Genomic DNA, 60,948 nt, shown 5'->3' on the forward strand with positions numbered 1-60,948 from the left:
TATTTCTCAGCCATAGAGTTGCACAATTGCAACGTTTTTTACGTTACACAAAAAATGAAAATAGTAATGAATATATTTCATTCAACAATATTGTTACATAATATATTGATCTAATAATGTAAACCTACAAAAAGTAATTACACATTGCAAAAATTTGTCAATATTGGTAAATACTACAGGGAGCGGGGATCAGATTGTCGCTTACTTTAAACCTTGATAACTTGAAGACGACATTATCAAATAAAAAACCGGTTACCAAATAGGAAAGCTATTCTTGTCAGCTAACGATACGTAGTTCAGTTAGCATCATGCCGTCATCATATGAGGAGATAAAGAGCTATAAGTGGAACGAGGTGCTTTTGAGGTCCGCCGTAGTCATGGCATTGGTTAATAATGAAGGTGACATCTCCAATTCAACGATTGTTTCAACCTTAGGAGTGAATTTACGGACTGTTCAGCGTATCTGTAAGAAGCTAGAGGACACCTGGGATGTTGATGCCACCATAAAGAGGGCACCCAAGGAGGAGGGCGCCGACAGGAAGGTCAGGAACACCGACTTTGTCGACAAGGTGAAGAAGATGGTTGAGGATGACCCTACCAGGTCCATGAAGGCCATGGCGAGGGAAAGGGCTAGAGACAGGCCCTGGGTGTGGCAACAGGACTCAGCACCCTTCCATGTGTCCAAAATCTCCATGCAGTAGTTAACCGAGAATTGTTATGTAGTCTTAGCAAAGGATTTGTGGCCTCCTAACTCTCCCGACCTTAATCCTTTGGACTATTTTGTCTGGGCTATGTCGAGAGACATACCAAGAGACATCCCCATAGTACCAAGGCCACCCTGATGGACTCCATATCAATATATTATATCAAATGAATGGTTACTCTATACCAATATACTCATCATCCTTTTGATTTTCAATAAAAAAGTTAAAAATGTATATTTTGTGTTGTTTTTTGTAGAAAAATATTTTAGCGACAATTTGATCCCCGCTCCCTGTAACTCTTAGTGGAACGAGTAGAAGATGTAGCCATACTTCACAGTGTTTCAAGATGTCAACTGACAGCATTCCCTGTTGCAAAGCATATTAAATCCGTTCAATGGATAGAACCGAATGTCTCTCACACTTGCTTGCGTTTTGAAAAAGTCCAATTTATTGGACAAGGGGACTGAAGGGCTTAAATGAAGAATTTACAGAGATTGCAGAGGTCTCCGCAGGGGGTGTGAATAGCTGTAGATTTTTAGGATTTTGTGTAAAAAATATTTTCTTTTCTTTAAATGGCTATGGATTTTTGGAAAAAAAAATCAAACAAAAATAATATTTGAAATTTCTCACTGTCCTTCTCCATTTCATTGCCAGCTTTATGAATTGTTTCTTGGTCGGGGTCACAATCTCCAGGATTTATCTGATAATTATTCCGATATGTGGAATATTTTGTAAAATGGAGGTAGAGTCATAGGCCTCAAAAGACGGCATTTTCAACTTATGTAAGGTATTAGGAAAACTGCCCTGGGAGAAAATTGCTTGTATTTTTATCAATCTTCATGATGAATAATAACACATTATAAATTCCCTTAATATTACTTATGGGTTCTAGGATGTTACGCCCCTGGTAGTTTCGCCCTGGGAAGTTCTGCCTTAGGAAGTTTCGCCCTTATACATATATTATAGTATAAATGTATCTTCCACATATAATTTAAGATTTAAAATTAGGCTCCCCCTAATTGAAGTCATTTGTCATGCATTTTTGCATTCAGTATTATAAAATGAGTGCTTTTAAAATAGAGCATATCAAACGGTTCGAATTCGTTACAATAAGAAACAACAATTATTTCATAGTAATTACTCAAGTTACATTCATAATTAATTACAAAGGACTTGAAGTTGAACTAAAGGAAGACCTTAAATAAATTATATGTAGAAGTTATATTTGTGCTATAATAAATATATGACGGCGAAACTTCCCAGGGCGTAATTTCCGGTCACGATATTATGATAAATATCCTTTTTTAAATCCCATCCAATGTTCTAAGAAATGGATTGAGAGGATTGGTAAGGGGGGGGAATAAATAGCAGCTTAGGGCGTCATAAAATATGATTGAATACCCTCCGCCCTCAGATTGGATCGGGAGTATTGTGAGACTGCTAAAAAACACTGCCAAGACATCCAAGGAGCCACTCTAATAACAAAACATAGCGCAGGGTACTTGGGGTACCCATGGATCCTTAAAAAAACCCACCGCCATAGCATCACCTCCATCACAAAAAAAATATTTTCAACCCCTCGGGCCACGGGTGGTTTTTAGCAATCCTAAACTAACAGCGGGCCAATCTGAGGGTGTAGGGTATTCAAGCATATTTTATGAAGCCCTTGACTATTAATTCCTCCGTTCTTACCAATCCTCTTGATCCATTTCTTAGAAGATTGGATAGAATTTAAAAAATTGCAAGGAAATTGCCTTGCAATAATATTACTCACACTTGAAGGTACTCCTTTGGGGGATGCAACAAAGAAATATGTTTAGATTAAGTGAATTTATAATGTGTTATTATTCGTCATGAAGTTTGAACAAGATACGGGAAAATTGAATTTTAATTTTTTTTTTTTTTTTTTTGTATTACATTTTTAATTTAAATTAAATTAAATTTTTGAGGTTAGTACAGGTGGTTCATCAAAATGCTGCTCGAAGTTTATTAATTACTGTCCTAATAGGAGGATCCTTCACTTGCTTAGAGGGCCTAGAATACTTTGAAGTAAGGTTCAGAATTAGTTATAGTACGGTTCTACCTTCTTTCTGTTGACAGGGTTTCACGGCCTACAATTATTAGTGGGGGCTACTTTTTTAGATGTGTGTTACTTACGGATAGTGTTGGGACATTTTGGAGACAGTCGCCACTTTGGGTTTGAGACCACGGCTTGGTATTGACTCTTTGTCGATGTCATTTGGTTGTTTTTGTTCCTACGGGTTTATTGTTAGTAAAGGGGGGGGGTATTATTAGGGCAGTTATAAAAAATATTAACTTTGGAAATTAAAACTTTTCTCCAGGCCAGTTTTCCCAACTGGCAATTTTCTCTTGGGCAACCCCCCACTGGCAATTTTCTTCCAGGACAATTGTCCACTCACACTTATTTAAATAACATATGGGTGTTGTAATGAGGTAATGTAATAACCAATCAGATGCCCATTATGCCTTTAATTTGAAAAGAAATGTTGGATCTTATGGCGGGAAATACTTTGTTATCGTTTTTCTCTTGTCCATTATTTTATTCCGATATTTTATAAAATTATAAGACTCAAGTCATAAATACACATTGTCGTTTTTTTTGGTTTTTTGTATCTCTACGGATATCCTTAATGATTTTTTTTTTTTTTTTTTCATAACTAAGAAAAATAATAAACAGTTAAATTCAAGTAATTCATAATAATTAGGGATGTTCTGATACCAAATCTTCAACTGATTCCGGTTCGGATACTTATTCCTTATCATGTCGCATAATTAAATAACAAATTGTTTACTTTTTTTAATGTTTAACTTTTAATTAATTACGGATAGGAAAAAAAAATACATCAATTTATCTATCATAATTACTTGTTAATAAATTTTAATTTGAAAAAGTTAATCATTCTCCATTCTCAGGAGTCAATAAATTTATGATTGCCTCATGTTAGGGAATTTGACACCCTCCTTTATTATATATTTTCAAAGTCAGCCTCCTCACCCCTTCGGCCTCTAATATAATTTCAACTGCCTCACTGAAAAAAAAAAATACTTGCAGCACTAAAAATAGGCTATATTCTATTATTTTATTGATTCGGCCCACATGAGATCAAATGGTCTTTAATTGTCTCCAGTTCCTAACTGAGTTAAATATGGCTGCCCTAGGAATTGCAATATGTATAAACCAGTGATCGAGTCCAGACTCATGTCTTTTTTAATGACCCCAGGACAGATACTGATGGCTCGAACTTGACTCAGAAAATATGGACTCGACTTCAGTTCTGTTATAAACAATATTATTTCAACAAACATTCAAAAATGAAATATCTATTGAAAAAGTTACTTAATGGCTCCAGAGAAAATCCCTCAATCCAATTCCTACCGTGACGCACTTTTTAAACGACTCATGATACAATTCAAATATATGGGCTGCTAAAAATGTGGTTATGCCAAAATTCTTACTTCCAAGTAAATTTTCTGTACCTACCTGCAAATTTTAGTAATCTTTCTATGTACTTTTTTTTAAATTTGTCTGAACAAAGTCGTTTGGGCTAGCTATTGTATGTATTGATTTGTAACCGCGGTTTTGTCTCCAAAAAGGAGCTGAAATAAGTCATATCATCCATATAGATAATTATGCATAGATATCGGTGGAATCGGCACTAGGGAGGCCGAGTCTTGCCGATGCCAATGCAATAATATAAAAGAATTCGAATAGGAAATTAAACATTCTTTTTCGATGCTGATTCCAGGAAATGGATCCAATTTTCCGATTCCCGATTAATTAGTCCCATCACAAATAAATATAGCGTCTCTCCTAACCTCAGCAAGCTTTAATGAATGACAAAACCAAACATACAAATTATTAAAATATTGAGACGTGTAAAGTACTCCAATACTTCATCTCAGTGTTCCCTTTCCACGCATCACAAATATAGTTATGAATACTCTACGTCTGTGAGAAGATACATCTATCGAGAGAATCCGAGATACTTTGTGGAAAGATTAATAAACAATGTCAACTGGATCATAGAAGATATTGAAAAATAGGGATCTGAGCTAAACTATTCTAAATCAACAATGAACGACTTCAAAGCGAATTTTTTGTCGATCACCGTTTATCCTTCACTTTTTGTAATTAGTCCATCGTTCATGAACAATTTTCTAAACGATGAAGGACTATCCCTTATGAACGATTATCAACAACTTCTTATTTTGTTACCTCCTAAAAAATGGGATCACTTTAAAAATACAAAATCGAACAAAAATCTTTGTAGATGGATATTTGTTGAATAAATTCATTTTTATAATGAATATTTTTCTATAAATATCCCTCTCAACGATGAACAAGTTATAAGTGTCTAAATTAGACTGTCGTTTTTTATCATTGATTAGCATTAAAAAGGAAATATGTCAAGTTCAGAACAAGATAAAATAAAAATATTTTCATAAGAATAAAAAACACTTTTAAAAGTTTTATTAAGTGTACTTTTAATTTGATGATTGTCTTAAGGGTAAAAAATGACTCTGATCGATCATAGTCTCGTATCAATATAATCTCAGAATTTAGACAATTGAGAGAAAAACAGAGATCAGTTTTGGATTCTTCGCTCAAAGATTTTTTGTTTTGATTATTTTGTACAAAATTAAAATCCTCTCCATCCGTCTAATTGCTCCCTTGTTAATCAATGTTTTTCATATAAAAAAAATACTGAATAACTACTTTGAAAAAGAATGATACGGTAGAACTATTTAATCCGATTGTGAAATTCTTTCTAGTGGTGCCCTCTACGTTTTTAACATACCTATTTAGTGTCATAATTTATATTCACCCTTCTTTTTTATCAATGATGTGCCAAGGAATACTAAATACATGTGGAATTACGTCTTTAAATCGCGCTCACTTTTTTTTCTACACGAGGAGGCTGACACATTCTTACTTTGTTTTATTAATTACAATAAAGGAAAACGTAGTTAATTAATCTTTTATTTATTACTTATTAATTAATTAATAATGGTGTACAAGTGTTCTGCTCCTGGATGCAAGTAGGGCCAAGACGGCAATACTAGGGATCCAGATGTGAGCTTTCACAAATTTCCCATGAAGGACTCCAAAATTCTAACCAAATAGATTAGGACCATCCCAAGAGATATGATTTACTAGACACCAACAGCGAATTCAAGACTATACAGTCTGCATTTGAAAGTGACTGATTTTATTAGTGAATCTTTAGATCAATCCCGTGATAATCCAGTGCCAAGCCCTTCCTCTACAGCCCAAGTACAAAAACTAGTAACTAGTGTAGAAACATACACCGTATTAAGTCACTAAATATCCCTCTTCAAAGTGGGAATGAAATTACCAGTTAGGGCACCATAGAGTGTATGACACCGACCCATATAATAACTGGATACTCAATAGGTAAAGAAAAGGAGAATCAACCGTCAGCATCCATCTTAGGTACCTATAATTTGTAAATGAAAATATATAAGAGACTTCTCTCTCACTTCGAATATGGGAGGCACAACGATATTATCGAAGCTGTACAAGGCTTAAGATAAGATTCAAATTCTTCTCCTTGCCTTTTAATCAAAATTCATTGATGTACTATGTCGTCTGTTAATGGCTATAATCGGAATGCTTCTTTTAGTTAAAGCACTCTTACACTCTCAACGTTCAGCGTCTACACACGCTTACATCTTGCTCCGTGACCTTATCCTTCTCATTGATAACTAATATTATATAATAAAGTCAGTATTATTTGAAAAGCAATGTTGCATCAGAACCAACAATAAACTAGAATCATTTTATTACAACAATCTTCGCTACTATTTATTTTTAGAAAATACAAATATAATATGCACATAATATTTAAGACCTTTGAATCATTAATTCTTAAAAAGAATCGGTTTCGGAAGAGACTTTCGAAAAAATTATTTTTTAAATGCTCAGAAATAAGACTGGCTTCATCATGAAGCTTAATTGTAGAATATGTCTAGACAATACGTTTTTATAATTCAAGGATATGGTTATTTAATGGTGAGCTGTCAAGACTATGAGATTCAAGTTCTTTAAATATCTAGGATTTATAATTGCATATTTGTAGGACTCTGCTGGTAATAGTGTTTTGTATCACAGTAGCTTTGGTCTTGAGAACTCCTTGAATTGTGAGTCTCAAAAGACATTTTTCAGTTTCTATACATATTTCTAATAACCTGTTTGATGGATAAAGGAGTCCTCCATTGGATTTCCTCGCAATTAAAGAATTGCGGTAGTTACATGGATTATGACAGTAAATAGCTTCTAATCACTCAGGCCATACTAAGTACTTGGAAACTGACCTTACTACATATCCACTGATGTAAGCGACACGCATTCTTTGAATTGTGTAAGGCTTTGCACAAAAGGAGGCAATCGTAATAGTCGTGGTCTTGGAAAAGTAAATGTTTTTCTTCCAGGCCATATTTCTTAATCAGGGATAAACCTTCATCATCCAGGCATAATATGACTTCTGATTCTGTCCTCTTGTTATTTGATGTAGTCAAGAGTGCAACAGTATCATCGAGTCTTATGCAATTGCCTCTGTTGTTGGAAACATGATGTCTGACTAATAGCCGCTAATAAATTAAAACATTGGACAAGTTGGGTTATTATTATTCGCTAAATGCGATCGTAGGGCACAGAAGAATAATTCGATATGATCCTGAAAAATACATAATTAGGAATAAATAGGGTTTAAAGTGAAATTAATTGGTATAAATAGGATGAGCCGACCGTACCGGGTATTATAAAAACGAAAATGTATTTAATTTAAAGACTGGAACGAACCGAACCAATAAAACAGGGCCAGTCACAAGGCCTAACCAAACCAGGTATTGATAACCTGAGATAGTTTGTATGTTAAAAGATACTTCATCATTTTCGATTTTACGAGGGAATCGAATATGCCACTAATTGAGGTTATGGATGCCATGAATCTAGCAAAAGCTGTTCTTTTCTTCTTTTTGACCAAAGGATTGCCATATTCATCCTTCAATTCGTTGATAAACGATAGCATTTCTTCAATAAATGGTTTCCAAAAGACTTCATTCCCAATACTAATAGGAGAGTTGAATCCTTTGCCCAAAGGATTTCGGCTGTTGGTGAAATCAAATAATCGATCAAATCTTCGAATTAACTCGACAGTTCCTTCAGAATTTTTGAATTCTGTCAATTGAAGGTCTTTATCGCAAAATTCTATCCCATCAGCTACAGACGAGATGAGAAGTTGGGATGCCAAGTTTACCTAATAAAAAGTTAAAAAATACGTGTTGATCATTTTTTATTTAAACATCATGTTTTCATACCTTCATTTTAATACTATGGAAGTTAATGTGCCTTTTCCTAAGTTTATTTCCAGCCCGTACTCCTTTGGATGATTGGAGTTTTTCCAACTCTTCGAGAAACCTCCATTCGACCCATCTACCATCTTTATCTACATATCTTTATTTCCATCCTTTTTAAAAAGGTTTGTAGTAACGTCAGACATTATATCAAGAATGGATAAAGCCGCTTCTGATAGCATTCTCTCGGACCTCGTGAATTTAGAACGTCAACCAAGTTTCCTAACTTCTTGAAGATTGTATTCCGTTGACATTTGTACTTTTTAGAACGGTCTGCAAGCTCTGAAATCATATTCGTTGCCATTGGGGCTTCTCCTTGATGACTTGAACTGATGGGAGAGAATAGGGATGATCCAATTACATATTTTCTCTAGCTGTAAAGAGGGAAGGATCTATCTCGAGTCCATGAGATGATCTGACCTTTTTAGGAGGTGATGAGGACCTCCTTGTTGGAGAATTGCATTCTCGAAGAGCTCTTGCAACTTACTCTTGAAGGCGAGGTGGGAATGCTTTGAGTAGAGAAGGCACAGCATTTTCTCTCAGCCTTACAACGTCCACAGTCTGATTGAAGGATTCCAGAGTAAAACGTTCCGCACAAATTCTCAAAAACTTTCTGGGAGTAAAGTCATCTCGCTTGAGATTCCTTAACCATTGTCTGCATCTCTCTGGATCCTGGGTCGGAAAACGATGATACGAAATTGAATTACAAGCAGCATACTTGTTTTTGCGACCAAATGCGACACATGGTATTCCTCAACTTGTATGCACCAATAATTTGCATTAACTTATTTATGAATAAGTTAAGTCACTAAAGAGAGTTTCGTACAAATAGGTACTCAAGATGGCTCCCAACAGCAGAAGAATGACTCATTCTTTTTCTCCTTTTTATTCTATAGTTTTTGCATCCAGTGCTGCTATACTAAATTAATAATATAGGTTTCGAAAACACACAACCTCTTCAAATATTTAATGCCACAATCTACCACAATAAAAATGTAATTTGTCCTAGGAGAGAATAGGATTGCAATCCCTACTAGTCGGATTATTGATTCACCTAGTTGAAATCATGATCGTAATCTGTCCAAGGACATATTAAGATCATGATGTCTACTAGGAGAATCAACGATTCCATTGGATTTCAATTTCTACTTTGAAAGATACATCAACCTGAAAATTCTAGCATGCCCGATTACATGAGAGTCTAACCTTGTTTTTGATCATACGAAGACGCATTTTGAAAGGAACGAAAAAGCTTCGCCGAACTCAATCTCTTTCAATAATTTCAATTGTAAGCATTGTAAGGCTATATTCCTGATTGTCGGTGACTTAGTCGAAAATTCTCGGTTCCATGTTAAGGAGGAGTACGATAAATTTTAGAATTGAACTAATCCCAAAAATGGAGACCATTTAAACTAATGTTCCAGTATGTATCCTCCGGCAGTGCGAGGCACACCCATAGAGTACTTGTAGGGGTCAATTGACCAGCAGAGGGATTCTCTAAAATTACTCTTGATATGGTTGAAAGCTCATTCCCTCCCTTGAAGGACAAGTTTCAGAGCTTTCAAAGTCGACCATTCTAGGAAGACTCGCATACATTCATCTTATCACCTCACATAATGTATTACTAAAATAACTAAACTAAAGTTAATAGTTATTTATTAATACTAGAATTATAATATATTCATTATTCTACTTTTTCCATTTGTGACACAAATCTGGCTATTTTTATTAATACACGAATAAATTCTAGTTTATAGCTAGAGCTATTATTATAGAAGTAATAGGAAAATAATGTCCCTGGCGGATTAAAAAAGAAAAATTATGACCAAGATATTTTTCACCTGTGTATTGCTTTTGTGCTCATTTCGCTACTTGTTTTAAAGCTATAGTGTGCATCAATACATTTTTCAGCTATTGATCACGTGGTTTCTTGTTTCGCTACATGGTTTAAAGCTATAGTTTAGTCTATTTGAACACTAGACGGTGTATCGGATATGTAAACAAATATAACATAACTAAATAATTATTAATTTATCTTGCAACTGACATTAAGACTATTGCAATTCAGTATAGCATGATAAAAGTTGCCGACTGAATAGAGAAAAGAATATAGTTTACCTCAGATATATTCAATAAACTTCAAATCGACCAGATAGACTTGGAAGTCGAAGGGACTGGTGTTGCAGTTGACATTTTCACCATTGTATTTCCGTATGGGATGGTAAATTTCCTACCTTATAGATAAAAGACTATAGTTTACCTCAGATATATTCAATAATCCTCAGATTAACCAGAGAGACTATATATTTTATAATATTCCAATTTTAAATTTAAATATAATGTTATTTAGTCTTTCCAAATATTAATGCTGTATTTGGGAGATTATTCTTACTATAACTTAATTTAAAAATGAATAATCATTGATTCTTAAATTCAATAAGATTCATTAGTTTGCACCGAACTTTGGTCCCTTGAATTCTCTTTCTTTTATGCCTTTCCAAAAGATATAATTTTATCACTCCATAACATTTTGAAATGGATTTAATTATTGTGAATTTAAAGGTTTGATTCAGGAGATGAATGAAAGACATTATCATTAATAGATTGAAAAACCCAATTAATTTTCTTATTTTGTACAACGGCTATACTAATACTGTAAAATTAGAGTGGGAAATACCATATTTTCGATTGTTTGGTCATGTATCCTTTTTCCAACGTCTGCTGTCGTGATGTCAAAGAATTTCCCTTGCTATCACTCAGTATTATCCCTTTATGCTTATTAGTAGTGATGAAAATTCAGTGTAGAATAGGCATGTTAAAAAAAAGAAGCCGAAAATTAACATGGTAACCCTGACAATTTGGAGAATGTTTTGGAGGAGAGAAAGAATAATGCTCATGACGTGTCATTAGATCAACTACACTCAGCTGTGACAAGGAGGGATGGACAAAAGGATATAAACAAGGACATTGCTAGAATTATTCCAATGTCTATCCTAATTCTACTCTGAGTCCAACAAGGACTTACAATTATATCTCCGCAACAAATCCTGATGGTTACACTCCGTTTTTATGAGCACTCACTATTGTATATTTTGAATATAATAGAATCTATTTAGGAAAGGATGTTTTCTACTCAGTAATTAAATAATAATGGCAACTGCTGAGGAAAAGAAGATTCATTCTTCAAATTACTAATTCCAAAAAAACGTACCAACTAAATAAATTGCAGGATTTACATCACTAGGACTGATTGCCTTATCAGTATCAGGTCGGCTTGGACTGAAGGAATGGGACCAACTATCCATAGGTCGTCTAAACTGAGTGAGTCGATGGACTGTGGTCTGGACCGATAAAAATTAGAAAAAGAAAACATGTGACGTCACACACTTTTTTGAAATAATATATATCAATTATGATAATTCATTTCGTTGCTATTTCCAAAAAAAAGGCATTCCTATGTCTCCGTAGGATATTTGTATAGTTTTAAAAGCTTCGGTCAACGTTTTTAGTCCACAAACCGATATAGGACCAAGTAACGTGACTAGGCTTTTATTACTGGTTCATTTTTTTGGACCCACAGATTGAGTCGTTCACGTGATCCATCTGTTTTTCAGTCCTACGATCCTAGCTAGGTGCGCAAAAGAGTGAGAAATATACTCCAGCTGACAGTGAAGGTCAAAGAAATGACCTCACATTTTTTTTTGTATAATATAAATCTTAGTAATATATAGCAGGGCTGCGGAGTCGGTGCCTTTTTGGGCTGCCATAGTCCGAGAGTGAGTCAGAAAATTTGTACTGACTCCGGCTACGAAAATTATTATAATTTTATGTAAATAAAAGCCACCAGTCAAGCTAGTTCATTACTTAGTCTTGTGAATACTCAATATCATCAGAATAAAAAGTAATGTTACAATGACTGTAAAGTTGATAATATTGTAGAGAAAAACGCGTGCAAGGAGAACGGGGGAAAAAATACGTATGGTATCATTGTTTAAAATACTGATGTGATTATCATCTGCCTGCTTTATTATGATTTTTGAGGGTATAACGAAAGTATGTATGAGCAAAATGCTTAATGAAGATATACTATGTATAATTGACTTCGACGTTTTTTATCCGTTACAGTAGATTTTATAACGTCGCACTCCATGAAATTGTAATTCATTATGAACCTTATTCTCAGCATAATAGCTAATGAAACGACAAAGTAGAGTATTTCGAAATATATTTGAAGTTCCAGAGTTTAAAAAGAAGGCTTTAATTAAATATAATCTACAAAATAAAAATATACCATCATACATTTATGTTAAATATACAAAATTAAACAATTGGAATTGTAAATATTTTATACTTTTTACTACTAAATCGTCATATAACTAATAACATTTCTATAAATTATATATACAGAATATTTAAATTATAGATTTCTCCATAAATTTTTTTGAACATAGATGATTAGTCAATGGATAATGTTATATTACATGCAATAAGCATATTTGTGAGATCAGAGTTAATCTGAAAAAGATAATCATTCATCATTCTTTTGATTTTTAGATGAATATCCATGCTCTTGATATGAGGATAATGAGTGGCGATAATTCAGACAGGGACTAAAGGCACATTTATATCGACAAATATACAAACCATCTGTTTTTCATCCGGTTAGTATTTTCCAAATTCCTGGGCCTCCATTTTCAGAAATCCAGACAGAAGGCGACGTTATTTTAGGCATTTTATTCAGTTCTCTATCGACTATCACCATCTAATATATTATTAATATTGAACAATAAAGGCGGGAATGATAACGTTCTTAATTGATAGAAGAAGATGAATATTATTTAATCAATGATGCCATAAGTATTTCTTCTCTTCTCCTCCCACGCTTTTCTATTCTTACCAAAATTATGAACCTTTCATGAGAGGTTGTTTTATTATTCTTGTTACTCAGTTACGATTACATATATTATGTTCGGAAAACTTATGCATGTATTAGCAATCGATAGCTTGTGATCCATTTCATCTGTTGATTGTTGTTCATCTTGTTAAAATCTTATATTTCAAATTTTTTTTTTATACCTGGTGCAATTATTAACTACATATAACTAATAAGTTATTAGTTATATATTCTTAATTAGTTATTATTAATAACTAAAGCGACTAATAAGGAAGGAAGAGACAAGATGGTTGAATAAAAAGAAAAAACCTATGTATATGAATTATGTTCAGGATTCACATAACCTCGATCAAAAAATATAGAGCTTTGTTTTAAAATTTTTGTTATAATTTTACTGAGTCCGGCTGTATATAACGCAGAAGTCCCTCATCCCTATAATATTTATATCAATTCCAATAATAAGTTGGACTTTTTGATATACAATACGGTCTATACTGATAATTATATAAACTGGACACTTCAATCTCACGCCTGATTGCTTTATCAAACCGAGTCAATTTGGCATAAAAAAATAATATGGAACATGATTTTAGCCTGTTAAAGATAATGTGCTTCTATTTTTGGAGCTGTTAAGTGACTCAATGTTTTAGAAAATATATAACAAACCTCTTAACTTCTGTAGATTTATTTTGAAATATCTGAATATCATTGAAATTACCAAACTTATTGAGTTGGGGGTTCCTTTTCTAAACAGCTAAAAGTGCCTGGTCACCATATTGGCATATTGCTCTTGTAAAGATCTAGATCTCAACATGAAATAAATAAATTATTAAGTGTTTTCTCTACTAGATAATTATAAGTTGTTTCACTGAAAATAATAGTTAAAATCTAACAATATAATAATACGATTGTTTTAGTATTGATTGAAAAAATAATAAAGTGTCAAAATTTACAATCCATATTTATATGTTCTCTGTTATTTTTATCTTATTAATTAATTCGGTTTGATTTTGAACATGCAAATGCTATTTTGTTGACGTGACTCTTGTCAGTCGAGTAGAAATTTCAAAATCCTTCCTAATATTAGTTGTAGGACCATTATTGGTCTATATTACAAACTATTGCAAGGAATATCTAAAAGTGGGAAATCTGTAGAAAATTTGATTTAGTATTAGGTATTCAAATTTGACCTATAATATATATCTCTTTCTGGGGATATAATAAAAATCAAAACATCATCTTCAGTTCTGTTAGCAAGATAAACTCTTTATCAGCATAAATAACAAATTAAGATCTATTTACAAGTTTATTTTTGTGACATGAGGGTTTCATGTTAAGAAAAATACTATTAACTTATTTTTAATATATAATTGATTTCTTCGATATAATGACCGTTTTTTCATTTATTACAAAACTATACCTAATATTAAGAGCACATGGTGTATATCAAACCTCATGGCAAAGAAAATTGAAAAATATTTACTGTTAAAGATAATGTGCTTCTATTTTCTTAAATTATTCAATAGAAAATATAGTTGTTCAAATTACAACTACAAGGAAATAGTAGTAAACTTATTGAGTCTGGTATTATATTCATAAACAGATAGATATTCACCTATGTTTTTCATTTTTCTTTTCATTCCTACAAAATGAAAATAATATGTAATTCCTCCTTAATATAGTGCCAGGCCCAGTTTCAAGTAGAAAATCTTAAATTTTGAGTTAGATTCCTAATACGATTGTTTATATTGATTGTAAAAATAATAAAGTGTCAAAATTTACAATCCATGGCATTTATATGTTCTCTGTTATTTTTATCTTATTAATTAATTCGGTTTGATTTTGAACATGCAAATATTTTGTTGACGTGATGGTGATAGTCGATAGAAATGAATCAAAATCCTTCCTAATATTGACGTCGACCATTATTGGTTATATTAAAATAGGCAAGGAATATCTAAAATGGAAATCTTACCGGAAAACAGATGGTTTGTCGAGTATTTGTCGATATAAATTTGACCTATTATATATCTCTTTCTGGGGATATAAGTAAAAATCACAATACATCATCTTCAGTTCTGTTAAGATAAACTCTTTATCAGCATAAATAACAAATAAGATCTATTTACAAGTTTATTTTTTGACATGATGGGTTTCATGTTAAGAAAAAATACTATTAACTTATTTTTAATATATAAAAATTTCTTCGATATAATGACCGTTTTTTCATTTATTACAAAACCATACATTAATATTAAGAGGATGGTGTTATCCATATCCAAAGAAAATGAAAAATATTCAAAAATTATTAGATGCAGTTGTTCAAACTTACAACTACAAGGAAACTAGTAGTAATATTTGTCTACCGTATTATATTCATTAGATAGATATTCACCTATGTTTTTCTATTTTTTTTTCATTCCTAAAAAGATTTTATTTTGGCTAAAAATAATATGTAATTCCTCAACTCAGTATAGTGCCAGGCCCAGTTTAAAGTCAGAAAATCTTACATTTTAACTTATAAGTTATAAGTTATAATCTAAGAGAGCAAAATACAAGTACGGGCTAGCGTTTTCCACACATACATGAAGTCATTCAAACGTGAGGCTTACATCTGTCAAGTTATAAATGTCGTGAGCGATACACCTTTATAATACAGTAACTTGCTTATTACATTCTAAAAAAAAAATTCTCGAGGTTACGTGAATCGTGAACATAATTCAAAGTTTCTGTTTACTTTTTATTTCAATCATCTTGTCTCCTATTACAGTTTTAATATCGCAGCTTATAAGTTATACAGTATACTTATTACGCACGTGAAAGTTCGATAGATAAAGAGGAGGCAGTACCACAAATCATTGGATATAGAGACTGCATTTCAAGAGTTCGCAAACATTTTTGCAGAAAGTCACTCTCAGTAAATTTAAAGCAGGTAACTAAGTTACCTTTACTTTACTAGTACTCTTGAGACAAATGGATCTTATTGACTGGGAGACTGATGAAGGATCACCATCCACCGTAAGCGAGACACACACCCCAGATATGCTGAGCTCGCTCCATGATGAACTACGTGAATTGAAAGAAGAAGTCAAGGAACTACGGAATAAAATGCTTACACTTGACAAAGAACGCTCCTATTTCAATGTTCTTTTAGCTACCCAGGAAGAGAATATCAGTTTAAAAGCAAAAGTAAAGGATTTGGAGGAGAATGGAAGAGAAAATTCCTCATCTACAGATTTATTAGATCGGCTGAGAAATGAAAATTCATCACTCAATCATCAATTAGAATATTTAAAATTGAAGAATGAATCGGATACGACTACTACTTCAAAATTAGAATCCACCATTTTGGCGCTTAAGACAAAATCTTCAATTGAGCCAAAGGTGTGCAAGAAAATAGCCAAGCCTGTAAAAGAAAAGAAGAAAAAGTCACTTCCCATAAAAATAATGAATCAAAAGTTGAAACCCACATTCAAAGATACAAAAAGGTCGGTGAGATTGACCCAAGCAGAATCAATAATAACCGGCAAAGCCATTCTCGATAAAGCCGCTAATATATCCATATGTGGACCGGATATAATAAAATATTTCAAGTCTATTTCTCCTTCTTTGCGAAATCTTTATACATTTGCCCATGGATCTTCTTTGAAGTGCCTTGGTACCATCAAAGTGACTCTATCAAATCCAGAACAAGAGGATAATACTATTGAAACGACACTTTACATCTTCGAAAGGGTCAAAATACTGATATTGTGCAGAAATGACTGGATTAAACTTAAATATGATGATTAAATCGTGATTAATCAGTTTAAATATTACTTATATTTTATTTTTTATGACATAAATGTCTATATTGATGATTGATAAATGCAGGCATGTAAGTGCCTCCGTTCAATTTATTTCTTTAGCGTTCTGTTCAGCCTTCAATTTATGTATGTCTCTTATAAAACCTAAGTGAAATAAAACTATTGAGCTGATAATAAGTTTGTATTTCCGAAATAGTCATATTTTGTAAGGAATTTGATCATAACAATAAAAAAATGAGAAATATATAAATTTGATTTGAAAATGGTACTCTCGGGTTCCATGAAAGTATCTTGAATCAAATTAAGATAATTTAAGTATAGTTAAAAGTCTTGAGTAACTCCACTCATCCCAATAATTTGAATACAAAGCCGCTACAATTGACTCAAATATGACAATGAAATATTTGGTTGTATGTCTTTAGGTATGAAGATATTTTCTGATATGTTAGGCACATACGCGCGCGGTTCAACAAATTTTGTTTTAACATTTTTCATATAAGAAAATAATCATTTTAAAAAGTACATATATTATAAATTTTTAAAGATTGTTTATTCAATTTTAATAATTATTTAATATCAATTGCTTTATTTTGAGGATAAAGTTCTAAATTTTTAATAAACTTGTGAAATTTAGAACTTAAATCATAATTCGAGAAATTGGGAGATTAAAGAGAGTTCCTTGAACCTACAAAAACCCAATATATGAGATCAATAAACTATTAACGGGAATCTAAGGGCGAAAAGACATTTTTTAATGAAATACTGCATAACATAAATGGCAAAAGAGTCTACTTTCCCATGCATTGACTCATTTACATAACCCAAACACATACTCTCCCCTTTGGAAACATGATAAATACCAGAGTAGAGACAATTGTTTTTTTGTAAAATTGAAAGAGACCCCGGTACATATTGTCTTAAAATTTACGACGGTAATCATTTTCGTTTTATCTATATTGGCTTCTATCAAGAGGATATTAATTTTATCAGAATAAAAATACAAGGACTCCCTTATCAGGTGATATTTAAGGTTTGTATTTAAGATTTCTGATATGCATTGAATTTACAATTTCATAATTATAAAAATTAAAAGAAAAATTGTACTAGACGAAGGAAGTTATATATTCCTATAAATCCTTTAAGTATAATAAATTTAAAAACCAAAGAAATTCAGACTGTCAAAATGTTGTGTCTTGAGGAGGGAGGTGAGACAAAAACTTATTTATAGGTGGAGAGATCGAGGATGACCGAGAGACAAATGAGAGGAAATCACGTGGAGGAATAATATAACAGTTATTAAAGGAGCATTTGTATTCTTTATAATACAAAAACCTACTCTAATTAATATACAAAATACATGACTATTTATACTACGTAAAAGACAGTACTTTAATACATAATAAAAGAAAATACAAGACGATCAGAAGAAGAATATGGGGGAAGGAAATACAAAATACATTACACAAAATGAATTTCTCAGATCCATTTTACTGTAAAAAATATGAAAATACGACTATTCACAATGAGTTTCCAAGTGTTATATTCTCTAAAGTAAATATTTGAGTTACAAAGATTTGGCACTCAACCTACGATAAAAAAAAATTATAACTTGTACACGACCTATATTTGTCCTGTCAACACAAAAGCAAGCTAGAATGCTATTTCTCAAAATTGTGTGTAGATTACATTTATATTCATCAACGACGAATTATCTTCAATTTCTATCAATAAATAATTCTTGTTATGTCTTACAAATTTCACTTTAAGTAGGTTAAATTCATTGTCACGGTTGAGAAAATGAAAGATTTTATGGTTGAAATATCTGAAATCAAATAAAGGTTATAAACCATGGCTAAAATTCATATGCACTCACCCACCAAATTTGAATATAACGTCCATGATTGACTCAAATATGTATTAAAAAAATGGATTTATTGACATAAGTATTAGAATAACATATTTTGATAATTATTTATAAAATTATGCTAAATTTTTACGTGGAATATTGTTTTGTAAAATAATTAGTTATAAGTCAGAAATAAGAAGTTTTATGTATAATAAGTAACAAAGGTGAATCTCAGCCAAATGATCTACTGAATAACTGCATAATAATTTCACTCGTAAAAAGTAATAATGAATTGAATATATTCTGTTGATTGTTGAAGGTTTTTGTAGAGTCAATCCTATCCTTAAACATCAGCCAAACGAAGTGCTTATAATAAACCTTTGTATCGTGAGGCATCCCAATTTCATATATAAATATAAAAAAAGATGGTTCGACTCAATAATTAGTTAATCAATAGCGAATGTTAGTGCATTGTATTAACAAGGGATTTGGACGGGCATTCCTGTGTGTGATGAATCACTCCAAAGTTGCACGTCCCTTCCTTAACCTCATCCACCTCCAGAGAATGGAGGAGGACTAGGCCCAGATCTTTGCGTACTAAATCCTCCCATTCGACGCCTTGGGCCACCGGATGGTGGAGGTCCACGTCCTCCAGGATTTCGGTAGTCGGTGGAATATCTGGAGGATGCCCCCTTGGGGTCTGAATCCGGTTGAAATAGAGTTGTGAAGAAAAGAACAAAGAATTGGATGAAGCCCCAAAAGGTGTCTTTTATTGAGGATATACTCCAGGGTCGAGAGTCGTGGACTTGCCCATCATTGGTGAGGTAAACCATATCTTTAGGCCTTCCTATGAGACGTGGGTTGTTTTTTATTTTATATCCAACACTCCAACCTATGCTAATGTGACCTGTCACTTAGTTAATGGCAAGAAAACTTCCAATGTACTTGCTCCAGTTACAAAAAAGAAGGAGAGAGACAAAAAATTCTAGAAGGATTTATGACGTCATAAAACACTTCATAACATCATTTTCTTTCTTATATAATAAAATTATATTGTGTACCAACAAATTCTACAAGTTGCGATTTCTTCGTCTTAAAATGCATTATTTAATTACAATATTCGCTATTGTAATTACCATTTATACATTGAACTTTATAGTGTGCCTAAAAATGTACCTCTTAGTAGTTTGTATTAAAATTGTACAAAAATTAGAGCACTAATGTGGTATCCATACCCATGGAATATTCAATTATTGCATGATCCTTATCCCAAAAAGTACTATAGATCCTTTATTTAAAATGTTTCATTTCATATCAAGTAGTACACCAAATATACATCAAAATAGTGTTGTGGGGATCCAACAATTTTGAATTTTGGAAAATTTAATTTTCAAATGTAATGTTAATTAATTAATATCAAGGTTATTATTTCTATTACCCTTGATTAATATCATTACTATGCCTTGAATAATATGTTGATTTAATAGCTATTTATTCATGTTATCTATAAGGTACTTCTTCCTAAAAAATATAATAAACCTTTCTACAAACAGATCGTAAATTATATTTAGTAACCAATGAATAATTAATTATTTGATAAAACAGATTTACAATTTGCAAAAAAAGGAATGATGGAGTTAATTCCATGGATTTTAGTGCTAAAAATACTATTAAACATCAATTACATCATTGATGACGGCCAAGGAGTCACATTTCATAATGTATATGAATATCAATTTTCAAAGTCTTTGAAAAATTAAAACAATTAATCAAAATGTAAGGGAAAGGAAGTTGAATAATTAATTAATAATGAACGTATATTTCTCGTAATGATTAAGTATTCATTAATGATTTAAAAAAGAAGCAAAACTTGGAAATGACGAATGAAAAGATAATTTGAGACCAATTTATCTAGTGAGATCAATCCGATCAATTAATCTCATAGAGATAAAATACATAGACTGCACAATAGGAAGATAAATTCTTCGACGTCGTGATAGCAGACGTTAGAAAAAGATAGTTGACCAAAACGATCCAGAACACATAATATTTTCCGCTATAAGCTCCAACAATTAGATCAAATTAAAAGCATAATTGGCATCGCATTGGTCATTAGAACCCATCTACCACGCATCCTTACTACATATTATATTACTACACATGTATATTATTTAAATATATATAGCCCCACCCTAAACATGTCCAATTGTGTGGTCTATAACCGTACCTCCAGAGCGGCAACTTTTGTAAAAATATAAATTTAAGGGGGGGGAGGGGGGGAAACCCCATATATTTACTGAATCAAACAATATTACTATTTAAATCTATTTCAAAATGTTATGCAGGCATAAAATTAAATGATTTTATGAGAAGGATTCAAGGGACCAAAGTTTGGAGCAAACTTACGAATCTTATTCAATTTTAGAATCAATGATTATTTTTTCTTAAATTGAATTATAGTCAGAATAATCTCCCAAATCCATCATTACTATTTTGAAAGGCTAAATTAAATTTTTATTTAAATTTAAAAATTGGAATAAAATATTGATATACTTTATTAGAATAAACTAATTGAATCCCCGTCCATGTTTTTAACATACTCAACTAATACAATGGGGCAAAAGCGTTATCATATACAAGAGGTTCCCGGATAATGCATTTTCAAACACCACGGATTTCGTATGACGTGGTGTTTGGAATTATTCTGACTCCCTGTATAGGGCGGTACATTCCCCTTATTTTGAATTTTTTTTATATTACAATAATAAATTATAAAAAACTATATATTGTGGCAAACAGGAATTTTTGTAGCGAGAGGAAACTTGAACCCTTATACACTTGTAAAGAAAAAAGTCAAGGGGCTACCATTCTTTAATTATAAATTTCACAAAAATCTTTATGAATCTTTTTCTGATACATAACCAACGTCAAATTGATTTATTCTATTCGCCCGTCATTGACCTCACAGATGGCGATAAGCCTCTTGCAAAAAGAGTTGCAAGTATTGTTAATGACGTTTGCATCCACGGTAACCCACTCCTCATCGACGGAGGCCTTCATGGCTACAAAATTCGGGTGGCGGATGGCATAGGTCTTCCTCTCTATTTGCAGAGAGAAAAGAAAGTCCAGGGGATTGACACCCATACTGTATGCTGGCCAAATTCTCTTGTCCCAAAAAGCGATGTTCTTAAGTAAGAAGGTCTGAGTAATTTTCGCAGTGGAAGTAGGTATCTTACTAAAAGACGACGTTGCCGTCAGATAAATTTGTCTGGACCCAGTGGAGCAGGTTTACCTTAAAAACGTCGAGATTCTTGGCATGGGTGAGCAAAGACTTAATTGCGTTCTTTTTTGATGGCGTCCTTGAGGGCATATTGAAATGACGAGATAAAAATCTAGTAAATACTAGACTAAGATTCAGTATTACAAATTTTTTTCAGTATCTTGTCTGGCATAGCTTATATTAAATAACTTATTAAGAACAAAATGTGTCTATTGCCCAGGCCTAACACCATAAATTCATGCTTTATAGAAGACGGTCTTGACTTAACCAACACAATAAAACATGGATGTTTATAGGATCAGTAACATTTAATCGATTTCGTCTCCTTTGTAGACCTATTCAGAAATAATAATAGTAAAATATTCTTAAATCCTTAAGTTTTCACAAAAAAAAAACATTAAAATTTAATTTAAGAATATATAAAATTCTATAATGCAAGGAGTATTAATTATAAAATGTCGAAATATTTTCTGTTTACAGGATCGTAACCTTACATAAACTCGTAATTATATATTTTTTTTTAAAGGGATTAAAAAAAAAAAACTTTTTTACAGTAAATTTAATGCATGTCCAATTAAATGTCTATTATTTCCAGTGGTTGTTTTTGACTCTAATTGAATCATCCACCATTTCTCTTAAACCAAAAGCAACTAAATCATATTATCAGCATTAGATATTATACGCCAAACTTGTTCTAACGCATGTACTTTCATATTCGATGTTAAGCCTAACCATACTTTAAAAAAATGGAAAAATAGTATTAAAAAGTAGACTTTGAAAAATAATTTCTCCCATTTTACGGGGTTTAGTACTTTAGTCTCTGTACAACGCAGATTTATCTTCTTCCCAAAAACCCCAATAAGCGTGGACTCCCTGTATTACTATAATTGAATGAGTTTAGAGATGTCAATAGGTAATAGAGTTATTGTAAACGGATTAACTTATGAAATATATTAATACTTTACTCCAATTTTATAATTTAAATATAATTTTTTTTTAGCCTTTCAAAATATTAAATATGGATTTGAGGGATTATTCGGACTATAATTCAATTAAAAAATTATTTATTCTTAAATTGAATAAGGTTTTTATTTTATTTCAGCCTTCATTAATATGTTAATATATACATAAACCCGGAGCTAATGCGTATATACAGATTCATGAATAAACATTATAGTTTAAACCGTTTCTACTTTTCTAAACTTTTATTTTCCTTACAGAAATCCCCTCCATTTATCTATTGTTCAGTATCAGTTGTTTACTTATACTCGTTTGTAAACAGAGCGGTAAATGTGGCGCCGCCTTGTGGCAAAATACTACAACTCCCAGAGTGATGATATTAAAATTCATATTAGTAAATAACCGTCTAATCTGTCCTTAGGACCGTCGCATTTTAAAAAGACTGATTAGGGAATCAGTCATTGGATCGATACAATACTACCAAAGACATATCCCATTCGGTTCTAGTATACTTTGTCAAAAACCTTATTGCTTAATGTCATTTTGGCGAAAAAAATAATAATACAATTGATGACGATTCATGTTGGAATAATATGTAATTAATAATTATCTATTAGAATACTCCAGTGAGAAATACCTTGTATCAGGAACACAAAGTATCTTGATAATTATCAAATTAGGTACCATTTCTGGATGAAGGAGTGTCAATCAAAGTCCATGACTTTTTCTGCAAATTTAAACTTCCTAAAATCTTTGTCCTAAGCCTTCAAACATCTATTGTTTTCACACAATCTATAAAAATATATAACTGTGTGTCCAATTTTTTACATTTTATTTGTTTAATTAATTATTGGACAGTTGTGATGATTTTTGTTCTAATAGAGATTTGATCCAACTGTTGAAGCATCCTTATAACGAAATGAATCAACTATGAATTAATCAACACAATCATTGCAGTTCATGGCCAATAATTAAATAAATTGACGTTCAATAAATGGGAATCTTAACTACATAGTTTTGCAGCATGAATCGTCATCCAATATATAATTTTTTCCCCACAAAATCCCAATCCTAGATGACGTAACTAATACTGGTATTGTTGATCTTAATGATGCTTTATAGATGGATCCAACCCCATATGAAGATCTTGTATCATATTCAAACTGTCCCTTAAGTATCCGCAATTAAAATTGATCCTAAGACGTGTAACCATTGACGATGATGAGGCATTTGTTCGTTGCCATGGATAAAAAGCAAATTACAATGAATAAAATATGTTAAATGTCTAAAAGTAGTAACTTACTCAGACATGAGAAGAACTTATTAATGCAACTAAATGATGGTTGATTGAACATCTTTTATGTACTTAATTAATTATATATTTGCTTCACTGCATCTTATATTTTTTAATTCGCGTAGAGTCATATCTAATCTATGTAAATATTTAATTTGAATATTATTCCGATTTCTTTAGTGCGCTTTGGAAGGGAATGGAACATTTCTTAAAAGTAGGTCCTTAACTAAAATAATCATATTCATTACATTTTTTTGTGGAAATAACGGATTCTGACAAAATATATAATTACATTTTTCAATCCCAACAACAATGACCTCTTATTAATATAAGTACATTTTTGAATGGCTCATATATATTATTTAATAAGAAGTTGGAATAATTAATAATATGAGGATTGATATTACTATCATGTTTTTAAAGTACAAAGACAATTCATAATGAGATAATACTTTCTTTCATTTCAAACTTGAAAGTAAGGTTTTTTAACAGTTATAACTTTATAAGCAAGTTTTAATCATGTTTTTAATAGAAGGGAAAATATTTTGAAAGGGCTAGAGTGGATGCATTGACATGGAAACCTCGATCTATAAAGCCCTTTGTAAACTTATAAGGAATAGAAAAACATTATAATATGATATTTAATTATTTTTGAAGGAGCATTTCTTAGTGTCTCTAAAGGGATTTTATTATATAGTTGATGTACTCGTGTATTACTTGTTACACGTGTAATTATGAGAATAATAATGATTAAATCATTGATTATGATCCAATAAGTAATTATGAGGATATGATTCCAACTATGCCATGAAAGAGAGAAAATCAATAGTTACTTTGTGTTAGTTCTTAAGACAAGGGTAACTTGTCAGAATCACCGGAGGAGGCGTTTGTTGTACTCGTTTCAACGTCATACAGAAGGTAGATCTAAGATCAGGGAAATGATTTGGAAACGTGCTCTTTTATGTCTGCTTGACGAGAGTGCAAAATAATTTTCTTAAATTAATAAAATAGATGTTGTAAATTGAAACTAAAACATCTTATGTCTTACCCATTTTAACAATTAATTAATTTTTTTAGAAGAAAGTTTAAGAAACAATTATCATTTGAATGACGTGGAATATGTACTTTAAGTTATTAATCTAACCCAATTTGTTTAATTATTAAGAATATGCAGGGTATATCCAAGCCAATTTCTGTAATTAGGCGAGAGAGAGGAAATCAATTTTCTTTTCAACTAACATGGTTTCAAAAACCCTGACGCAGTAATAATCTTTCAAAAACCAAATTGAAACAAGGTTCTTCGATATCTATCATATTTTTGGTTTGTTTCTGAAGTAAACATCCCATTGTATGCAAATCCAAAAATAATTAGAATAGGCCATTTTTAGAGTGCAAACCTGGGATTTTATTTCTATATGAAGCATCTTTATTAAACCCCCATAAGGACATCAATATGAACTCTGTATCTCAATATGCTCAAAGCTTATGGTCGATTATGTATTTTTAACGCATTTTGTGCTATCTTGGCCTCTCAAAATTAAATGGCTTCTTACTCTAACCATACAAGATCTTCGTACCAAGTAAGATCAAATTCAATCTGTTTCTTTTGCCGTAATCTTGTTGACAAATAGACAAACATAACTTCCGTTCAACTTGTCTGACGGAGTTAAAAAGTGATTCAAATAAATTTCCAAAAATGAGATTAAATCGCGAACAGAGCATGAACGTTGTTTACTTATATCTTAGTTAGTTTGTAAATTAGACAACACAGAGAGTAGGCCGTATTATGGCAAAATCACACAACTCCTGAAACGATAATTATTAATTTTCATAAACATATAGAGAAGACTACATATCTTTTTTTTTCTAAAAAAATTTAAAATATTTCAAAAATCCTTAGGTATTGACAGGAGGAGGGGGAGGCTAAAGTCCCTCACCCTGCGGATGCCCCTATAAATATGTGTTTCATTAGAAAAATTGGTTTAAATTAGTAATATATGGCACATATTCCATGTCATAAAAAAGACTAATTGTAAAAGGGTACAACTCTGAATAAAAAGAAACTCAAAACGGGTTAGATATGAGATGTAAAAAGTTTGAAGGGACAGATACTTTATAAATAGAATGAGTCTTTTGCACTCCCGTCAAGTATACAAAAAAGAGGGTGCTCATTTCAGTTTCATTTCTTGTATCATCCAATGAAAATTGGCCAACGCGGCTTATTGCGCCTGCGCATACAATCATATTCAAAGAGTAATCATTATTTTCAGATCCCTGGAGAAATCTTTAGTATAAAATAGAATTCCTTCCCGTCATTGTGGCACTCAATTGCATTAATCCACCCTCTCGATTAATACTCATCATGAAATTCCTTGGGGTTTCCGGAGCAATCATCCTTGCTCTTACCCTTTTCGTGACCTTCGCCTATGGGGATGACAATTCCAAGGGTCCCAAAGTAACAGAAACAGTCACATTCTCCATATCCATCGGAGGCAAACCCGCTGGTGATATTAAGATCGGACTGTTTGGAAAGACTGTGCCAAAGACGGTCAAGAACTTTGTTGAGCTCGCAGCAAAGGAAGACAAAGGCGAGGGTTACAAGGGCTCCAAGTTCCATCGCGTCATTAAGGACTTTATGCTCCAAGGAGGTGACTTTACTCGTGGAGACGGAACTGGTGGACGATCCATCTACGGAGAGAGATTTGCAGATGAAAACTTCAAGCTGAAGCACTACGGGGCTGGATGGTTGTCCATGGCCAATGCCGGAAAAGACACAAATGGATCTCAATTCTTCATCACTACCAAAAAGACCTCATGGCTCGATGGGAAACACGTTGTCTTTGGAAAGATCATTGGGGGCATGGACGTTGTTCGAAAAATTGAAAGGTCCAGTACGGACGGAAGAGATCGTCCTGTTGAGGATGTTGTCATTGAAGCCGCCACGGTTGAAAAACTTGATAAACCATTCAGTGTTCCCAAGGCGGATGCTGATGAATAAATTTGTTTCCTTTTATTTCTATGTACTCCTATACGATATTGTAAAGGTATATATTCAATCAGCAGTATTTTAAGAATAAATTACTCTTTTTTTTATAAAAAAATAATATGGGGTTGAGCGCAAACAACCCCATATTGCATTTACATATTTGTGTCCAATTATAGGGGCTTTGTATTCAAATTACTGGGGCACATTAAGACACACACGAATTGTAGCTACAGTTTAGCACTTTTATTTGTATTAAAATATACAATATGTCAATTTCTCAGCCTTTTAGTGTGTGGATCAATTTTGTCTAATTAAGTGCAATTTGTGTGGCCTCCAAAGAGTTGATCAGAATAGTTTGCCAACAGAAATTGACGACAATTCGTCATTGTTGAACAAAATGTAATCTACACACAATTTTGATTAATATCATTCTAGCTTACTTAAGATGTATGGATCGTGCAGAAGTTATAAATGATACACCGTGGGTTAAGTACCAAATTGTCGCAACTTCACATATTTACTATATTTAGTTAAGCATTGAAGATCCATTATTTTCCGACAGTCTCAAGTTTTGAATAACCAATCCGCTTTTCATTTGTCTATTGCAACAATCAACTAGGCTACTTTCAGAGTAATTTGTGGTTAATACGAATATTTTATTGGTAGGAATTGACGATAATTCGTTTTTTAAGAATACAAGTGTAATCCCCTCAATTTGGAGAAAAAATTTTCTAGCTTAGCTTAAGCGTCAACAGACTACATGTACATATATTTTATTAGATGTACCTTCATATTAATCTTTTAAAAATATGACATAGGGCTATTTAGGTTTTAATGTACAATTTACCATTTGGGTTTAAATGCAAACATTCCAATTTTGGGGTCAATTATAGGCTTTTTATTCAAATTAATGGAATAAGATACGCAAGAATTGTAGCTATGGTTTAGTACCTCTATTTGATAATTTGAAAATACTTTCACTTGCACTTTCAAATGAAACCAATCAATTTATCATTCGTTCATAGCAACAATCAGTTTGTCTACTTAAATTAAAATTTGCGACACACACAAGGTGTAGTAAGGATAAGTTGTAGATTGAAATTGACAATAATTCGCCCAAGGATACAAATGTTATCCACTCATTTTCGAGAAAAATCTTTCTACCATGCTCAATTGTTGATGGCTCACATATTCTATTATTCAATCCGTAGTATTTTAAGATTAAATAAACTCTTTATTCATCTTTTTTTTACATGAAACAAAATGCTATTTGGGTTTTAATGCAAACATTTTCACGGTATAGAGGTCTTTCGGAAAGTTTCGCTGATACATTTCCTTTACTACACTATAGCCGGCTTCTTTGAAAATGCGTTGAAAGATTTCTTCAGGACGAGTTGCGGAGCCGTCTTCTTTGTCAACATCTGCACAGCCGCTTGATGTTAAATTCTCTTTCACTACCAAGAGTCCGTTGGGTCGTAGTCCTTTTCTGAAATAAGAGATGAAGACTTGAGAATGGTGCTAAATATATGTACCGAGTGGTCCATTAAAATCTGAACACTTTGAATTATAAACTTCAACAAGATATAATTGATTAATGAACTATAGAATTTGAACAAAATTAATACTATAAATAGATGCGTGTCTGAGCTCTCTTATCGTTAATGTAGCTGTTCTTAGCGGCAATGATGGCTTCTAGTTTGTAGGGGAAGGCCTAGCACCCGCTGTAGATGTAGTCCTCTGTCGTGGTGTCCTAATGCTGGCTGACATTGTCTTTGAGAAACTCAGTGTTTGAATGACGGACAGCGTAGGCCTTCCTCTCGACATACACCCAAAAAGTGTAGTCGAGGGGATTGGCATCAGGCCTTAGGGGGGAAGGCAAAATTGTCTAAAAAGAGTTCAAAATAACTCAAAAGACACATTCAAAAGAGTCTTACAACTGAGGAGTTGGGGTTCTTTCATTGCTAGTCTCAAAAGTGGCCTCTCCACCCACACAAATCTATTTCCAGTTAGTTTTTAATAGCTCTCTGGAGAGTCTGATATGTAACTTCCGAAATCTCTTGCATGGGCCCATATAGACTTGAGATGATTGGCATAGCCTATTTTTTTTACTCTTCGGGTCCAGTTTGACCTTTTTGACAAAGCCCTTCTTCCTCTCCAACGTTTCAGACTTGCTGACGGCGTGAAGACAGTGGTCCTACATACGCCCAACTGCTTGAAATGCACGAATGGAAATTCGTTGATCACGTTCAAGTGCCATTTTCTCGACTTGTATGTGAGCTAGAGAGCTCGTTTTTTTTTGGTTTTTTTGTAACTAATTCGATATGCTGTAAAATATCGAAATATGCATTAATTTCAATCACTCAACCTTAATTAATTATTGAATTAGTAAGTGTTTAAATTTCAATGGACCACCCGGTACATAAACACAATAAATGTTCATAAAAAAAACCTCAGGCATGCCGTCATCTGTTAACATAAAAATTGGACATTGAGTTTTGAACTCTGAATTAAGAAATAACAACTCAACATGTATTGAGTTAGGGGAAGGCAAGAATACTTTAAAAATAAGTTGGTTTATAGCAGAGGTGGGCAAACTACGGGTCGAATGCAGCCTTCTAAAATATTTCCTGAGCAGCTCGAAAAAGCTTCTAATACATAATGTTAAAAATTATTATAATTGAATAAAATCCCCCAAATGGGTAAATTAATTTGCATTTGTTTTTGACATATTATTGCAAAAAATAAATGAATTAAACACGTAACTACAAGGTAAGTGTGTATTTGTTCATAAAATGTACTGGAAAGTGAAATCCCTCCAAATGAGCCTTCAACATTTTTGCAAAGCAGTTGAAGGAGAAAAATTTTCTTCTTTTCCCACTTTTGAAAACTCAAAATGCCCTAAAACAAGAATTGTCAGAGAATTACAGTTTTCATTTGTTATTATTACAGCGAGGAATTTATAAAACCGTTTGTAAATTTCAAAGCAATGGAAGATTAGCTCAATTTATTTATCTCATTTTTGGCCAGTGATATTGAAACAACAAATGAAGAACTACAGTGAGAACTGATTGATTTGTATGCAGATGACTATTTGAAGAAAATCACGGATTTAATTTTATAGAATTTTCTTAACTCAAATCAATTTAAAAGCCACAAAAATTTACAAGAAAAATGTATTAAATATTGTATCAACGTACATTTTTGCGACCAAACTTTTTCAATACTTAAAATTAACAAATCAAGGAACAGGTCACTGATTAGAGACTCAAATCTTCACTCCATTTTTAAGAATCAGCATTACCAACTTTTCTCCTAATTTTGACATGTTGGTCAATGATTGTGACCAAATGAACATACTTCATCAATTCTCGTAGTTCTGATACATATGAGTTACTTGTTTTTTCGAATAAATACTGGAAATAAATCTTTTATCTAATATCATTTTATGTAAAATATAACTACTTCTGAATGCGGCCCTCAAGCTAAAACTTGCAAACCTCTCTGGCTTAGGGTATCTTTAAACTGTTATTAGGAAGATTGTGCCCTTATCGGTCTTGCAGTTCAAACGGTTCCAGTTCTTGAACCGGAACCAACAAACTGAGACTGGACCCAAGACCGCAATATATAGCTAATCGGTCTCGGTTCTTGTACTTTTTTTCCTAAGTAGAATACATAAACAAAACACAATATATATCACAAAAACTAAATTAGCTTTAATTAATTTTCTTAGTTTTTTTTTTTGTGTGTTTGCAGAGTTTTCCAATGATTTTTGGCGTCACCAGGATGATACAGTTGAATCTGAGTTCCAAATAGCTAAGGACTTCCTATGGATCTGGAAAAGTGGCTTTAGGCACCAGACTGTGTAAATAAAAGAGGGAAGGGGTGGGGTAGATTATGGATCCAGGTCCGCTACTAAGCTTTTGGGCCCCTACAATATGATCAATATAATATTTCCCAAACTTTACAATGCCATGCACCCCCTACACAAATACATTTTTAGCTGAGGCCTCCTTTATACGAAACATGTATACTATGTATGCGTAGACAGAAAACAATCTCCAATTCACCATCTTCCTGCCCCCTCCTCTCAAGCCACCACTTTGAAACCCATTGTCTTGAGCAACCTTAGTTTTCGGTGCCCCTGGTGGAACTTGGTTCACTTCGCACACTTCTTATAAGGTAGCTGGAGTCCTGTTTGTATCGAATATCTTTCCAGACTAACACAACCCTAAAAATTAGGGTGCTCTTACGTTACTATCCTTATGAGTGTGCCAAAATCAAGGGATTACATATGCTTTACTTATGTCAAATAAACTTCAATTGGCTACATAATGACATCCTTATGTAGTTACAGCTGCCAGCCTGATATTATCCCCACATATGTGTAGCCATATGTATATTTATTTTATTACAATGTAACACGTCATTGCTCTTTTATTTCCAAACCCCTAGAGGGTTCTCTTGGTATAATAAGATAGGAAAGAGATCTACAAGTTCGGCTCGATAAATTGAGACTTCACCCCCCCCCCACTTCAATAAGATTATAAAAAACGGGTTGAAGTTTGTCATACATCATTAATTAATTAACTATTGAGGCAGAGACATGAACAAATAAATTTTTATTCAATGTGCCCAGCCTGCATTTTTCAATCTTGTTCCTGAAGTTGGCAATTAGAGAGTCCAAATTGGTGCCTTAGACTCAATACGGCCCACAAATAATAATACCAGGAGGATAGATCGAGGCTATTTGAGGGTCATTTGCCTACAGCAATGCTAACATCCTCTTGGGTATGTTGGGAGGGACTGAGTCCTGCTGGAATGTGTACTGCCTTCCTGAAACAATCTGATTAATCCAAGGGAGCACAGTGTTGTTAAGAACGTTTGAGTAGACCTCAGAGTTGACTTTCGCTCCTGATTTGGAAATGTAGAGGGGCATGACATCTCTATTGCTGCTAATCACGGGTAGGCCATATTAGAACCCTGGAGATGTCAGCTGAGATCTACTGATCACTTCACCTTTTCCTGGTTGAATCCAAAGTAAAGATATATTTATCACTCAAGCCTAATTGCCCTCATCTTGTCTGTAAGCAGATGTTTAACCTCTCTAGTCCTACGTTTGTATCTAATATCATCCCTTATGGCTTTCTTAAATGCGGTCTGGCTCACATTCCTCCTATTGACTAGAGTTTCTTGCATATTGCCTTCTTCAAATTGAAGACGAATGTTTTTGCTCGGATTCGATGACTTCTTGGGTCTGACGGCTTTCAAGGACGAGGGAACTTGAAAGCCATTAAAACTCAGTGAACTTGCTGCACTTTGGAAAGCTGATTATCTCAGAACCTATTCTTCCGCCGCAGTGAAGCTCAAGGATGGTTTCTCTCCGGGGTTGCTTCATCTTTTTTAGTTGTTAAATTTATATTTAATACGCCTTAATGCAAGGGCGGAAAAGATACTTTTCCGAAAATTGAAAAAAAATCTTGAGAACCTTTCCATTACATGATAAAATTCGCTAAATAATAGTCTCCATTTATCGCGTCGATCCTAAACATAATCAATTATAAATTGTGTTATCTCTAAGATAAAGTTCAGACAAACAAAATTACTACTTTTTAAATTGACATTAATAATTAATCATTATTAGATCACTGACATTAAACACCACAATAAAAGAAAAGCGATGAAATAGATTACAACCAAGCATTTCAATGGATAATATGGCTATATCAATGTAATTGTTTCCATACACTTCGGTAAGAAAAGGCTCTACACAACTTGTTTCTGATATGAAAAATGTAACAGATGCTGGAACATTTGATAATGTTCATAGTATCATATTTTGATTCCCAAAGTGAATTATAGAAACTGTCATGAGTAATTGAAGATATATTTTAAAAACCAAATAACTTACTTGCAGCGTACAAAAAATTGAACTAAATCATCATCCGTTAAATGCGACAATACCCATTGGCACCATATCACATCGTATAAGTTATCCTTTGGAGTATATTCTTGAAGTCCCGTACAAGTAAAGTTCTCGATTTTCTCTTCACTGCCACAATATTTCTATTTAAACCAAAGTACAAACATATTAATATATATATAACAACGATTAAAACAAATGTAGAGTGTCAATATAAAAACAATCTTGAACAAAAATCAAGACAAACAGAAAATCCCTATATTTTTTTGGACTTCGTATATACAATGTACATACAACTGAATATTTCATCAACATATTTGAGTCGAATATAGTCTTACTATTAAAATTATAGGGATTAGTGTAGAGAAACTAGATTTTTAGGTTTAGTGGGGCTAAGTAATTTTGCCTCAAGAATATTTCGCCGTTATAAATTTTAACGTCTTTTTTGCTTAAAATTCATTTTTACTTTGAATTTTTTTAACCAAAATATGTGATGTGTATTAGTATAAAACGCATTAATTGTTTTTTTTTCTGTTTCACGGAAGCATGCCCCGTAAATTTCAATGCATAGACTAAACAAATCTCACAATGTAATGAATTCTAACCAGAGACAAAAAAAGGTAATAAAATTCGTTAAATAAGTAAAACAAAAATAAATTAACACGGGAACAATTCGAATAGAAGAATTGCTAATCACTTCTCCGTTAGTAATTGTCATTAGACATGATGGATTATTCATAGTAGAAAGGACTCGTGGATTGACACACAAGCATAATGTGAAGCAAGAGCATAATTAAACAAACAGAAAACAAACATTTAACGTATTTAATAGAATAAATATTCCATAATTTGATTTAAAAAATTCAAAGGGAACATTCATTTCAACCAAAAATAAACAATACCTCACTTATTTATATATTAAGGCGAAATATCCTTGAAGTAAAATGTCCCCAAGGCGAAATCGTTTTAGGTAAAATCATTTAGGGACAAGTTTTGTAACTTTATTTGATTTAAAGGGTCCTATATTAGCCAAATATCCTTCTTTCAATCATTAAATCCATCAATATTTGAGTCAATTATAAGCCTTGTATTCAAATTTGTGGGATGAGTTAATATCCTCATTTTTTTAGCCATAGTTGTGGACCATTATTTGATTTGTAGACTTATATTGGCCTAAATAGAGGGCCTTTCAAATTAAGTCATTAATTTCTCCTTCTTTTGTTGTGGCAATCAATTTTAGCTGTTTCAAATACAATTTGAAGCGTACTAAAGGGTTAACAAGAATAATTTACTGATAGAAATTGACGATTAATCCTCGAAGAATACAAATGTAATCCAGTCTCAATTTTCAGAAAAATCATTCTTTCCTGCTTTTGTGTTGACAAGCCACAAATGAGCCTTCACCTTTGCTTTTTCAATGAACTTTGGACATTGCTCCACAATGTCCACATTAGTAAAGTGCTTTGAGAGTAAATTCCTGGAGATGCGACCGATTCCTGCTCCACAATCTAAGGCCCGTCCATTACTTGGACCGCTAAATTTTTTTGTTTCCTTAAATAAAGTCTTTAAAAAAGTGGCAGAGTCCTTCAAATCCGGAGTTGAAACTTCACCAAAGCCTCCCAACATTCCATCAATAGTGGGATCTACGTCGTTCCAGTACTTTGCAGCCTTGTCATAGTCAATAACAGGGATTTCTTCCTCCATTGCTCAATCATACAATTTTATAAGGAGGTTCACGTTGTATTCCTGGAGGAAAACGTTGTGATATTAAAACTACAAAAAACATAAATAAACTCGGGAAAATGTGTAGTAGTGACGTCAAAGGATTTTTGTGTAGCATAAAAATATTCAATCAAAAGATTCATATAAGTGTATTCTACGATCATGAGGCGGAGGAGTCCGTTAAATAAATTATTACCCACTGATTATTTCAATAATGAAAACTTACTTTTTTCAAGCTGATTAACAATTATAAATAATTAATTAAACTTTATTTCAAATCATAGATAGGTTGCATCACTAGCAAATTTACAAATGTACCGTTTTTAACTGGATAATGTGTATTGCAATTTCTTCGTCTTGATTAATTCTTTGCATTATTTAATTACAGCGTTGATTATTCTAATTACCAACTATAGATTGATATAATTATTTTAATTTGATCTACTTTAATTACATGGTTATTATACATTTGTTAGTAATATAACTGTGGGCATTTGAACTTCATAATATGCGACAAAATACTTATATTTTAGTAATATGTATTAAAATTATTAATATATCGATCATCCATGGAATATTCAATTACTGCATTATCCTTATTCCAAGAACTGGAAATACCTTCATTTTAAAATTGTTCATCCCATTTTTTGGCTGCAACTTGTACACCAGTTAATCATTGAATGTAATTATCAGTGTCAGCTTTTTATAATATTCCACGAGGTTTTAATTGAATTATGTATTCAATTCATAGTTCATACGTAAATTTCAAACCCACTGTTTCAAACTTTTCTTTTTCCCAATCCTCAAAGCGTTGTATCATTTCTGGGCTGAAGCTCGTCTTCCAAGTTCCAATTTTTCCTTTATTGATAAACTGTCCATCACTTACATACATCTGAACGATTTAAAGATAAATATTTGCCTAAATAACTTTTTTTTCTGCAAAAATAATTACTTTACTAGCTAATCCTCGATTCACTGATGGATTTTCCTTCATTTTTTCAATGCTTAAATGTTCAATCAAACCAGATTTTGCATCCTTGTCCAATAGGGAAGTCCTAAAAAGTTTACCACCTTATCAATTACAGTTCCTAAATCCTTTTTCATCTCCTCGTAGGTTATAAAGAGGATATGCGGAAGATTTCGTTTCAAGTGGTATCCAATGATGTTCACATCGTGAGGTGTATAATAGCTGCAGTAAGAATCAACATGATATTACATGACTTTTCGGTTTATATCAGATCCATTTATTACCCACAGTTTCCAGAGAGAAATTGATCCAGATGTTCCTCAAGAGTACCTTGATAATTATCGAATATTCGATGATGGTTGTACATTGAAATACAGACATCTCTCGGGTTTCGAAGCATGTAAATCATCTGATAAAAATATATAATTATAAATAGATCAAACCTCAATTTAAATACAAAACACATTTCCGCGGTTCCCCACTTAAATTTAAAACCTTTTTCATGTGACGTCAGCATTGTTGATGTCGGGCATCTTGGGGACCTACCCAATCAAACTTTATAATTATAAAAACCTTTATTTTCATTATGGTTAAGGAAAATGGGAACTATTCTCATGCATTTTGATCTCAAAATGGAATAGACACTGGAATGTTCACTATCTATCAAAAATCTATCTCTCTAACTGGACGCTATTTCTAATATATATCATGTCCTATCCTACATTAAAAATTAAATCATTATGAACATTCTTATTTTCATAGTTTAAACAATAGATTAACCATTACAATTCAAAGAATAAGATATTTTTCTCTTATTATTCTACTTTGCTCGTCCCCAATCGATCCAAAACAAAATTAATTGAACAAATAATATAGTTATTTCATAGAGATTTTTGGAAGGCATTACTTTGATCTAAATTAAATATCAATGTTTCTCAGTTCGATAATCAAATCGGAAGAAAGAAAAGGGGATGGAGATGAGATGTTTTGGTTCAAGGTATAGTGAAAGGCTTGCAGAACCCTTTGTTCGATCATTTCCAATTTTGGATTAAATGTGTAGGGGGTAAGACTAAGGAAAATATAATTTGGTTCTTTGGTGAAGCGTCGAAGGAAACGACTAGGGAATATTATTTGAATGTGAGCATACATATAGCAAATGTCTGGTATTACATTAAGGTGTATTTTTTATTTTTTGAATTTTAAAATATGATTAAATATTTTACATATTTTCATATTGGTCCTAATTAAAATAAATTAACTTTATTACTACAAAACTTTGGAGAATTTTTTAGAGATTCAGATCCACTAGAACACCATTGCCGGATAATTACCCATCGTCCAATTTATTGATAATTGAATAAAAATATTCTTTTAAGAATGTAACTTCTCTTTTGTTATGCTTCAGTTTTGAGTTCCTAATAAACAATTCTTGATATACTGGTCCATTGAAATCTGAATACTTACTAAACCAATAAGTAATGAAGGTTGAGTTATTAAAATGGATAAATTTTCCGATATATTAAAGCATAAACAATTAGTTACAAAAAAACATACACAATTAGTTACAAAAAAACATACACAATTAGTTACAAAAAAACATAAACAAATCTGAGCTCTCTATCTTACATACTATTCGAGAAAATGACTCTTGAACGTGGTCGACGACTTTCCATTCCCGCTCTCAAAGCAGTTGTGCGTCTCCAGGACCACCTTCATTACCTCCAGCAAGTCTGTAACGTTGGGGAGGAAGAAAGGCTCTGTTAAAAAGGCCAAACTGAACCAAAAAGAGTTAAAGAAAACTTCCCAAACCAATTTTCTCAAGTTTATGATGGTCCATGCAAGAGATCTGGGGATTTCACACCAGAATTTCCAGACACCTATTAAAAAAAAGTGGGTAAAAAGAGCCTTTTGAGGGTGGAGAGGCCACATTTGACACCAACAATGAAGGAAACCCATCTTCTCTGTTGCAAGATTCTTATGAATAAGTCTTTTGAGATCTTTTGGCCCCTTTTAGCCTGGTGCCCAGCTCCTTGACTACACTTTTTGACTGCATGTCAAGGAGAAGGTCTGCAGTGTCCTCCATCCAAATACAGAGGGCCTCAATGCCACTGTAAACCAACATTGGGACCCCATGACATAGGACTACATTCTCAGCAGGTGTTAGGTCTTCTGGCGACGCCTGGAAGCCATCATTGCCGTTAAGGGCGTCTACATTAATGATTAAGAGAGCTCAGACACATATCTATTTATAGTATTTTTTTTTTTTGAAATTCTATTGTTAATTAATAAATTATATTTTGTTGAAGTTTAAAATTAGCCTTGAGTAATTGTACTGAATACAGATGTTAAATAGTCTTTTTTGATTTACTGGAGTTTGATCAAAATTTATTGTATATTTGTTAAATTTCTTACTTCAATGAAAAGGTCTAATGGAATAATGATTGCATTGATGTCTATGATTGATATTGGGTATGAAATTAGAGACCATTAAAAAGTATTCATGGCGTTACCTCACAAGCATAAAATTATACACTTTATTTTGTGATCAACTGTCGATTTTTACATATTTTCCACTTATCAGCGTTCTGAACGTTGATTGGTTGAATTTGAAACAGTTTTAATTAACTATTAAATAATTATTTATACTTGCATAGGGACTATTTAACGTCCGGCACGACTTATCTGTAAATGCAGGGCGCTAGTATTGGAGCAAGACACAATAGGATTTTTAAACTATGCTTATGACTTAACAAATTATGAAATGTAAAATGAAATCCAAACTTAAAGCAAAGATTATATCAAGTAAATTATACCACGGAGTAATTTGAATTTTTTGACAGAAATTCGACTTCCTCTTTGTCTTTAAAATTTGAGATTATGTCAGGTTTTGATTGGATAAAGGGCTCCCTAGAGGCTATTCTTGTACATCAACCACTCTCTATAGTTGGGAAGAGTTGGCCTATTAATAATAATTATCAACGGATGATTTTGAGCTTTTTCCCCAAGGATTTCTTTTTAAAAGAAAGATGATGAGTTACAATAAAGGTAAAAATGTGTTATGAAACCGCAAAAAAGGCCTTTTTAATGGACTGCATACCTTATTTTTGTTTTGTAGAATTTTTTGTGGAAGCATGTCAAAGCTTAAATGTGTTTTGATGAGCCTTGGAGACTTATTTCCATCTGCTATTCCAATGACATCCGTAGGTATAAGGGATTTTTGACATTTTAGAATAACTGAATTGATTCTACTCAAAATATATTCTATCAGTCATTAGCATTCCTCAGGGGCTCCACAAGGAAAGGGCTAGAGGGGCTGTAGCCCCGTCCCCAAATTAATGAATTTTTTATTCTTTCTAGAAAATTTCATATTTGATATTTAATCTAAACTTTCAATTTTTTTCAAAAAAATTAATAGCTATGGATTTTTAATCACTTCTTCCGAAATATTTAATATTTAAAATTTTTATATGAAATTTAATTGTATAATTTTTTTTCCAAATAATTTCACTTTTGTGAAAAGCTCTGGATTTTTGACATTTTTCTAAAAAATTAATTTTTTTGTGAGTATCTATGAATTTCCGAAATTTTTCTCCGAAAAATTAAATATTTAAAATTTATTTTCAAAAAGTTTATGTTTTAAAATTAATTTCAAAACTTTTTTTCCAAAAAATTAAATTTTTTGTGAATAGCTGTGAACTCTTGAAATTTTTTGTTTTGCAATTTGTTTTCTGAAAAATTTAATATTTGAAAAAAAAATTTAATTTTTGAAATTTTTCACAAAATAATTCATTATTCATAAATTTATGAATAGTTGTCAAGTTTTGTTTAAAAAATTTAATTTTTCAATTTTTTTTTCAGAATATTTGAAATTTCTTTTCTAAAATTTTATATTTGAAATTTAACTTTTGATATTTTTTAAAAAAATAATTCATAAATTTATGAACAGCTCTCGATTTTCTGATTTTTTTTGTGAATAACTGCGGATAATTGAAAATTTTCCCAAAATATTTAATTTTCAATTTTTTTTTTTCAGAATATTGGAAATTTCTTTTCTAAAAATTTAATATTTGAAATTTAACTTTTGATATTTTTTTGCAAAATAATTCTTTTCGATTTTTGGAATTTTTTTTCCAAAATATTTAATTTTTCTATCTTTTTAGGAAAAAATTTAACTTAGGGATATATTTAAAAATATTTAACCCCCCCAAAAAAAAAAAAAGAAGCTGTAGACGTCCTTGGTACTATTATTCATAAACTAAGTACTTACTCTAAATACGTCATTCGAACATCTAAATTTTCCTTGTGTGCTGTTTCATAGTCCAAATTATTCAAAAGACACCAAGTCAACTCACCCATCCATGTCGAACCTGTTCATTGTGAGAATCCGAATATTAATATAATCACTACTAATCAATCATTCCCTTACCAGATTTAATCTGTGAAGCAATCCAAACATCGTCCTCTCTTGTTTCGAAATGACGTATTTTCTCTGATATTTCCAGGAACGCTTTTGGCAAAATTTGATTATATTTTTTGTATCGAATCATGGGCTCTTCAAACAGAGTTGCCCTTCTCCAGGCATCTTGTTTGTCGTCTTCCATGACTTCATATTCTCCATAAATGGGATCTCTTTGTTCTGACGACATTGTTGGAAGAGAATGATGATGCTATTAATTGGACGCAGAGATATGTTTTGATAGATTTTGATAAATTATAATACGAGGTCAACACTCTCTTTTATCGTCTGAATACAGAAATAAAAATAATGTATATATATGGTGAACATGCAGTAGGCTTACTGTACTTGGAAGCTATGAAATATGTATTGAAGGAGGCAGAACAGGTTTTATCGTCTTTTTGAAGTTAAATTGAATGAGAGTACATAATATTTTATATTTGTTACTCTTCAATAGTGTATGAACATATTAAAAAATATATATTATCCAGAAGATTAGGGGTGTCCGCAGAATTAGATTTGGGGAGGGGGCATTTTTTTTTTTTTGGAAAAAAATTTCATAAAAAAAATTCCAAAAATCTATAGCTATTTATAAAAAATTATTAAATATTAAAATTTTCCAATAAAAAAGAATTAGAAATATTAAAATAAAAAATAAAAAAAAGAAATATTAAAATTTTTTGGGAATTTTTTTCAAAAATCAACAGTTATTCAGAAAAAAATATTAAAAATTAAATTTGTTTGAAATAAAATTCAAAATCCACAGCTATTCACAAAAAATACAATCTTTTGAAAAAAGATCAATAATTAAATTTCAAGTATGAAATTTTTTGCATCAAATTTCAAAAATTCACAGATTTCTTAAAAAATTCATAGATTTCTTCAAAAATTCACAGATTTCTTAGAAAATTCATAGATTTCTTCAAAAATTCACAGATTTCTTAACAAATTCATAGATTTCTTCAAAAATTCACAGATTTCTTCAAAAATTCACAGATTTCTTCAAAATTCACAGATTTCTTCAAAAATTCACAGATTTCTTCAAAAATTCACAGATTTCTTCATATATTTCAAAAATTCACAGATTTCTTCAAAAATTTCAAAGATTCACAGATTTCTTCAAAAATTTCAAAGATTCACAGATTTCTTCAAAAATTCATAGATTTCTTCAAAAATTTCAAGAACTCATAGATTTCTTCAAAAATTTCAAGAACTCATAGATTTCTTCAAAAATTTCAAGAACTCATAGATTTCTTCAAAAATTTCAAAAATTCACAGATTTTTTCAAAAATAAACTTTTTGAAAAAGAGTTCTACATAATAAATTTTTCGAAAAGAAGTTGTAAATCATAATTTTTTTAATAAAAGCAAAAAATTCCTTAATTAGGGGAGGGCTACGTCCCCTCCAGCTCAGCCCCTCTGGGATCCACTGAAGTTGGTGTTACTTTCTGTAGTCTGGACTAATATAAGTATAGATTGCTTGAGGGCGCGGGTGTCTCTCCTCTATGTGAGACGAATAATTATCATTCAGGGAGTTGAGTTACTTTGTCGAAATAGGGCGCCACTATCTCTCGCCTTATTTACCAACTTATATATTTCAGGTGCAAAAAAACAAACAAAAAAAAACTGCCAATGGAATATGGAATTAGTAAATAGAATCAAGTTTTAGAAATTGGTATGGAGTTTCGTTTGCATTTAAATTTGCGAAATAAAAATTGATATTAAACTAAAATATATGTCAGTTTCTGAATAGTTTTTTAATTTTTTTCAATTTTTCTCTTTTTTATTTATAAATCGTCAATTTTCATTTTTTTAAAGAAAAAATACACAAAACATGCTTTTTGCACAAAAAATAGACAATATTGTGTATTTTAAATTTCTGGAACATTTTATTACATAATTTTTGCAATATTTGCAAAAATGAACCAATTATCTAGTGTAATTATTATTATTATTTTTTTTCAACATTATTTATTTGGTTTATATATTACTGTGAACATACACATATAAATAAACCCGAGCCATTATAATTTATACTTAATGGTCCAGGGTAGAATTTCGACAAATATTCTAAAAAATAATCTGTAAAAAACAAGAGTAGACATGCAAATTACAATAATGATAAATATTTTTTTAAATGTCTTAACACCCCTTTTTAAAATACTTCTATGATTCCGTGAAGTTGATGGAAGGTACCAAATTTCTTCTCCCGCAAAATTCCATGACTCACATCCTGATTTAGAAATTTTCATTCTGAGAGAGACATAGCGGGTTGAAGCTGCCCAGATGCTACCTCTCAACTCATCCTCCCGAATAGGCTAATAGTTAGTTAGTCGGCTGGTGATGAGGGATTTACAATTAAGAATTGCAAAGTCGAGAGCCCTTGTTACATCAGAAGTTCGCCCCTTTTTCTTTGAAATTCCAAAAAGAACAAGACCTTTAACATATTTTTGATCCCTATTCGTCAGCCCTTTTAGATTTATGGGTACAAAATATTTAAGGATATAGATGACAGGGCAGACCACAAACACATGAAGTGTGTTATTTTATAGTTTTCCATAGTCCTTGTAGGGCCTAGTATATTTAATACAATCTGTGGAGATCTGAATATGAATAATATTTTGAAGAATTAACAAGTGGAAATCATATTCTACATCGTTGAGCAATTTTTCCAGATTTAAATTATGAACTGTTAAAATATCTTGTGGGATTGCGTGTTCTTCTAAAATTGAGGGGTCCTTTGAATTTCTAGAGAAGAACTTTTTATTTCTATTTGGTCGAATTATATCAATGGTTGAGTCATTTCTAAATGCAGGAGTGAGCATTCAAATTGTCTCAAAGATGAACCCCAAACTGGAGAGATTAAAGATGTAATTTTGTTGCTCAGATTATTCTCCATCATAAGCCAAATGTAGGGTTCTCGGTTCGTTATATTTCTTCTCCATTCCACTGCAGGATTTCTTGAACTATCCACAAAATTTTCGGAGTAAATTTGAATGCTTTTATCTATTTTTTTGCAAAATTAGTGAAAAAAAAGTTTGTTGCAATTATCTTTGCTAATTTCGATTTGGGGATTTTTCTAAGTAAATAAAAAATGGACTTCTTATCTAGACAATTTTTTAGATTAGTATATATTGGTATGTTATTTGATGCTTAGAACACGATTTTTTAATATTCATAATAATACTGCTAAGGTTACAAGAGGCAATAATAAGTGTGTTTTTTTTTAGGGGGGAGGGGGAGGGGGTATTTGTGACGATGATAAATGGTCATAATTATTAGGATCTTTTTCGACAAGAACGAAACATTCACATCATAACTATTACGTCAAGTGTATACACTTTTTGCAATTTACGACATGATCATCATCGACTTTGATGATTTTTAGTGAACTGGCTGTCTTTTCTATATGAAATAAGAGATTGTGTGAAATATTAGGGTTCTATAACTCACCTGGCCCGTTCTAGGTCTGCTGAAAGTTGGGCCTAATCTACAACTAAATTTTCAAACTGAAATATACTTAAAGAAGTATCCTAATTTATTTTAATAATCAACAGAAAAGATGTATATTATATATAATACGAGTTTAAATATAGAACAATAATACCAATATGCTATAAAAGTGGCTCTATATACTCTAAATAATGCTCTTGTTGGAAGTGATCCCATCAAGATCCCACTCTGAATTTTAAATATGTTTGAAAGCATATACCTATACATGTTCTACGAAAATTAAAACAAAATCGGTTCAGCTCCTTCGTAGGGGCGACATTTTGAAGGCCGAGCCAGGGCACACAACTTTTATTTTTGATTAAAATAAGATTTTGAGTTAATATAAGTCGAAGTTAGTTTCTTTTTAGCCTCTTTTGACGTAATTTTTGTAAAAAAAATCGAGGAACTACGAGCGGAATAATGACCTTTTGAACAAATCTGGTACAACGCATTAGGCCTAACTTTGAGTGGGCCTAGAACGACATGGGGGAGTCACGGAAACCTAATATTTCACATACTCTCTTACTTCCTAGAGAAATGCAAGCTCACACAAAATCATCAAAATCGTTGATGGTCATGCCGTGAGGCTGTGTACACTTGTACAAGTATTTTCTGAATATTTTTTTTTAATTTCTCAATTAATTTGACCTTTTTCAATGTGATTTCCCTCTTGCCCCAAGCAACGCCGGGTAACCCTTTACTAGTTGTCCATATTTGCAGTACAGTACGAATTCAAACTAAAAAATAAATTGAATTGATATTTGGGATAAACTCTATTCAGTTGTGATTCGAGCGGTATATGCATTAAGGACACTAATTGACTCTTATCAAGGAAACATTTTACTTAAAGAGGGTGTCGAAGCGGTGTGAACTATAGGAGGATTGAACACAAGAGTTACAATGGAGGATTTGCGGGTGCATCATGAGAAATTTCTTTGTTCCTCACTGTATTTTCCATTCAATTTTGCTTTATATAACTCTTCACTTGAATAATATATATATAGGATGATTCGATACAAGATATTTATATGCAAAAGCAGAATAGAATATGTTCTCCAGACAAAAGAGAGACTGAAAGTTTCCAGCTTATATAATTATCCATAGACACCCTACATCTCAAACTCCACCATACAAATTGAATAGATATAACTTTGATTAAAATGAGTTATTTCTGCGTTATATACATCAATAACACTTATCAATGAAATAGTGTTCTTAGAGTAGGAGACAAGCAGAGTGGACTTAAAGAGAAAAAATCTCAAGAACTTCAATGAAGGACCAGTGGATGAGACCGCTTTCTGTTCCTCATTGGACCTTTTAGTTGATTATTCTGCCGTTTTATTGAAATCCATAGTTCATATATGTAGAAGTTTTTGATTATTCCGTAGAAGATCTGGAGGAATGTATGAATTCTTGAGGATAGATGTAATTATTCACGAGGTCAGAAGTCAATATCACAGATCTTGATGTGAAGGGGCATCTAAACAAGAACGAAATCCTAAAATAGGTTGGCCAATATTAGTACATATAAAATTTAGTTGAAGTTATTTATTCCCATTCAGTGAAACAGGGAGACACGTGAAACTTTCCCGCCTCCAACAACCTCTACATGAGAAGAAAGGCACCTGGAACCATATAACCTGGGATAAGGGTAGTGTTAGCGACTAACTTTGACTCTTTTCCCACATACGAGCAACCAAGCATATGCCCGATCCTCCAAATAATGTTCCATTGAGAGCTTGAATATTGTGAAAGCAGTTGGTGCATGGAGCGCAGTACAACAGCTCTGGAAAAAAACAGAAAACCCTTAATTTGGGGGCGGGGGGAGCTACAACAAGAAAAAAATCAATAGCTATTCAAAGAAAATTAAATTTTTTAAGAAAAATTTCCAAAATTAATTTTTTTGATGTTTTTTTTATAAATTCATAGCTATTCCCATAAAATTAATAAAAATTCTAATATTGAATTTTTTAGAAGAATTTAAAATATACTATTTCTTGAAAATATTTACGAAAAACATTCAGAAAAAATCATGGTGGGGGGGGGGGAAATCAAATATTACTTTTTTTTTTTTTTTTTTTTCAAAAATCCATAGTTATTGATACAAAATGAAACTTGTGGGAAAAAAGTTCAAAAACCCGTCAAAAAGAAAAAAAAAGGGATATTAAATTGTTTTCTCTACTGCATAATTTGCCTTATTGACAAAAAAAAAATCTAGACAAAACAGAAAAACATCTATTAGAAAAATTTATAATAGTACGTTTTATAGCCAATATAAGTACTATCGAGTCATTTGAGTCCATATACTTTGAATATAGGTTTAATTTATGGCCATAGGTAGTTATTAGTTACATTTCGTAAATAACTGTTTTGTATATAAATAAAATATTTGGAATATAAGATATTTAACTAGATAAACAAGAAAATAAATGGGTCAAAATTAAATCTATTTCTATTACATTCATAATACATACAATATCTCACTGAAATTTTACAATTTTCTCTGAGACCTTGCCTATATTCACAAGTCTAATTAATGAACTAGCACGGCCAGTGGCTATGCTCTACCCAATATAATAATTTAAACTTTAGACGTGTTTGTGATTGTATGAACTATTGAGCACGTTTGAAATTTGTAAAGTATACTTATAAATTAGTTAACTTAATAAGTTTCATAAATTAATAGTACTTAATACCTATAATTTATAACCATTTAGAAAATAACTTGACGAATACACAATATAAGCCTTAGATTATAAATACATAAGTTTTGTTTACATAAATTATAACAATTTTTGTGGTCAGAGTAGGTACAAATTCTTCCGACTCTGCAGCCCTGGTAAAAAGCCTGTTCCAGAGTGAAAATCTTTTCATCACTAAATACAATGTTGGGAGCCGTGTTTGAAGAACGGCATTGCTTCTCTCAAGTCTTTGAGCCTTGACCTTGCTTGACAGGTGATGTTTCCTCTTCAATTTGTAGGAATACATCCCAAGGTTATCTCGGTCATTGTGCTTGCACCTATGTAGAAATCCATTGATATCTTGGGAAAGTTTATCCTTGCCTTGACTTCATTGACGACTCCGGGCGTCCCTTTTGATATTAGCCTGCTTGATCTGGGTATATCCTTGATATGTTGAGTCTCTTCATACCTCTTAACGGTTCTCTTGATGAGCATAGGGTTGACCCCTAGGTTCTTCAGGTTCCTCAAGATGGCTGGTTGAGATTTGCCCTTCAGATCCTCATTGATTATAGCCCCTCTCTTGGCTTCATTAGTGGTCAACAAAACTGTTTTGATCTATTTTTGACGCAATTAGAGTTTAAGCATAATATATTGCAACCTTACATATATAATCATGTAAAGTTAATTTAATAGGACATTCTGCGGACCCTGTATTAGCTACAATAAATATTTCAACTTAATTCCATGGCAAAAATTTGAGTTTTTGTAGGTTATTAAATCCAGTGGTTCTCAAATGGTGGTATTGGAGTACTTGGAGGCACTCCAAGGGGTGCCTGAGATTTTGAAAGAATATTTTACAAGTGATTAATAACTCAAGGGGGGTCTGTAGCCCCTCCCAAACAAATGATTTTTTTTTATTAAAAATATATATATATATATTTTTTTTTTCAAAAAATGGAATACTTGAAATTTAATTTAATTTTCTATGAATATCTATGGATTTCTAATTTTTTAAGCCAAAAAATTTAATATTTAAAATTTGTTTCCAAAAAACTTTATAATTAATTTTTTTTTTCAAATTTTTTTATTCTTTTGTTAACAATTGTGGATTTTGAATTATTTTCCAAAAAAATCTTAATTTTTCTAAACAATTAAGGATTTTTGAAACTTTTTTCCAAAAAAAATATTTTATTGTAAATATCTGTTGATTTTGAATATGAATTTTTAGATTTCTTTTAAAATTTTTTTTCCAAAAACCATGTTACCCTACAAAATATAATGCCGGGGACGCGCCTCTCACTGAAACTAAAAATACTTTTTGCTGTTGAGGGAGTATTGAGTTAAATAATTATTTTACATGTGGTAGATCACTAAAAAAAGGTTGAAAATCCCTGTTTTATACAATTAATTGAGGTATAGATTTCTATAGAAGTATATACATTATGTTATAATAAATATCTGAGAAGGGGTTTCCGGATAACTCCTTAAATACGCTGAACTATTTTAATGAATATCGAACATCAATATTTAAAAAGATTAATTATATCAAATTTTTAATTTAGGGGAAAACCCATATATTTTTTTAAACTGTCATAAGTTTCACACTTTACAAGATAATTCAACAACGCCGGGGCAACATGACATAGGTAGTTGTTACCTAAGACAAATAATTCCAGAGTATTTTTGATGTAGTCCAATAATTAACAGCCATTTATTGGTGTTTTCGAAACTAATCAAAAGTAGGATACTTGAGACAACAGGGGAGGAAACATGCAAAAACTGCCATTTGTTAGATTCAAGCATTTATTTTACTTTTTATTATAGTTTGTCAGCATAAAGTAAATACTTGTCCTTACATATACCTATAAGATAAACAAATAAAACATTTACAGAAATAAAGGATAGTTAATAATAAGATTAATACAATATATATTTTTTACTATTTACTGTGATTGATAATTAAAGGTCTAACATTAAATTACAAAAATTAAATATAATATATGTATTTATATATATATATATAATAAAAATGGAGTGTAGCAAGTCTCACCCATAGTGTTGGACTCAGAATCAATGATGTGAACTGAATATTGACACTAATAATATATTACGAGAATGTTAATTAAATGAACAACACTCTAGGCTATGACATTTAATAAAATGAAATAAAAATCTCATGCTTTATTAATAGAAATATATATCAATAAACACTTAGCGTAAATGTTTACTTTTTGTGTCAAAAATTTCAATGTCGAAATGATCTATAAGTGCAAGTATTAGGCAAGCCGGATTGTATGTTGATTTGATAAACAAAGGAAGACATTTAATTGTATAAGAACCGAGTGGTTAGATAACTATACATTTTAAAAGCTATTGTCAGAGTAGCCTGTCTCCTCTGTAACAGGTATCCTCACTCTCCCCTATAGATCATTTCAACATTACAAAAGTCAAATAGAATCATCCCAAATCTTCTCAAGTAATATCAAATACATATTCGTAATGAAAAGTATCAAAATACTGACATAGACGCATATCATTCATATCTCATATTTGATGACGGATAATGTGGAAATTCCAAACTTTGTATCACGCCATGATTAATACTTTTGAAAGTTATACGTTTTACCTAAAGAGACTCAAAGGAGTGTTAAGGACTAGGGAAAAATTATTGGAAGGGTTAATTGGATAGAAGGTTGAGCAGATCCCAGATGAAACAATAAATAATAATTATTATTCTTAATAAAATTTAGATAAATAAATAACGAAGACAAGTAATGACGTCAAGAGAAGTCCAATACAACACAAATAACTACGTCATTAAGTTAAATTAATAAATACATTTGTATGAGCCTGCCCGTTCCATGGACGCAGGGGGAGGGAGGGGGGTGGAGGTATTTGGACACAAAATGCTAGTGGTGGATTTGTCTGTCTGTCAAATGATTTAAAAATTTAAATAAATAATGTTATTTATAATTTATGTTAGTTTTTATATAAATCGAATGTAAAAGTACCTAATTTATTCTGAAAGAATAATTGAAACACCCAAAAACCCGAATATATATATCAGTACAACGCAAAATAAAATTTTATGTTGGATAAAAAAAAGTTTAAGTTCTTCAGAATTATTCCTGAATAGATATTGTGTATGGTGATACTCTCACAGATGCAGCTGCTTTGAGTTTGTACTCACACATGAATTGTTATGTATTGTCTTTTATATACTTTTAGCTCATGACGTAGGGATTTGTTTTAAATAGATAGTAATGTACCTTTTGTTTTACGAGTTTATATATTTTAATAGTTATGTCTATGTACATCCTTTTAAGTGTAATCCCTTATAGAATATATGTATGTTTTAGTGTATGATTGTACCCCCAATCCAAAGGTTTTCTTATTGGCTTTACTCCGGTCCCTTACTTCCGTCTGTTGGTGTTGTTCGAAGAACATTACATGAACCACTTTAAAAGGGAAAATTCCGTAAATCAAATCAAATCTTTACAATTTGTCGGGTATTTAACGGATACTTGGGCACCCGTATCCATAAGAAAATTAATTGTATTTATATTGTCTTTAATTAATAAGAAATTTGAAGGATTATTTAATGCCTCAGTCCCATGTCACCGAGGGCAATGTAGTTTTTTTTAAATTAATGAATTAAAATGACAATCAGAACCAGAGCTCACAGTTGCATCCAAACCAAATTTTGAATGATAATAAAATACTTTTTTAAATTTTGCAGATGTTGAGGTCTTCGAAAAAGCTCCACTAGGTATCTTCTTAATCAAAGATGCGACAGTGGGAGAAGATGATGGATCCTCGACAGTAGAAATGGAAGTGTTTATGACTTCCTTTGCAGCCGTACTCATATCTGCTAAATTCTTAGTCGTAAGTGTTGATTGTACTCTCAAATATCCTTGTTGTTCCTTTGGAGCCTTCCTTATTAGTGCCTCTTTAATCCAACTTTCACGTAAATCCTTTATGTATTCTTCATCCAGAAGACGTTCAACCTCAACTTTTACATCCATGCTCGAGAGTCCAGAAGTATCAACCATCATGTCGACTACTCTTTTTATCCTTGCGGAAGATGACATCCCATATTGGACTAATATGGATGTCTTCACTCCCTCATAAGTGAGATGCTCCTCACTAATAGGAATAATATTGAAAACATCACCCGGCAATGTTGACGCCATAAGACCATATTTAACTTGGGTACGACAAATCCCCCTCAACGCAAAATCAAGTTCAATTCTCCGTAATCAGTTCTCAACATCCTAAGAACAGAATCTAGGAAGGCGGAGTTCCGCAACGGCCATTGCTGAATTCGCGTCTTCCGTTTGAATCGACCATGCTTGTTTTTGGGGAGACACAGGTGGTGAAGTTTGATTTCGGGGCATTTTTCGAATCACGTTGGGGTCACCAATGTAAAGTATCTAAATTTCAAATATCTACTGATTATATTCCAGATAAATAATAATAATAACCAGAAGAAGAAGAAGAAGTGATCAACTTGATTAAATCAAACTTCAACAATCAATAATAGTAAATATTAAAAAATCAAGAGATTTCTATGTAACTAAACCAAGTTTATGATTAATCAATTTTTTTTTTTTTTATTTTTTCTTATTCACAAATAAAAAGTTTATTATATTAACCTTTGTAAATTAAATCCTGATCAACCCCTTGTCAATAAGCTAATCTGCCCCTAACTTTCCTTAAAGGGAAGATCGCTTAATACATGCACTAACTACAAAACAACTTTAGAATTACTTTACCTCTAAATTAATTAGTATCCTGCGTCATATCCAATGCTTCAATAGAATGCTCATAAGTGTTCATTTGAATTGGTGCAATCCAAGATGAATTAACTGGTTAATGCAATCTTCCATTTATGTTACTACCTAAAAAATGATTGATCAGATATGAATTCTCATAAGTGTTCATCCAAGACGAATTTACTGGGTAGTACAATCTTCCCTTCACTTCTTATTTTTAATAGTAGATAGAGATAGAAGAAAACAAAAACTGTTGCTAGGCAGCCAAAACGGAGGAGGAAGAACGAAATGTTTCTTTTTGTATATATCAGATGAATTAAACAAAAAAAAAGTGTTATAAACTTTCAATATAATAGCAACATATATACATCAAAAATTTTCAAAGAAAATTGCAAAAAAACTTTTTTGCAACAATTTCGCAGAAATAGTAGAAAATATAATGTATTGGAATTATAAAAAAGCACACAGACATAGATGCAACAACTTTATTGTTCATCAATTTTTTTGCACATGAAAAAAAAAAGGTGTAATTTTCACCCATTTCTTATTTTTCCCATAACTTATTTGATTTTGAATAAATTTAGAGAAAATCCTGAGTCGTATATATTTTATTTTTTTGAGACGCTAGTTACTTTTAAATTTATAACTCAACCCTCTATCTAGTCGCTTTGAGCTAAAACAAAACAGTTTTTTCTGTTTTGGGTTTATAATAAGCCCCCTTACATGGCCCCCGAAAAATCTGCACCCCCGTCTTAGTCATAAGAGGCACCAATACAAAATTTCTGCCTCTTAGGTTCAACAGTGTTGGTACATAACCATGACTCACACACAATCAAAGCCTATCACTTCTGCTATCCTGAGTATCAACCAACCCTTTTAATATAATATACTATACTCCGGGGATACGGGTTATGTAAGAGAACCGTGAACCCCACAAAATCACTTCAGGTTTTACTCATAGAAGAATAGATCCCTTTCCAAAGTTGTTGTGGATGAAGGCTGCTAGATGTCCCAATTTTACTCCTACGGATCATTTAAGACATTAAAAAATAACTTTTTTTTTTGGGGGGCTTGGTTTTTGGACTTTAAAAAAAAATCCGTCTTACCCCCTGTGGACGCGCCTCTGTAATATTAATATATGAATTAAAGCAACAAAAGTTTCTGGAGAGCCGATTGGCAACCGAAAGAGCAGGCTCTTTTTAGTGAGATGAGAAGAATCCCTAATACTATTAAGGGCCCAAAAAGTTGATTCCACTTTATTTTTTACTTTTGTGCTAAAATAAAAAAGTAAGAACTCCATCGGGGAAACTTAATGTATCTACAATTTCTTATGATGGACTATTAGCTAAGAATAACCGAACCCCCTATTAAAATCAGCGATTTTTGAAAAACCTCATCGCAGTCGATTTTTTTAAATTCTTTTAAAATGGATTTGAGAGTCAGTTTATGTATAATTATATAATATGTAAATAGCAGTGTTGGATCAGTCCAAGGACTTTTTCTTTATTTTTCTCCTCTCCGTCTTTTTCCAATTGGGCCGGTCTTTTACCACTCATCGGTCCTACGGTCCTCGTAGTCTCTTTCTTTGCTTCACTCCTAGCTAGAATTGAAGAATATAAAAACGAGGAAAATGCCAGTTAGAATGTTTAATACTTGGCACATCACAATTTTTATTGTATCATGCCCCTGTTTCTTCAACTGTTGCTAGGCAGCCAAAAGGGAGGAGGAAGAACGAAATGTTTCTTTTTGGATATATTGGATGAATTAAACAAAAAAAAAGTGTTATACACATTATATATATTATACCAACATATATACATCAAAAATTCGCGAAAAAATTGGAAAAAACATTTTTGCAAAAAATTTGTAAAAAGAAACAGGGGCAAAAGGTCCAAAATCAGTTAGAAGTTAGCCAGTCCTTCAAATTTCATAGACAAAACTTTCTGTGTGTGATTCGAGGATCGGGAGGTTATACTCTTTGCCTACATTCGATGACGTCATCGCTTATACTAAGTCTTTAGATATTGCTTCAGATTCCTTGTTATTAGGGGCTGGACAACACGTGATGGAAATACGTATTATAAAAATCAGTTGCAGTTCTAATTGTAGACTCTAAGCACCCAAAAACACATTGATGCCTTACTACTTTCAAAAGTCGGCGAGGAGGAAGGGATTACTTTTTAGATGTTTTTGATACTCGTCGTCGTTTTGCGAGTCAATTAATGTTTGAATGCTTTTAAAATCAACAACAACGCTAAAACAATTTTAAATATCAAATCAAGTAGCAAATATGTGTTTATGCAAGTGTTATGGTCTAAGTATACTTGAATTGAGTCCATGAATGTGTATATTATGTACAAACATATAAAAATTGAACGAAACCATATGTAAATCCATGACGTCATCGACTTTCTACTTTTATCTGACACTAACTTTTGTAACACTAACTCTACGTCAGCCTAAATTACAATTATCCTTAATTATCATTCAAAAAAGTATTAAAGTTCCTTCATCACAAAGGTCGCAATTTTCAGGGTTGATTTAAGAATGTATCTCATATTCGGAGGATTTGACTAAAGTTACCACTTTGGAGGTACCAATGTTGTGCTTGTACGACGCTTTTCATATTGACGTCATAGTAGATGAGTGGCTTGTTAAAATCTGTTTTTCTTGTCCAGTTGTCAGTACGATAAATTAAACGATTAAATTGAAAATTCTAGCAAAAGTGACGTCATTGACTATGAGTGGTTGCGTGTTTTGTGAAAATCCACTTGGCTTGCCCAGCAGTCGGTACAATACATCAGATTGAAAATTCTTGGAAGCCCGATTACATGATGGCCTAACCTTTTTTTTCTATTAACCTTGGGAGGTACAACTTTAAGGCCAAATCAATGTTTAACTTCGGACTTAATATATATAGGGGGCACACCGTAATCATTTATCCATTTTAATACACGTAGTGTTGAAGTCCTTGGCAGGGTGGGCCTGTAGCACGACCTGAAGAAATAATTTTTTGTTAATATTAGAAAAAAATTATGTTTGAAAGAAAAATTTATTAGGATTTCTTTTCTAAATAAAAAGGTAATTCCACCAAATTATGAAGCGGAGTAAAAAATGTAATTTTGTAAATTTTTCAAAAGAATTCCAAAAGCCAAACCTAACATAAAATATAATCCTACGGACGCCGCTCCTGATCAGTGGTCTTCAAAATAACCAATGCATTTTATTTACAAATATATACGAGGGAGGTGGGGACCGGGGAGGTTCAAATATTGTACTTTTTAAATAGGTTGTGTATATTCTATTTCAAAAAAATCGTTCTACAATTTATAAACGATTAAATTTCGGGTCTATGATCTGCACGGCATTATCTCACTAAGGGGTCATACATCTATGACGTACAAACTGATAGAGGGGATACAGATTTAAAGATATTTTAGGATGAGGAGGGGGTTGTAGGATATTTTGGTGTCCACTACATTGAGAACTGATCTGTAAAGCCTTCTCAATCTGAAGTATATCAGCAGGGTCGTCCACAAGGGGTGTGGGGCTCAAGGGGCTTTATTTCCCACCCAAGGGAAGGTTTTTTTGGTTTTATAAGAGGGAATTTTTTCGGTCGGGAGAAAATATTATTGAGAAAAAAGAATTTTAAGAAAACTTTTACAAGTTTTCTTTTCTAAATAAATATAGCGGATAGACTTATTTAAAAAATTCAAAATTCAAGACATAATCCCCCCAACCGCCCAGAATATAATCCTGCGGACGCCCCTGATTAGTGGGCTTTTAAGATAACCAATATATTTTATTTACAAATACATTCCGGGAGTAGGGGATCTGAAAATGAAGGACGTTCAATCGGAGGGGGTTATAGAGTTTTGCACAAACACAGACTTGGGGAGAAATGCGCCCAAAATTGTACTTTTTCCCAAACGCCATCAATATATGACCCCCCCCTTACTGGAAGAAGGTACAGAGAATAAAACCTATAGAGTATGACTATGCATCACAAGGTTAGGATAATTATCGTAAAATGCATTTGAAGTGTAGTGAATCGTAGAATATAATTACTCAACATCCGCCATTTAATGTTCCCTTAATTTTGTTTTGTTTATTAAAGGCTATTGCTGAAGATTTGTCTGCTAAATTGTTGAAGGAATACATACATTTGCGATAATTACTTTTCCATGGAGTTGGGCAAATAGAGAGAAATAAATAGAAATGAAACCATGTAAACACATGATATATTTTATATATACAGGGAGCGGGGATCTAATTGTCGTCAAAATATTTTTCTACAAAAAACAGCACAAAATATACATTTTTTAACTTTTTTATTGAAAATCAAAACTATGACGAGCATATAGATATAGAGTAGCCATTCATTTGATATAATCACCGTTCACATCAATAACTGCCTCAATACAGCCTCTGAACCGGCCGCAGGCTCTTCTGACCATCTCATTGTCCATGTTGCCAAATACCTCCTTGATGACGTCCATCAGGCTGGCCTTGGTGCTATGGGGATGTCTCTTGGTATGTCTCTCGACATAGCCCCAGACAAAATAGTCGAAAGGATTAAGGTCGGGAGAGTTAGGAGGCCACAAATCCTTGGTTACGACGTCATAACGGTTCTCGGTTAACCACTGAATGGAGATTTTGGACACATGGCAGGGTGCTGAGTCCTGTTGCCACACCCAGGGCATGTCTCACCCCACCCCTTGGATCCAGGGCAGAACCACCTTCTACATAACATCCAGCTAGACCTCTGTATTGACCTTTAGACCCTGACCTTCCTGTCGGTGCCCTCCTCCTTGGGTGCCCTCTTTATGGTGGCATCAACATCCCAGGTGTCCTCTAGCTTCTTACGGGAACGCTGAACAGTCCGTAAATTCACTCCTAAGGTTGAAGCAATCGTTGAATTGGAGATTTCACCTCCATTATTAACCAATGCCATGACTACGGCGGACCTCGAAAGCTCCTCGTTCCACTTATAGCTCTTTATCTTCTCATATGATGACGGCATGATGCTAACTGAACTACTTATCGTCAGCTGACAAGAATAGCTTTCCTATTTGGTAACCGGTTTTTTATTTGATAATGTCGTCTTCAAGTTATCAAGGCTTAAAGTAGGAGACAATTTGATCCCTGCTCCCTGTATATTACCAAGTGTAAACTAAAAAAATTGCACCATTTGAATAATAGTCTTGATTGGTTATTTTTTTTGAAAATTATTAATCCAATTCGATAATTTCACCCCCCCGTTATTTCTCAATTTGACATTATTCATTCTAAGGGATAATTTTTGTGTTATTCATACAAAAATTCCTTGATTTTGGAGGCAACAATTCCTCCAGTCCACCGCCTGAGGACGCTCCTGTATGAGTTACCATAATATTATTTAATACAAAACTATCTGCAATACTCTCACTAAAGTGGCTTTGGAATTATAGAGACCAAGGGAGAATTGGCTTATTTTTTTTTTTGAAATTTTTTAATCCTTTTCAAAAAACTTTTTCACTTATTTTTCCATTTGAAATTTTTCCCAGAAAGGGATATTTTTTAGGTTATAAAGACAAAAATTTCTTGATTTGGGGCAACAGTTTTTCCCGCCCAACCCCTGTGGACGCCCCTGTATAAGTTACAAAAATATTATTTTATACAAGACTATCTGCAATTAGGTATTGTTGTGAAAGTTCTTATTTAGGACTGAAGACTGCAGTCCACCCAGTTCACTCTCTGCCCAGTACAGTTCAGTCCTAAAAGCTTAAAAAGTTTTTTCCTTGATGTCGTTTCTCAACTTTATATATTCCCAAGGATTGATAGGACTTGTCCTAATACTCTCATTGCAGTGAGTTTGGAACTATTGGGGCCGTTGGTCTCTTAACTTTGCATCATATTTATAGTTATCACAGTAAAAAAAAAATTCTTTTTTCTAAAAAAATCCAAATCTCATAATAAAAAAAAAAGTTTTTGACTCATCCAAAAATGTTTATTTTTTGGTTTTTATAAATAAACTAAAAAAATTATAATTTAAATTTATCAAAAAAGACCCAAAGGCAGACCCACCTTAAAAGTACTTGTGGACGCTACTGATTACGTTACCTTTTTGAAGTTAGGCTAGAGGTGTTACCTCCAGTGAAGAAAAAAAACAACTATAAGCCCGAAAAAATAAGTGCGAAGATACTTTTAGTGCATAATATATTAGGGTGAAACTTCTCAGGGAGAAACTAATTGGGGCACCATTTTCAACAGATTCCAAGCAATTTTATAAAATTTGAGGTACAGAAAATCCAAGCTCACTAATGAAGGATTAAACCAGGCTTACTCAACAGCTGCCTTTACCGGGTGGTCCATCGTAATCTGAACACTTATTATTTCCATAATTAATGAAAGTTGAGTGATTGAAATTAATTCATATTTCGATATTTACATACATATTCAATTAGTTACACAACAAAATAAATATCCTCTCTAGCTTACATAAAAGGAGAGAAAATATTACTTGAACGTGATTAACGAGTTTCCATTTGGGCACCGTCACCAACATCAGCAAGTCCAAAACGTTGGAGGGGAAGAAGTGATCTGCCAAAAAGGCCAAAATGCACCTGGAGGAGTTTCAGAAAATGACCCATGCTCAAATCCATGAAGGCCCATTCGAGGAATTTGGGGGTTTCACACCAAACTGATCAGAGAGATATCAAAAAAGTAGGTGGATAGAGCCTTGAAAGGGGGGGAGAGGCCCCTTTTGACAAAAGCAACGAAAGAAGCCCATCTCCTTAAGTTCAAGACTCTTTTTACATCTTTTGAACTGTTTTTTTTTTACATTTTTGGCCTCTTACACCCCTGATTCTAACCCCCTCTACTACCCCTTTTGGGTGAATGCCGAGGGTTCATGATAGTTCCATGACGTTTCCTACTACATGCCTTCATCTTAACATGCGGCCAGTCCGAATAATAAAGAGCATTTGGACTATATTGTGACCACTTATACTTCTCCCAATGATTTTTTTTGTATATGTATTGGGCTCCTTACCACTGATATTCTCCCTTTTAATGCCCCTATCCTTTCCAGGGGTGTCTGCAGGGCGTGGGATGGAGGGCTATAGACCCGCCCAAAAATAATATAAAATTAAGGAATTTATACATTTTACTAGAAAATTTAATAATGGAATTTGATTTTCTGTAAATATCTATATATTTTTAAAACTTTCCTCCCAAAAGTTTAATTTTTGAAATTTAATCTTTGGTTTTTTTTGTGAGTAGCTGAGGAGTTTTCAAAATTTTTTTCTAAAAAATTTAATTTTTTCAAGAATGACTATGAACTTTTTGATTTTTTTCCCAGAAAAATTAATTTGCATTGATAGCTTAGGATTTTAGAAATTTTTCTCCAAAAAATTTAAATTTTGAAATTTTTTTCAAAAAATTAAACTTTTGGTGAACAGCTGTGGATTTTTGAAATTTCTAAAAAAAAAAATTTTTACTGAAAATGTTTGAATTTTTGAATTTTTTATAAAAAAAAAATTCAAAAATCTAAGCCCCCTCACTCCCAAAAAATTTAATCCTGCTTTCCAACCCTTTTAAAGATGATTAACAGTCTTTGACATTCAAACTAGCATTGAAATCTCATTTGGGGCTTGCAAGAATTAATGTTGTGTTCTTGAGTCTGACTCTGACGGCCTTCTAAATTCAATTCAAAAATAATAAATCTTTGACAACAGCTGATATTTTATAAATACTACTATATAGCACCAAATTAATAAAATCAATCCCTAACAACCACAGGCTTTTGAATTGCATGAGTGTATATCTATTTTAGCTTAAACTCAGTATATTAGTACGATACACCTCGTAGTTAAATAACATTTATATTTAAAATGTATAATACAATATTTTCTTTTTCCAAGCTTTAATTAAAAAATAATTATAATCACGCTATTAAAGACTGACATAATCTCTACACCTTACATCTGGATATATTTGTGCTGCATCAACACAAAAACTGTCTTAAAATAAAAATAAAAGCAAATGACAAATACCAATGTTGATTCAGAATTAGTGTTCCATTGACTTTACAGGGGATTGTGAACAAAACCCAAATTGAACGACATTCCATAGAATCTGCGTTCAATAAACCGAACTGGTTTTTTTTCTTTTTGAACACTCAACGTTGAACATTTACAAATGAGATTTTAACGTTCTTTTCCAATAGTAACTACAAAAAATCAAATTTCATATATTTTTTAAATATGATTTCAAGGGAAGTCAAGACAAACACTTGTGAGAACTATTTTGTGGCATTGGCTAACGGGGGGGAGTTGCATTTTTGAAGGCCTTTATCGAACATGGCTGTCTGCTGCCGCATGACCTCAAGCATGAATGCTTCACCCACATTGATGACGTCACCCTTGACATGCCCGCCCACCGCCTCATGGCAGAGGTCGTTAGCTTGTCAATACTAAGATGGGGCACGGAACAGATACCATAGTCGATTGATTTCATGTCAGACCAGGAGAGAGGCCACAAATCATGTTTTCAGAAATCTTAAACATTCACCTCGAGCCTTTTGGTCCTGGTCCTATGCCCAGGGGGGGGAGTCCTGCTGGAACAGAGAGTTCCCCTCTGGGTAGTGGGAACTCATCCAGGACAAAACCACCTTCTTGAAGACGACCTGGTACTTTTTGGCCCCGATACAGGGCTGCAAAACGTGGACTCAAGAGGTTTCTTTAGAAATACTATAATATTTTTTTATTTTCAAAAATAACAAAAAAGGCCTTTGCAAACTTGCCCATTCATTTTGCCCACCATCACTATCAACCACAGTCTTTATACGTTGCTGGAAGGCATTGCAAGAGTTGATAACAATCTCCTTAATCAAGTTGTCCCACGCAATCACGATGGCAGCCTTCAGTGTGACCACATTTGTGTGTGGAGTTTTGAAGATTTCCCTCTCCATAGTGCCTCTCATAGAAAAGTCCAGCAGGTTCAAATCTAGGGAGGAAGAAGGAAACATCACTTTGACTCTTTACCTCTCGAGCCTTCATGACCTCTGTTCGAAGGTAAAGGGACTCCTCATGTATGAGGGCAAACCCAAGTCGTCCTTCACGACCGTCTTGATGGTCCTAGCGAGATGATTCATATATTTGTCTACTATGATCATCTGTTCCATGAACTCCCGATCCCTCTTTAGATTATTCCCTCCACTTTCTGCTTTCCTAGAGAAGTGATCTCCATCAATCTTCCCCTTGACCATCTTTAAAACCAGTCTCAAGTAGCACTGAACTAGAACGGTAAACAGGAATCACTAAACCTTCCTATATTTATAAGAAAATGAACATTAATTAATAGTGCACGTTTTCTTGCCCAATCCTGTATACTCTTACTATTTAAACTATATCATACCATACAATAAATTACCAAGTAGGTAACCTGGGAAGTGTATATGGGGCCTGTCAACACAAAAATTATGTAGAATGATTTTTTTTGAAACTTTAGTAAATGAATTACAGTAATATTCATGTCAAATGTACACATATTTTTGAAATTTAGGCTATGGTCATCACCAACTGTCCTTATTTTTAGTCAGGTGTTTATCCCAGCAAACAAATACCATTTCTGAAATTTTAGATTTATGTGGTTTGGGAATCTCTTCAATTTTTGGCCTTTTTGAAGGATCTTCGAGCTTTAGTGAATATAACTCTGAGGGGTCTCTGTTGTTTAGAACAAGGACATGGTCATTGAACGAGACATTGCTATTGGTTAGTTGTATGC

General features: G+C 32.5%; 2 protein-coding genes, 1 long non-coding RNA gene and 1 pseudogene across 4 annotated transcripts; 2 read left to right on the forward strand and 2 right to left on the reverse strand.

Annotated features, from left to right (window-relative positions):
• The first annotated feature begins 24,379 nt into the window (after positions 1–24,379).
• On the forward strand, positions 24,380–27,283 carry LOC121126448 (peptidyl-prolyl cis-trans isomerase 5). The gene has a single exon (XM_040721779.2). It carries the CDS (start codon positions 26,545–26,547, stop codon positions 27,178–27,180), a length of 636 nt encoding a protein of 211 aa, XP_040577713.1. The 5' UTR covers positions 24,380–26,544; the 3' UTR covers positions 27,181–27,283.
• Positions 27,284–28,379: 1,096 nt separating this feature from the next.
• Positions 28,380–34,862, reverse strand: Ntmt (N-terminal methyltransferase). The gene is made up of 3 exons (XM_040721778.2): positions 34,493–34,862; positions 33,077–33,231; positions 28,380–28,654 (listed from the first exon to the last, which is right to left on the reverse strand). Exons 1-3 carry the CDS (start codon positions 34,790–34,792, stop codon positions 28,435–28,437), a joined length of 675 nt encoding a protein of 224 aa, XP_040577712.1. The 5' UTR covers positions 34,793–34,862; the 3' UTR covers positions 28,380–28,434.
• Positions 34,863–35,064: 202 nt separating this feature from the next.
• On the reverse strand, positions 35,065–40,550 carry LOC121126446 (luciferin sulfotransferase-like; annotated as a pseudogene).
• An 8,946-nt stretch (positions 40,551–49,496) lies between these two features.
• On the forward strand, positions 49,497–51,059 carry LOC121126162 (uncharacterized). 2 transcript variants are annotated; one of them, XR_005866830.2, is made up of 3 exons: positions 49,585–49,753; positions 50,145–50,290; positions 50,401–51,059. It is a non-coding gene; the product is annotated as an uncharacterized lncRNA (long non-coding RNA). The 2 variants fall into 2 exon arrangements; XR_011782250.1 differs by having other exon boundaries at positions 49,497–50,290.
• Positions 51,060–60,948: the final 9,889 nt, after the last annotated feature.

This window comes from Lepeophtheirus salmonis, chromosome 11, assembly GCF_016086655.4.
Source record: "Lepeophtheirus salmonis chromosome 11, UVic_Lsal_1.4, whole genome shotgun sequence".
Classification (NCBI taxonomy): Eukaryota; Metazoa; Arthropoda; class Copepoda; order Siphonostomatoida; family Caligidae; genus Lepeophtheirus; species Lepeophtheirus salmonis.

What these genes read in the sequence shown, in the direction of transcription:
- LOC121126448 (XM_040721779.2), top strand. Translation starts at nt 26,545, where the DNA reads ATGAAATTCCTTGGGGTTTCCGGAGCAATCATCCTTGCTCTTACCCTT.
- Ntmt (XM_040721778.2), bottom strand. Translation starts at nt 34,792, where the DNA reads ATGGAGGAAGAAATCCCTGTTATTGACTATGACAAGGCTGCAAAGTAC. An exon ending in AGTTCATTGAAAAAGCAAAG is followed by an intron (nt 33,232 to 34,492) that starts GTGAAGGCTCAT and finishes TGGTTTAAATAG; the next exon opens with AAATATTGTGGCAGTGAAGA. An exon ending in CAATTTTTTGTACGCTGCAA is followed by an intron (nt 28,655 to 33,076) that starts GTAAGTTATTTG and finishes CTCTTATTTCAG; the next exon opens with AAAAGGACTACGACCCAACG.